Consider the following 72,089-nt stretch of genomic DNA (forward strand, 5'->3'; position numbering starts at 1 on the left):
CAGTGGCAGTTCAGTGTTTATTTGAAAAAATGTATTATCCCACGGAACTGGAAAAGGATCATTGCCAATCTGACTAGCAATGAGACGTAGGGAAGCTATAGGATCGTCAACTGGAACCTCACGCTTCTTTTCCGGACTTGGTGGCTGAAAAGGTTTCTACAAGATAAACAACATTTGTATTAAATTATATGTAATATATAAATATAAATAAAAAATAATATAATGAAACGAAATTATTACATGAGGTTCGGGCATAGATCGAATGACCTCTCTGGGCCAGGTAACGAATGTCTGAAATGCATCGGTCACAGTGGTTACCTCATCTGAAGGTAGTGGAACACGAGCATCAGGAAATCATACTTTTTCAACTGTTACCTTCGCCACATCAGGGGAGAGAGGAACATTATGTAAGGTGGTGGCGTTTTTATAGACTTTTCCAAGTGCCACCACCCGAGGAAGTTTGCCGCCCACTACCAGTAGCTCACAATCCTCTGTCTGCCCATTGATATCATCCCCTGATGTTGGAGGAGCCGCACAACTCCCCTTTGTGCTCTTGAGAGTGGGACTAACAAGGGGTTCAATCGGCTCAGCACAAACTTTTTGCGATAGAAACTCTTGTCGCATTCGATCATTCTCCTTTTTCATCTCCAGCCACATCAAATCAGTCTCCTTTCTCATCTCCTCCATTATTTCTTCACGTAACTTAGTCTTCATTTGAGTTTCCTTCTTGGAGGAGGAGGATGGATGTCGTTCTGAAACTCCAAAATAAAGTTTAATTCCGACCCCTTGTCCAGTTGCACGAACACGACCAGAGTGTTCAGGTTGTCCAATTGCTTCAACCAAGATATCGTGACGACCTTCAGCAACAAATTTACCGTCAGATTACAAGGAATCCTGCAAGAGTACACAAAAATCATATTTTCAATCATTAATATAATTAATGCTTTAAAAAGAATGAAAATAACAAAAATAACTTACAATTTTTTCGATTATAACCCCGGATTGCTCAGAACTTGGTGCACCCGACTTTTTAATTCGGGCCCTCTTCCATTTTACACGGCGAAAAGGTGGTGATGGAGGAGAAGTGACCCCTGTTTCCACATTCTCAGACAACGTCCCCTGTTGAGATTTCTCCTTTTCCACCATCAGTGTTTGCTCAAGTTTTCGATACCCCGAACGAGACATAACGTGCGGGGTAAGATTCTTCAAAGCTATCTCTTGAGCTTTCTTCCGACGATCCTGTCATAATTGAAATAAACAAACTGAAGTAAATAAGATAAACTTATTAATGTTATATAAAAAAAAAGTTACTTCACTTACCATCCAAGCCTCATTTTCACGGCTTTCTCTAACAAGACGCCATGTCTCTTCATCAATATGTTGGTACTTTAAACATGGATTTTTGTCTTTAAGGTCGCCAAAAATGTATCTCGAAGTCAGTCTTGACTTAAAGGTACGAAATTTGAGTCCGATATTGGATATAATCTTTGATCGAAGCGGTTCCACATCAGGAATTTCAAAGTTTGCCTGCAAAATAACATCAACAAATTAAAATTAATCAATGAATATTAAAAAGCATTATATCAAAATGTAAAGCTTACCAGAACATCCTCCCAGATCATGTTCCGGTCGGCCTCTGACACCTCATCCCATGAATTAATCAGAATGGAGAGCCTCTCACGAGAAACAACTCCAAGATAGCTCATAAACTCATCTGCCTTAGGACCAAAAGCCACTCCAGTGTTGACGTCAATGTCAACACGTGTCTTCTCACCAGCAACACGTCTCAATGCGAGACGCTTCAATCTAGTAGGTCCTCTGCTGCCTCGTCCGGATCGAGGTTTGTTTGGGGTCTGATCGTCATCCATGTCTTTGTTAAAAAAATTAGGTAACAAACATTAGTTAATCTGCATCGAATTAAAATCTTATAAAAATAATACATAAAAATGTAAATAAAAAATGCTTATTTACAGGTTGCATGGACGTTGAAAGTTCATATGTAAATTCCTTCACTGTGATCTTTACAGGTTGCATGTACATCATCAACTACATCGTCATCTTTATTAATTATCTTTGGTGTGAATGAACAGGGGTCACCATTTTCAATATCATCTATGGTCTCCCCTTGTTTTTTGCCGTGTAAAACGACATGCCAATGTTCTGACATAGGATCTTTCACGTAGAAAACTTGAGATGCTTGTTGAACCATTATAAATGGCTCATCTCGATACCCTATCTTTCGAAAGTCCACTAGTGTGAATCCTGAATCATCAATTTTAACCCCACTTTTATTGTCAACCCATTTACACTTGAAAACTGGAACGGAAAACTTAGTGTAGTCAATCTCCCATATCTCTTCTATAAACCCATAGTATGCCATTGATCCAAGTACTGGATTTGTATCTTTCGAAGTCGAAAACTGCATTGACTCGGCTTCAAGAGTAACACCAGAATTTTGAACTGTACTCTTTTCATCCATGGACTTCGTGTAAAATATACAATTATTCACTTCGTACGCTGTACATGAGATGACATCAAACTTCAATCCAGCAGCCAACAAGGTCAAGGTCTCTGATGCCGTTGAATCCTTGAACACCTCGTCTTTAAACCAAGGCATGAAAGTTCTATTATGTTCCATCAAGACCCATTTCTCTGCTTGTCTTGGGTTATTTGCCTTCACAATGGCTTTATGAGCTTCTATGTATGGTACAACTTCATCTGTGTTATTCAATATGTACAAATGTGCTTGCAAGACTTCTGATCGAGATTTGCTTACAATATTCACACCACGTAAACATTTTCTTGTAGAACGCCTATGGTGCCATGAATTAGCTGGAACACCTATTGGATTTGCTTTTGTCATGTACTCTGAACAAAATTCAATACTTTCTTCAGCTATGTACCTATCAATCATTGAAGCCTCTGGACGATAATGATTTTTCACATAACCTTTCAAAATTTTCATATACCGCTCAACAGGATACATCCATCTTAAGTACACTGGTCCACACAATCTAACCTCTCTTACCAGATGCACAACTAGATGAACCATGATGTCAAAAAAAGACGGAGGAAAAAACATCTCCAATTCACACAAGATAACAACAATTTCATTTTGAAGTTCATCTAGTTTTGAGGGATCAATGACTTTACAACAGATGGAAGAGAAGAATGAGCACAAACGGGTTATGGTATGTCTAACATTTTTTGGTAAGATCCCACGGATAGCTACCGGCAACAACTGTTGCATCAAGATGTGACAATCATGAGACTTCAACCCAATTAACTTCAAATCTTGCATTGACACTAGGCTCTTCACATTTGAGGAATGTCCTTGTGGCACTTTCACACCTTTTAGACATTGACAAAAACTAATTTTTTCATTTTTTGACATTGTGTAACAGGCTGGGGGCAAATATGTACGCTTACCCATTTCTTTGGGTGCCAACTTGTCGCGTATGTTCATCTCAATCAAATCTAAACGAGCATTTAGACCATCCTCCGTCTTCCCATTAATGTTAAGAAGTGTACCAATTAAGCTATCATACACATTCTTCTCAACATGCATTACATCTATACAATGTCTGACTTCTAACCTCGACCAGTACGGAAGATCAAAGAAGATTGATTTCTTCTTCCAAATATTTGTCACAGATGACTTTTTTTTTGACTTACCGAAGGTGTGGTCTATGTTATTTACCTTTTCGTAAACCTCAACACCGGTTAATGGAGTTGGTGGACCACTACCCTCTTGGTGTCCATTAAAGGCTTTTTTCAACCTCCGATAAGGATGATGACTTCTAAGAAACCTCCGATGCCGAAGATATACTGTTTTCCTTCCATGTTTCAATTGTTGAGAAGCAGTGTCTTCTTCGCATATTGGACACGCTTTGTGACCCTTAACACTATAACCTGATAAGTTACCATATGCCGGAAAGTCATTGATGGTGCAAAATAACATGGCATGAAGCTTGAAAGTTTCATTAGCAAATCCGTCAAATACTTCGACACCCTGGTCCCACATTAACTTCAAATCTTCAATTAGGGGACTTAGATAAACATCAATATCATTCCCTGGTTGTTTCGGACCGGATATCATCATAAACAACATCATATATTTTCGCTTCATGCACAATCCAGGAGGTAAGTTGTAAATAACTAGTAATACAGGCCATGAACTGTGATTTGTACTCATATTACCAAACAGATTCATTCCGTCTGTAGTTAAACCAAGTCGGATATTTCTTGATTCTTTACCAAATTCTGGAAAGTCATCATCAAATTTCTTCCATTGAATAGAATCAGCTGGATGTCGGTACATGCCATCGCATTTCCTCTCATCTGCATGCCATCTAAGATTCTTAGCATCGTCTGGGTTTGCAAACAAACGCTTCATCCTTGGAATGATGGGAAGATACCACATAACCTTCATTGGGGGTCCATGCTTTTCCATGTCATCAATAGAATCATCATCTTTTTGTTTCAACTTATAACGTGATAACCCACACCTCGGACAACTTTTCAACAATTCAAAATCTTTCCGGTATAATATACAATCATTAGGACATGCATGTATCTTTTTGTACTTCATACCCATTGGACAAAGAATCTTTTTGGCCTCGTAATTACGATTAGGTAGACTATTTCCCTCTGGAAGCATATCCTTCAACAGCTGGAGCAATTCCGTGAAGCTTTTATCAGTCCATCCGTTTATTGCCTTCAAATTCATCAATCTTAACACCGCCGACAACCGTGTGAAGTTAGTTGATCCAGGATACAAAGGAGTCTCGCATCTTTTGACATACTTTCATATCCATGCGCTTTTGCAAAACCCTCAGCTCCCACATCACGAATCATGTCCTCCAATCGATCATCATCTCCATCATCGTGTATTGCTTCATCCATGGTAGAACCCACATATTCTTCAGTTACGGAAACACGTGGTAAATTTAATAATTCACCATGCCATGTCCAAGTTGTATAAGATCGAAGAAACCCATCACATAGCAGGTGTTCCCTCATGATATTCACATCCAGTATCCTTCCATTCAAACAGTTAACGCACGGACACCTGATCTTTGCTCCATCATGACCACTAATAATCGCGTTACGCTGTGCAAATTGTATAAATTCCTCTACTCCCCTTTCGTACTCATCACTTATACGAACAACATTAATCCAACTTCGATCCATTATATATTCTGGAATATAGTTAGGATTTTCTAATAATTAGTATTCTATTCAATCTCACACATTTGCCGAGGGTCGAACACCTCCAGACTCAATCCAAACACGATATTTCTATTCTAAAAGTAACAATAACTAACATAACATAAAACTTTTATTAAAATGTAATTAACAACTAACTAAATATATAATATAAATTTAAGAAAATAGAAATTATATAATAAAAAATTCAAAATACACACAAATATATAAATTATTAGTTATTAGTTATAAATTCCAAGTTGTATTAGTTATTAATTAAATATATATTATAATACAGAAAAATAAAAATTCAAAATATTAAATAAAAATTCAAAATATTAAATATAAATTCAAAATATTAAATAAATATTAAATACAACACCAACCTTTAGGTTGATGGTGATCGGAGTGGCAGAGGCACAAGACGAAGGCGAAGGCGGTGGCGGAGCAGAAAAAACCAGCGAACACCAATGGAACAGTAACCTATATGCCACAAACGAAGTTAGGAAACGAAAATGACAATGCTAAGGAAGTGAATAATGAATGATGCGAAAACGAAAACGAAAACAAATGAGTGAAACGAAGAGCGGAGAGAACTGAAACTTACAATGCAGAGAGAACTGAAACTGAGAACGTTGAAACGAAGAGCGGAGAAGAGGAAAGTGAAAGTGAAACTAGTGGCACGCTTCAATTTTTAGGGTAAAATTGTTTTACAAATGCGGTTCTAGGGTAAGACCGCATTTGTAAATCAATTCAAATGATTTACAAATGCGGTCTTTACAATGCCCGCATTTGTAAATCAATGTGAAATTAATTACAAATGCGGTCATAGTAAAGACCGCATTTGTAAATCATTCTGAATTGATTTACAAATGCGGGCATTGTAAAGACCGCATTTGTAAATCATTTGAATTGATTTACAAATGCGGTCTTACCCTAGAACCGCATTTGTAAAACAATTTAATTTCAAAAATGCCACCGATTTTTTACAAATGCGTTTAAGCGCAAAGCCGCACTAAATAAAGGGTCGTTGTTTTCATATTTTGTACTAGTGACTATAATTGAATAAAATATTAGGTATACAATAAATATATATATATATATATATATTTATTTATTTATATTAAAAATATCATTTAGACAAGAATGACACAAATGGAGAGGGGGTTGGACGAGGTGATGGTGGATGTGTGGGGCTGTGGAGGTTTGGGTTGCCATCTTCCGGTTAAGATCAAGTTTAGTGAAGAGGATGACTAATAATATTTGTCCTATCATGAGTCGATTATTTGGATGGGTGGCACTTTCGGTCATTTTGCCATTCTCCCTAACTAATAATTAAGGTCAAAGAGGATTATAAAACATGATTAAAAGAATATTATAAAAAAAAAGTATAAATAGAGGTAAATCTTATGACAAAAGATAATGATATTTTTAGTTCTGAACCTCTAGACATTTTATCACTCTCAACTCAATTAACTTGAACATTGAAGTGTGTTTGCAGGTATCCCACCTTTTAGATCAGATGGACGAACAATGATGGAAGATAGAAGAACACTCGCTAAGAGATATTGAGTTTCATTGTAATAACAATATTCAAAATAATTAGAACATGTAAAAACTAGATTGCAAAATTATTTTAAGAGGTGGAAGAGTAGTAATAAAAGTAGCTTATTGCTAGATATTAATTTAATAAATAATTAAATAAGAGTAGTATTTTAATTCTTGTAATTTTTATTTTATTTTTCTAAAAGTCAAATTTAATATTTTTAATTTCTAGTATTATGTAATATTCATTAACGGCCTGTTTGTTTATTTCAGAGGAGAGAAATAAAAAGTTTTAATGTGTACAAAGAAAAAGAAAAAATCAAGAAAGTTATAATATATATTTATATAATTAATCATTTGTAATTTATTTTTTTATTCTTTTTATTTTAAACTCAAATTATTATTTGTTTTTATTTAAAATAAAATTACATAATTAAATATAATATAATAAAAAATAATATAATATGATAAAATAATATTTAAAAAATAAAATATTAAATGTTAAATAAATTGATGTTAGAAAAATATATAATAACTAATAATTCTTATAAATTTATAACTATAAATAATAATAATAAATAAAAACAACCGAGTAGGCCGATATGGCCGAGAAGGCTGAATGACTTTCTTAATCCAAACACAACTCATAAATCCATAGTTAATCGTAATTAAGTTAGGTTAATGGTAATTAAACCCTCTTTTAGACTCACAAGAAGGCCCATGACAGTTGAGGCTCATTCAAAAGGTATAAATACCAGAGGAAACCAGCACTAAAGGTAACTTTTCTATCTCGACTGTACATTGTACACCGACTAACTTGATCGTCAAAGTGCTTTTGCAAGTTCCCCCACTCATCTCGGTGAAAGGAAGAACCAACCAGAGATCAGCACATCTAGAGACCGAAAGACAAAGACAAAATGAGTCACTCTAAGAGGAACCCGACCTTGTAAAACAAGTCTCTCTCTAGTTTTTCTACCTAACCAACATTACTTTCTCTCATCCTCTCTCTCTCCTGAACCTCTTATTCACTTTTTGGAATTTTATTTGTCCTCTCTCACACACACTTGAAGCAATTAAGTTTTATATATTTTCTTTAGAATTTTATTTGCTTCAATATTTTATTTGCTCTAATATTTTATACATTGGATATAATATTTTCAAAATTTAATTAAAGTATTATAGGTAGGTGTATTTTATTGTTAAGAATTTATATATTATGTTATCTTTAATTTTTTTATTATCAAAATTATAATTTTATTATATTTTTTAATATTTATATAATTTTCATTTTTTTACATATTATTAATTAATATTATGTTGATTTTTTTTAAAAACATAAATTTTGATTTGAAATACAATTCATTTTTTTTATAACAATATGGATTTGGATTTAAAATCCAAACCAAATATTTAAATTTGGATTTTCAAATTATTTTTATAAAAAATATGGATTACCTATAAATTATCTTAAATCAACCATTAACCCCAATAGTATTTATATGTTGAATGAAAGTTAAAGCGACGCCTATTAAAAAAACACTTGAATATATGTTATATAATATTAGCACATAACATTTCTAAAAGAATATAAGATTCTTAAAAATATGCTACTTATTTATCCTAAAATAAAGGTTAAGAATTAATAATAATAATTTCAAATTTTTTGAAAGGATATTTTTTTTTAAAAAATTACAACTAAAATCAAATTTACTAATTTTATAAAAAAATGTAAAAACAATTATTTTTTTAAGCTGGTAAAAAAATTTAAATAAACCAAAATAAAAAATTGCTAATTTATTCCTTCATGCTATTTGTTATATGCAATTAATACCATAATTTTGACATTATCATCCAATTATTAACGCATGTCATAATTATTCTAAAATTTATATTCAAGATAATTTATAATTTGTTTAGTAGAAATCGCTGGAAATGTGTTGTGGTTTTTCATTGTATTGAAGTATTCTTAAGCTTCACGGCATAAAATTGGTGATCTCATATAAAATGAAATTATTACATTAGTATATATATAGATGGAGGCATGATGTGAATGATTACAAGGCTAAAACCACAGATTTAACCTTTTTCCGAAGAAGGAAATGAGTTGGTATGTGGAACTGGTTTTCGAAATAGACAAGAGATACTTATGAGAGTGATTCATCAATCTAGTCTTTCAGTGACACTACCATTTCCTTTTGACTTTGTTAGCCCAGACAAGATTGATGGGTACACATACCGATAGAGGGGCCATGCTGGATCCACTATCTACGGGCCCACTTCACTGGGTCCCTGCCATGATCATTCGTGCTATATTCGGCTATGTGCTCAACCATAGCCGTCCTTTTTTTCATCGCTCCACCGATTCATCACAATCATAGTTTCACAAATGTGTCACAGATGAGGACAGGGAGAAAGGGTTTTTCAACTTTCAACGTGCCAGAGCCATTCCAGTCTTTGAGGCAAAACATCGAACACGTAGCCGACCATTCCCCTTCTCCACGTATAGACCAACCTCAGTCACTTCGTGAGTGCCTATTTTGTTCATTTTCCTTCTCCTTTTTGTTTTCTACTGCTTCATTCTTTCAGTTTTACGTGCCAATTGCTTCTCACTTCTCAGATGTTAGTTTTTTGGGTTCCGGCTTTTCTTCTTGTTCACAGTAATTTCTCCTACTATACCAACATAACTTAACGTTAAGTCACATGACATTCTAGATTCATCACTACAATTGGTTTTATATCCCGCAGGAATACTTGTTCATCTTCTGGTAGATAAATGCTTCATAGAAAACCCATAAGCGTAATCAGATGCACATCGTCGATCTGTATGGGGATTTGTACAGAAACGTTTTTCCTACCCTGTTTGTCATTGCGTGAATCTTGATACAAATGTGACATTTTTTTGGGTGTTTAAAGAGTTTCATACTTAGCATGACTCGTATTAACAAAACAAATTTAGCATCGTAAGTTGATCTTGTGGGAAAACATAGGGTGAATTGTGGAAGAATTCTTGATGGTCAATTCTTGTAAGATGTTTGGGACGTGCTGTTGCACTTCAGTTGCCTATGCAGGGGTTTCTTGTGAGTGTCCTGTTCCTCTTTTTCTTGAACAAATGTAATGCAATTCTTGATGTCTGGCAGGCAGCACCAAAGTTTTGTAGGCAACGTCCATACGTGAATTATATGAAGCCATTTAGTTCAATTAGAGAACAAAGTTTCAACTATTTTATTTATCATGAGACCCCTCTTGATCACTTCTTCCAAAGTCCCTCTTGGCTTCCCTTCCCTTCTTTCCACAGGATATAAACCATATAAATACTCCTCTCCCTCTCCCGGAGCCTGCTCCAACCAAACTACCTTAAATCAGTACATCAATTTCTTCTCATATACAATCATTTCATATATTGTCTTTTATGTCACTCATCCATCCTAATATTCTCATTTTTGTCACTGCAACCTTTTTTCTCTTGTCTTTTTTAATCTCAATTCCACTACCATAAAGTATATATGCGTGTAAACATATATTAAAATTTGTTTGAGTTTGGTAGGTATTTTGTTGTCACAAATAACCCTCAACGTCTCCATTTTAGTAATCTCAATTATTCTATCTTACGTGACATCCTCTATCTTTATTATTTTATGGTATTGAACGTAGATATTTGAACTATATGTATGACATTTTTCTCCTACTTTTACTTTCAAGTCGCGTTCATCTTATATCTTGCTAAAATTACAATGCACATTCTCTGTCTTATTCCTAGTTGATCAGAAACTCTTGTCTTGAAAGTTCATGCTAAGTTAATTGTTTCCTTGATTTCTCAACTAAAACCTTACTGCCCGCAAAAAGCATGTATAAGGGACAAAGTTTTGTGTGCCCTAGTAATCATATTCTTGATTATATTAACCAAGGTCTTTTTAAGGTTGAGCCCTAGGGATATGGTAAATAGGATTGATCATTGTTAAAACCTTTTTTCTTAAAGGTTTTAGGGATTTAGGTTTTAGGTCTTGAATAATTTTGTAGGTTAGGAATAACGTAATCTTGATTGATTTTTTTTTATTGACATGAAATAAAATAAAAAAATTGAATATTTAAGAAATGTTTTAATCCATATAAAAAAATTTAAATCAAAAACACCTAACACAAAATAACTTCTTAAGGCATAAACCCTGCAACAAAATACTTCCTCAAGCATAATCTTGATTGAATATAAGTGATTGCATATTTGTATGTCAGGAAATCTAATGAAGTTAACCCCACAATTTTTTCCGCCTATTCATACCTATTTTAGACCTATTTTTGTATTGGTTAGGAGCTCAGCTCGGTCCAAGCATTTAGGTCAATTCGATGTTTGAATCAGTATGGGCCCAAAGGGTGAGCCATGAGCTTAGCCTAGATACAAGTGGATAGCTCGAAAAAAGATAATTAAATAGAAGAAATATTCATATTGGTATAATGTATACGCTAATTAAATACCAATAAAAGCTATTGAGAATAAAGTAGTTAGCCCCCGAGAATAAAGATGCATGTGAACAAAATGTTTTATTGTTGTTAAGCATATGAAGATAAAGGTGTACGTAAGCAATATGTTTTTCTATTATGATTATATGTTTTCTGTTAAGATTATATTCTTCTTATTGAAATCTTGCTCTGTTGAGGTTGGAGAAAACTGTTAAAGGGATATCTATAAAAGGGGCTCGAGACCTCTAGTATATGTATGCTGTTTCTGAATACTTGAGACTGAAACTGAATATTTATTTTGTATGCTCTCACTGACTTGATCGTCGGAGTGTGATCAATAGGTAGAACCCCCCTTTGTCCTAGTGAAGCAGCACCTTGAAGCAACAATTGGAGACAAAGGAGAAAAGGAGCTTGCCCATTCAGTCCGTTCGAGGTCAACTAGGAAGAACATTTGGCGCCCACCGTGGGGCTCGATAAAACCTGATCCCACCCACATTCGTGATTGAGCCTTTCGACGTGATGAAAAACACAAGGCAAAGATCGTTGGGATCTGAAGGAAGCGATGCCCCCGCCGTAGCAACTCATGGATGCCATGAAGGCCCTCCAAGAGGCGAACGAGGAACACACACGAGAGCAAGAACGGATCCAAGAGCGAATCCAAGAAGAAGCTAAGGACGAGCAGAGCGACTACGAGTAGAAGCCCGAGCTGAGCTAGAGCTCTTGCAAGATCGTCTGATGGCAGAAATCGAGGCCTCTACATAGCTATGGAGAAGCAAACACGAACCAATGAGGAGTTGCGCAAAATCAATGAGGAATTATGGAAGAACTTGCATCGACTTGATCGATGTTCCACCAGGGAACAATCTCTGAACTTGTCAGCGAGAGATAATCCCAAGCCATTCTCGCAGGAAATCATGGATAAGCCCATGCCACCTCATTATATCACACCTAAAATAGCCTTTTTCACAGGAATAGAGGATCATGAAAATCATCTCAAGGCATTCATTGCTCAAATGATCATCTCTGGAGGATCGGATGCCATCTGATGTAAGATGTTCATGGGCACTTTTACAGGTACAACCCTATAATGGTTTAGTGGGATCCCGAATGGTCAAATCACCTCCTTCCCTCAGTTCTCCAAGATGTTTAAAGAACATTTCTTGGTCAACAAGGTCAAACCCTTGAGGTTGTATGACCTTTTCAGCGTCAAACAAAGGGAGGGAGAGAAGCTGAGAGGTTATTTGAATAGGTTCTGAGCGGTTACGATAAGACTTCAAAAACATGATGAAAAGATGATGATCGCTGCTTTCGAGCAGGGGATAACGGCAAGATCGTTCAGTGATTCGTTAATCAGGAATCTAGCGAAGACATTTTTCGAGGTACGTGAACGAGCTGTCGCCCACATCGAGGCAGAAGAGACTCATTATGAGGAGGGGACTCATCCAAAGATTTTTGGTTGCCTCTCATGATGTACCTAAGCATAATGGAAAAATATCTATTTACAACTTCAGTTTGCCCATCCGTTTGAGGATGACAAGAAGTTCAGAAATTCAACTTAGTTCCTAGCCTTTCCCAAAGAGTTCTTCAGAAATGGCCCACAAATTTAGGATCTCTATCCGAAACTATGGTCTTAGGTAAACCATGTAGTCTTACCACTTCTCTAAAGAAGAGCCTATAGATGTTGTTAGCATCATCCACTTTATGGCATGGTATAAAATGAGTAATCTTGCTAAACCTATCCACTACCACAAAAATGGAATCAAAATCTCTTTGTGTCTTAGGAAGTCCTAATATGAAATCCATGCTTATATCTTCCCAAGGAGCACTTGCAAAAGGTAAAGGAGTATAGAGTCCATGAGACATTGTCTTAGATTTAGCTTTTAAACATGAGATACATTTATGACAATGTCTTTGGACATCTTTCCTCATGTGTGGCAAAAAAAAAAAATTCCTTTTAAAAGCTCAAGAGTTTTATCAACTTCAAAATGACCCATGAGTCATCATTCATGTCATTCTTTTACAAGGAGTTTTCTATGTGTTCCTTGGGGTATGCAAAGTTTTCCTTCTTTGAATAAGTACCCCTCCGAAACATAAAAACCTCCTTGTGCTCTATGTTGACATTTAGCAAAAGTGGGTGCAAAATCCTGATCTTCTTTATAAAGTTTAGGTATGTTTTCAAATCCAAGAATTTGGGCTCCAAGTTTAGAAAAGAGAGCATGTCTCCTTGATAGAGCATCTGCCACAATGTTTGTGTTGCCCTTCTTGTATTTGATAACATGTGGATGCCTATATTTGATGGTGATATTGTTGATGACTCTACAATCACAACACATTCTCTACTTGTCATCTTTCTTAGGCACCAACAAAATAGGTACAACACAAGGACTTAGACTCTTTTGAACCCAACCCTTCTCCAACAATTCTTGAACTTGTGATTCTATCTCCTTACTTTCTTCAAGATTAGTTCTATAAGTCAGTCTATTTGGTAGACTAGCTCCCGAAGCTAAATCTATTTGGTGTTCTATACCCCTAAAAAGTGGGAGTCCCATGGGTCTTTCCTTAGGGAATACATCACTAAATTATTTTAAAAACTTTTTCACTTGAGGAGGTAGCTCACAATTTTCAGAAAATGTGACAGTGCATGCAAGTGTTCCTTTACAAAGAAAAAGACCTAAAGGTTGTTCATGTAGAAGTATCTTTTCAATTTTATTTTCAAACTTTTCTTCTTTCTGAATGACCTTGTGGGAATGAACACTCTTCTCCCACACCTAAGCTTTTTCCCTAAGGATTTTCTCTTGATTTTCTATTTTTTTTTCTTTTTTTCTTTTTCTCATTTTCTCTTTTATGTTTCATTTGTACTTGGTCCTTTACCACTTGTGAGCGTGTTAAAGGATAAAATACAAACTTCTTTTCTATATGAGTGAAAGTAATCTCGTTGGTAAGATCATTATGCATAGTTTTCTTATCAAATTGTCATGGTCTTCCCAATAAGATATGACAAACTTCCATGGGAACTACATCACATAAAATTTCATCTTTATAGTTTCCCATAGAAAGTTTGACTTTCACCCGCTTGTCTACATTTAATTCTCCATCTTCATTTATCCATTGAAGTTTGTAAGGTTTAAGATGAAGTATTAATTGTAGATTTAGCTTCTCAATCATTCTAGTGCTACAACAATTGCGGCAAGAGCCACTATCCACAATGAGAGAACAAACATTTTCTAAAACTTTGTATCTAGTATGAAAAATGTTCTCTCTTTGTGTTTCATGGTCAACAGTAGGGTGATTGTTGAGGGTTCTTATAATCATCACTTGTAGGGATATCGTGTGTGGAAGCGTGATAATTTCAACCAAAGATTATGAGAAATTAAAGTAACAAGGAAAATGAGAATGATACCAGAACTTTTTAGGTGGAAAACCCATTTAAATAGAAGTAAAAAACCACCGGCGAGAGAGCCAAAACTTCCACTATAATGGTACTGGATGTACAATTAATTCCTCTCAGTCTAATAGATAAATAACTATAGAATTGGTCTTGAACAAGTCATGTTGCAAATGTTATAGAATTATATTGAGTATGTTGTTCTGTTTTATCTTTATTTGAGTCTTATTGATGTTTTTAATCGGTGCAAATCTGTTTGGTTTGAGTCATTTAATTTTTGAATCCATTTAAGTAATGTTAATGTCATGTGCATCCAAAATTGTCATCAATTCTATGTAGTACTTTTGTTGTTAATTTTAGTTGTTTGATTTTAATTTGAGTACAATTTCTATTCTAAATTTGAGCTTTGGTGCATTTTAATTTTTTTTCCATATTTGAATTCATACTTGTGTGTTATTTTCATACAAGTTCATTTTCCGCATAATTCCATTGTGTTTTTGAAGTTTTTAATTCCAGTTTGGGATTCCTTTGTTTCACAGTTTCTATATGGTTGAAAACGTTTATAAAAATTAACTCCGCTGGTGAAAAATTGAGTTTCTGGATTTGAGTAGTTTGATGTGTTAAAAAAAAGTGAAAAAAATTAGTATAGAAGAATTCAAAATATAAAAAAAATGATAAATGAAAAACAGACTGAGTGCAAAATTTTGACTCTGAAAAAAATTTGAAGCAGTAGTGAATTTTAAAAAATTATTGCAATTATTTAGCGTACTTCTTTTGTGAAATTCCAACGCCTACATAGAGGTTTGTGATTTAAATTTCAAATTCAAATTTGAAGTATTCTACCCAGCATAAATTCGGCAAGTTGAGAAAATATTTACAAAAAAAATAAAATCTGTAGTGTTGTTTTTGGTTTTATTAATCTATTCTAGTTCTATTCACTGGGATTTCAATTTATGTGATACCTTTTCTTGTGTACTTTAATTTTTTGCTTGTCAATTTTCTTGAATACTCTTTCAAGTCATGTCAGGTGTCAATTCCATTTGCTGTAGTCCTTATTTTGAAATTGAGTTTTGTTGCTTTAAACTTGTTTGACCTCTCTTGGTGGAAGTAACCTAAAAAGTGCTTTGGTGAGTTGTGCAACTGAAATTTTTTTGTGTAAGCTATATCACTAAAGAAGTGCAGAATTGAATATTCAAGGTTGAATATCCTAAAGAGGTATAGCAAGGGACAACAACAAACTTATAAAACAAAATATATACACAAAGGAGCTACAAGTGAAGGAGTGCATATAATAGGTCTTAAATTTTTTGTGCATCAAAATTGTTGACCTAATTTTTCATTGTATTTTTTTGAGTTGTAATTTGCAAGACTTTTCTCAATTAGTGGATTAAATTTCGTCTTAGATGATGAGTGTGTTTAAGGTTCTAAGTGCCAAGAAGCCTCACTTTAGGAATTCGACTAGTTTTTAAAGCTTTCTAGTTAGCAATTTTCTTTCAAGTGTTTTATTGCTTTGCATTTTTTTCTTGCAGAAAATTTTGTTTTCATCTTTGATTGTACTCTAAGTAAATTGCTTAGAGAAAGGTTTGTGAAAGTGTTGTGGGATAGTATCTGGCAAGGAAAGGCTTGGTACTTAAGAGATCCTAGTGATCCACCTCACTTTCTTGGAAAATTACCTACTTCACTCCACCTATCTTTCTTTTTGGAAATTGCTTTTATTACATAACTTTAAACATGTCTTCTCATTCTTCTAGTCGTAGTGAAAGTGATAAAAAGTCTATAAAATCTATTTAAAAACAAATGGCTAAAGACTTTTAATCACTATCACTTAGACAATTGCAACACGAGGCTCAAATTTTGGAAGAAAAGAAAGAAAGCAATGTCCATCTTGCATTCTTAGAAGAATAGTTAAAACTTGTTAAAGAAAAGCATGAATACATCAAAAAAATAAAAAAGATCTTCACATGCATCTAGTTCTAGGTTCAGTGACTCACATGCTGAGGAGAGGTCTTAGGATGAATGAATATTATCAACCTCCACTTAAAGGAACTAGAAGAGAAAGCCTAAAGGAGACTAGGGTAGACTTACCTCATTTTTATGGAAAGGAAAATGTTGGAACATATCTAGATTGGGAGATGAAGGTAGAATAACTTTTTGCTTGCCACCATGTTAGTGAGGAGAGGAAAGTACCCTTAGCCACCTTAAGTTTTCAAGGAAATGCTATGTATTGGTGGACAACCTTAGAGAGAAGTAGACGCCTCCACAAGGACCCTTCCATAGAATATTGGAATGACCTTAGGGGAGCCTTGAGACGCCGCCATATTCCCTCATATTACAATAGGGAGTTAATGGACAAGCTCCAAAGACTCCAACAAAAGAGCATGAGTGTAGAGGAATATAGGTAGAAAAGGGAGTTATACATGATGAGAGCCTCTATTATGGAGAAAGAAACCACCACCATAGCTAGGTTTCTACGTGGTCTCAATCTTGATATTAGAGATAAAGTGGAACTCTTGCCCTATTGGGACTTTAATAACTTGATCCAACTTTGTATAAAAGTTGAGCAACAAAATTTGAGAAAAGGATCAAGTCTCAAGGAGAGTTCTTACTCTAACTCTTATTCCAAGAGAGAGCATAGAAGAAAAAGGGAGGATAGTATTTCAAAAGATAAATCCAAGGAAACTTCCAAAAGTGTAGGAAAAGATGTGACTACCCCACAAACCCGCACTAGAGACATCCAATGCTTTAAATGTCTTGGTAGAGGTCATATAGCATCCTAATGCCCAAATAGCCAAATAGGAGAACCATGATCTTAAGAGGGAGGGATGAGTATAGTAGCCAAGATGATGAGTCTAGCAAGGAAGAAAAAGAGAATAGTGAAGGAGCATATCCATGTGAGGGGGAATTAATGATGATTAGAAGAACCTCAACAATCAACCTAGTGTGAACGATGAAACACAAATGGAGAACATCTTTCATACAAGATGCAAAGTTTTAGAAAATATTTGTTCTCTCATTGTGGATAGTGGCTCTTGCTACAATTGTTGTAGCATTAGGATGGTTGAAAAACTTAATCTACAATTAATATCTCATCCAAAACCTTCAAACTTCAATGGATAAATGGAAATGGGGAATTAACTGTAGACAAGCAAGTGAAAGTCAACCTTTCTGTGGGAAATCATAAAGATGAAATTTTATGTGATGTAGTTCCCATGGAAGCTTGTCTATCTTATTGGAAAGAACATGACAATTTGATAAGAAAATTATGCATAATGGTCTTACCAACTAGATTACTTTCACTCATAGGGAAAAAGAAGTTTTTACTTTATCCTTTAACACCCTCACAACTTATAAAGGACAAAGTTCAAATGAAACAAAAGAGAGAAAATGAAAATAAAAATAGAAAAACAAGAAGAAAAGATAAGAAAAACCTTAGGAAAAAGTTGAGGCGTGGGAGAAAAGTGTTCCTTCCCACAAGGTCATTCAGAAAGAAGAAAAGTTTGAAAATAAAATTGAAAAGATACTTTTATCTGAACAATCTTCAAACCTCTTTCTTTGTAAAGGAACATTTGCATGCACTGCCACACTTTCTGATGTTTGTGAGCTACCTCCTCAAGTGAAAAAGCTTTTAAAATAATTTGGTGATATATTCCCTAAAGAAGGTCCTATTGGACTTCCACCTTTTAGGGGTATAGAACATCAAATAGATTTAGTTCCGGAAACTAGTCTACCAAATAGATCGACTTATAAAACTAATCCCGAGGAGACTAAGGAGATATAATCACAAGTTCAGGAATTTTTGGAGAAAGGTTGGGTTCAAAAGAGTCTGAGTCCTTGTGTTGTACCAGTTTTGTTGGTGCCTAAGAAAAATGGCAAATGGAGAATGTGTTGTGATTGTAGAGCCATCAATAACATCACCATCAAATATATACATCTAATTCCTAGACTTGATGATATGCTTGATGAATTGCATGAGTCCACTATATTTTCCAAATTGATCTTAAAAGTGAATATCAGCAAATAAGAATCAAAGAAGGTGATGAGTGGAAAACTACTTTTAAGACCAAATTTGGACTATATGAGTGGTTAGTGATGCCTTTTGGACTCACTAATGCACCTAACACTTTCATGAAGCTTATGAATCATGTCCTTAAGGATTGCATATGTAAATATGTAGTAGTTTATTTTGATGATATACTAGTTTATAGTCAAAGCCTAGAGTCCCACCTAAGTCACCTTAGGGAGGTTCTTTTAGTGCTTAGGAGAAATAGTTTGTTTGCTAATATAGATAAATGTACTTTTTGTGTGGATAGTGTAGTGTTTTTAGGATTCATAGTCAACCAAATTGGGCTACGTGTTGACCCCGAGAAAATCAAAGCCATCCAAGAGTGGCGAACCCCACAAAATGTAGGAGATGTTAAGAGCTTTCATGGTTTAACAAGCTTTTATAGGAGATTTGTTCCTAATTTCTCAAGTATAGCTTCACCACTCAATGAGTTATTTGCTGAACCAAGTGGTGTTCAAGCTTTGAAGAATCCAAACCCTTTGAAGGATGTTGAAGCCTTTGCTGTGCTTGTTGTTGTTGTGCTGGTTTCGTTTAGTTTTGGGGTAGTTTGAGTGTTGTAATCCACCCTTTGATTAAATCTAAAGCATAGGCATTCTCAATCTTTGTGCAAGTAAAATGTTTTCAAACTAAGTTAAAACAACCAATTGTTTTATCGAAACAACCGATTGTTTTATCGAAACAACCGATTGTTTATACTTAGATATTTTTAGAAAAAGATTGAAAACTGTTTTTCAAATGGTTGAACTGTTAGAACCAAAACAAACGATTGATTCGAGGAAACAATCGATTGTTTGTTTTGGGACCATAACAGAAAAACTGTTTTATCTTTGACTAAGCTTTAAATGATTTAACTACTTACGCTTCAGTCATTAAATACTTTGACCAATCCTTTAATGCAATTTAAGAGTTTGTTAAGATTTGATAACAAACTTCATCTTTGAATATTTTCAGAAAAACAGTTTTTGAGAATAAATCTTTGACAAGTTTTTGCTAATAGTTTTTGAGTTTTTCAAAGAGCTGAGATTGCTAAAGAGTTTGTGATTGATCAAAGTTTGTGGAATAGGATTCTGCTTGTATTGATTTCAGATTATCTTCTGTAACAAGTGTAATCCTTCTACTCTGTGAAACAAGTTTCGTTTCTGTGTTTGCTGAGATTGACTGTGTGTTCTTGAGGGGATCAAGATCAGCAATCTTAGTGTTGGTGTGTTGGCCAAGAAGAGTGCGTGTCTTGAGGTGTTCAAGGTCACTTTCTTGGTTGTGGTGTAAGTAATCAAGGTGTGATTACTTGGTGGATTTCCTCAGGTTTTCTGAGAAGACTGGATGTAGCTCTAGGTTTGGAGTGAACCAGTATAAACATCTGTGTGCAATCTCTCGATCCTTAACTCTTTAAATTCAGTTTTGTTTGTTGTTTGCTGGTATAAACAACCGATTGTTTCTGTGAAACAACCGATTGTTTTTCTGGTACTGCTGTTTTTTATTGCTGTTTTGGCAAACTGAATTTCTTATCAATTGTTTCCTGAGATAATTTCATTCTTGTTTTAAAAGTTTGCGAAAACCCTCTTTAAGCAATTCACCCCCCCCCCCTTAGTTTAAAGCCATCCATTCTAACATTATTGAAAAAAGATACTCCATTTTGTTGGACGAAGAAACATGAGCAAGCCCTTCAAAGGTTGAAAGCTCAACTCACCCATGCAACCATTCTCGTTTTACCAAACTTTTCAAAAACTTTTGAGCTAGAGTGTGATGCATCGGGAGTAGGAATAGGTGTTGTGTTGTTGTAAGGTGGGCTCCCAATTGCATTTCAGTGAAAAACTTCATGGTGTCACCCTCAACTACCTCACCTATGACAAAAAGCTCTATGCACTTGTGAGGGTCTTACGGACTTAGGAACACTATCTAGTTTCAAAAGAGTTTTTCATACACAGTGATCATGAGTCTTTGAAATATTTGAAGGGTCAGCATAAGTTAAACTAAACACATGCAAAGTGGATGAAATTTATTGAGCGATTTCCATATGTTATCAAATACAAGAAGAGCAATACAAATATCGTGGTAGATGCTCTATCAAGGAGACATGCCCTCTTTTCTAAACTTGGAGCCCAAATTCTTGGATTTGAAAACATACCCGAACTTTATAAAGAAGATCAGGATTTCGCACTAGTTTTGCTAAGTGCCAACATAGAGCACAAGGAGGATTTTATATTTCTGAGGGGTACTTATTTAAAGAAGGAAAACTTTATATACCTCAAGGAACACATAAAAAACTCCTTCTAAAAGAATCACATGAAGGAGGACTCATGGCCCATTTTGTAGTTGATAAAACTCTTGATCTTTTAAAAGGAAAATTCTTTTCGCCACACATGAGGAGAAATGTCCAAAGACATTGTCATAGATGTATTTCATGTTTAAAAGTTAAGTCTAAGACAATGCCTCATGGACTCTACACTTCTTTACCTTTTGCAAGTGCTCCTTGAGAAGACATAAGCATGAATTTCATATTAGGACACCCTAGGACACAAAGAGGTTTTGATTCCATTTTTGTGGTAGTGGATAGGTTTAGCAAGATTACTCATTTTATACCCTGCCATAAAGTGGATGAAGCTAACAACATCTCTAGGATCTTCTTTATAAAAGTAGTAAGACTACATGGTTTACCTAAGACCATAGTTTCAAATAGAGATCCTAAATTTGTAGGCCATTTCTGGAGAACTCTTTGGGAAAGGCTAGGAACTAAGTTTCATTTCTCAACTTTTTGTCATCCTCAAACGGATGGGCAAACTGAAGTTGTAAATAGATCTCTTTCCATTATGCTTAGGTCAATCATGAGAGGCAACCACAAATCTTGGGATGAGTACCATCCTCATATTAACTTTGCATATAACAGGGTAGTTCATAAAACTACTAATATTTCTCCGTTTGAGGTTGTGTACGGATATAATCCTCTTACTCCTTTGGATTTGTTACCTCTACCTAATCCACAAGAATTTGTGCATAAGGAAGGAGTAACAAAGACTGAATTTGTAAAGAAAATGCATGAAAGGATTAAGAAACAAATACAACAACAACCAAAGAAATACATGAAACATTGCAATAAAGGGAACAAAGAGATGATTTTTTTAGGAAGGAGATTGGGTGTGGATTCACCTTAGGAAGGATAGATTCCCTAATAAGAGTAAGTCCAAACTTTGTCCCCGGAGAGATGGTCCTTTCCAAGAACTCAAAAGAATCAACAATAATGCATATCAACTTGACATGCCTGAGGAATATGGAGTACATACTACCGTCAATGTTATGGATCAAACACCTTTTGCAAGTAGTCAAGATGAAAATGCATAAACATATGATTTGAGGACAAATCTTCTTCAAGAGGGATGGGATGATGGAAGAAGGCCAAGCTCAGGCCCAACAACTAGGTCAATAGCAAAGAAGATCCAAGAAGACTCTGACCCTGCTACTGATGGAAAAGAAACTTTCCTATACATGTTCAAAAATGTCATAAACCTAATGTAGAGTAGAATTTATTTTTTTCAAAAGTATAATAGGAATTTTTCTTGTATTTTTTTCTTAATTGTAATTAGGGTTGGATTTAGGCATCTAAAAACCAACCTAGGTTAAACTATGGTTTCTAGAAACCTTTTAATTAACCTAGGTGGACTATTTTGACCTAAAAGAGTCACATGGAGCACACCTTGTCATTCTTGCCTTGTGAGCTCATTTTAGACGCCATTTTGAAACCCATTGCGTTTGAATTTTCCCACCTATCTTGTTAATGCATGGTTGTACCTCTAAACCTATATAAAAGGGTGCTTGGCTCACGAATTTTGAAGATTAATGAATGAGTGAATTGCTGCCAAGATTGCTAGTCATGTCACTATCTTGTCTTGCCTCTCTAGAATAGACACCTTAATATTCTTTTTCACCTTGTCCAAGTGATATGGCCTAACCAATCACTCTCCCTACCTATCATGCACCTTCAAGGAAACTATAGCTCCATTGGACCCATCCTTGTTTGCCACTAAAATTGAGCTTTCACAAATTCCATCACATCTTAGAAGGGTCAAACGAGCTTTTAATCGAGCAAGCCCTCATGTTTGCGTTTAAAGCAAGCAACAATTAAGCCGAGTACGAGGCCTTGATAGTCGGGATGTTGCTAGCCTCGAAGCTTGCTAGTAAAAAGTGACTCATTGCTTGTCACCAGGCAAGTCACAAACGAGTATCAGGCCAAAGACCCGCACCTAGCTTCATACCTCACGTACGTGCAGATCTTGAGATCATCTTTCTCTATGTTTGATCTTGTTCATGTCCCTAGATAGCAGAACTTCCGAGAAAACCTGTTGTGTAAGCTAGATAGCTCAGAGAAGGGAGGTCGACAGAGGTGAATGATCCAGGAGACTTTAAAGTCACCCAGGACAACTGAAGGAGGATCAACCGAGGTCGACCACGTGGAGGTCTTAGAGGTCAGCTAAGGAAAAGGGAGAAGACATCGATCGATGATTCAAGAAACCCTGAAAGTCCCAAGAATAACCATCTATGGGTTATTGAGGGATGAGTTTCTTGAAGTTCTGCAGGTCGACACCACCAAGACTTGGATAACACCTTACAAGTGTTAGCTCGCTGATGGGTTACTTCCCGCTGAGCCCATAGAGGCCAAGATTGTTAAGAGGAATGCAGGGCGATACACTTTGATAGATGAAAATCTTTTTCGTCACGGTTATACCCACCAAATCCTCACATGTGTAAGTGGAGATCAGTGTGCCCGCATAATGGCCGAGCTCTATAAAGGCATTTGCGGTAGTCACATAGGAGCACGAGCTCTCTCATTGAAAGTCATCTGAGTTGGGTATTATTGGCCGACCATGAAGGAGGACTACGTGAAATATGCGCAATGCTGTGAGCAATGTTAGAAGCACGTTGATTGGTTCCACGCACCAACCGAGGAGTTGTGGTCAATTTATAGCCCGTGTTCTTTGCATACATTGGGGATAGATATTTTAGGTATTTTCCCTTTGGCGATACGTCGGATGAAGTATATCATTGTGGCCATTGAATACTTCACCAAGTGGATTGAAGTCGAGCCTGTTGTGCAAATAAATGCTCACAAGGTACAACATTTTGTGTGGAAAAACATTGTGTCGTTTTGGGATTTCGAGATGCATAGTGTCCGATAACAGAACCCAATTTTCCAGCCAACAGTTGGGTAAGCTTTGCTCGAAACTCAGAATAAAGCAGGTGTTCGCCTCGGTAAAACACCCTCAGACGAATGGCCAGGTTGAGTAAGCTAACATAGTCCTATTGAGAGGTTTGAAGAGAAGGTTAGGAAAATCCAAGGGAACTTGGTCAGGAGAAGTTCCCAGAATTCTATGGACTTATCACACCTCTCCGCAATCAACAACCAAAGAGACGCCTTTTAGTTTGGTCTATGGGTCAAATTCCATGATACCAGTGGATATACAAGAGAATTCTCCTAGGTTCCAAAGCTTTGTTGTTGAGGAATCTAGCGGAGGAAGGAAGGTAAACCTGGATTTGTTGGACAAAGTGCGTGAACATGCCTGTATTAACTCGGAGGATTTAAAGAGAAGGGTGGAGTTAAAGCAAAAGACCAAGACGAAACCTTGGCAGTTCAAGGTTGTCGACTTGGTGATGCGAAAGGCCTACCCCTACTAGTTGGAAAAAAAGTTATCCACAAAATGGACTGGCCCGTTCCGCGTAGTTGAGGTGCTAAAAAATGGGGCGTATAAGCTGGAGACCTTGGAAGGAGGAGCATCCCACAAAAGTGGAACGTGGCGAATCTCAAGTTTTACTTCAGTTAACATATTTAGTTTTTGATGCTTTTCTTTTGAACAATATGTTATTTAAGGTGACGCTCTTTTTCTCTTAAGGGGGTTTTTTAACGAGGTCATCTAGTGATAAATTTGTTCTCAGAAAATGGTGCATTAGTTTTGATTGATTAGTGTTGGTGTAGCACACGGTAAGACGACCTAGCTCAGTGTAAGTATGTCTACCCGAGCATAGGCGCCCTGTGAGATTAGTTTGCCTAGTGGTTCACTTGATTTAGTGTTAGGTAAGACGACCTAACTCAGCGTAAGTATGACTACCCGGGTATAGGTGCCCTGCGTGTAAAATTGGTATAAATGAATTATTTGGCAAGGTAAGACGACCTAACTTGGCGTAAGAACGATTGCCCGAGTCTAAGCGCTCTGCGAATTGGTTTGTTATGAACAGAGTCATTCGCACATGGTAAGAGGTCCTAGCTTGGAATGAATAGAGTCATCCGAGTATATGTGCCCTGTGAAGAAGAATTTATTTAATGAAGTACAGGGTAAGACAACTTATCTCGGTGCAATCACGACTACCCGAGTATAACCGCCTTGTGAGATGAGTTTATTTTTGTTGATGAATTACTTGATATGGTGCATGGTAAGACTGTTAGAATATATGACCTTAAACAAGAGGGGGGTGAATTGTTTAAAGGAGGTTTTTGAAAGCTTTTTTAGGTTTAATGAAATTCTATGTATAAATTCAGAACAAGAATCAAGTTGACTTAGAACATCAACAATTATACAACAAAGCAACAGAAAAACAATCGGTTGTTTATATCAGTTGAAAAATCAAACAATTTAAAACAAAATTTAAAGGAGTTCAGAGTAAGAGAGAATCACACAAACAGTTTATACTGGTTCACTCTTAAGCCAAGAGCTACATCCAATCCCCAAAAACCACTGGGTAAACCACTATGTAATTAAACCAAATTACAAAAACACAACACACCAAAGTAGTGACCTTGAACCCCTCAAGAAACACATTACCTGAGTACAATCTGAATTGAATACAATTGCAATCCTATTCCACTCTCACTTGAAAATCCAAAGCTTGATGTGAATCTTGAAATCTCAAAAACAAATTTGTCAAATTGAATTTCTTAAAGTTGTTTCTTGTTTGAAAACATAAACAAACAATTTATATTTTCCAAAGATTGGTCAAAGCATTTAAGGAAGAAGCGTATTCGGTTAGAAATCATTTAAAACAGATTCACCATTCAAAACTGAATTTTGTTAAGATTTTCAAAGAAACAATCGGTTGAAATCACGAAACAACCGATTGTTTTGGTTTGACAGTTAAGTCAACCAAACCAAAGAACTTTCAACCTTTTTCAAAAACTCATAAGAGTAAAACAACCGGTTGATTCAACAAAACAACAGGTTGTTTTTCACTTAGTTGGAAAAACACTTAATTTCAAAAAGGTTTTAATTCACATTAGTTTTAGATTCAACAAGGGAGTGAATCACACTTTATTCTACCCAGATCCCACCCAAACACAACAGCAACACTAGCCTTTCATCAAACATCTTGTATATGGATTCTTCAAAGCACTTGATCACTTTTGATCAACAATCTCCCCCTATTTGATGAAAACAAATCCCTGGTTGCTTGTGTTGATCTTTTTGAATTTAAAACAACACCTGCAAAACAGAAACTATGCAATCCAGAGCATCTCTAATAGCAGGTTATGGTTACACATCAACTAGTTTACTGGATAAACACAAAAGCAGAAAAACCAGCCATGAGCTATGCCAAAACATACTAAAACTGCAGCACCAACACAAACCAATATGCAACATAAAATTAAATCAGAGTTATAACAGGTTATAGCAATTTTTAAGACAACACATAAACCATATTCTTCCTCTATTTGTCTTCATAAATAGAATTAGGAAGAGATAAAAACAGAATAGTTCAAAATAAAGCAATACAAGCATAAAATGAATAACAAAACTTGGCTTCAATCTTCTTTCCCATATTGAAGCTCAAAAAGTTGGTTTTGAACAACTTCAATCTGTTCATCAAGGGTTTGAAAACCTATATCCATGCTTTGAAATCTGTTGTCAAAGTTCTGGAAGTTTGTAGCACAAAGATCATTAAGATTCCTTTGATTTTCAGCAAAGTTGTCCAACCTATTGACCATGAATCTCTCAAAAGAAGACATTGAGAGGAATATATTTCCTTGATTTCCAACACTTGTTCCAACACCTATGTCAGTAGCAAGTTCTTCATCTTGAACATTACATCACCACCTTAAGCAACTTCTTGATCTTCTTCATCATGTTCAGCATGAGCACCACTTGAGGAACCACCATGTTCACCATCCTTACTTACCAATTTACCACCAATCTTGGTAAAACCCATCTTGTTTAGTGAACCATTGTTCACTTCATGTGTTGATTTTCACCAATTCAAATGTTTCATCCTCAAGATTCACTTAAAAATAGTTTAAGAATTTAGAAATCAAGATAGCATAAGGATAATGATAGTCACTTAACCTCATAGATTTTTGCATGTGTTCCTTTATGATATGAATCCAATTTATCTTGACTTTGTTCATAATGCAGTATATGTAGACAAGATCTTCCTTAGTGAGAACAGAATCGTTGCTCACTCTTGGTGTTAGAATCCAAGTGACAATGAGAGCCAACAACCTTTCATTCAACTTCAACCATCCAACAAAACAAGTTCTTACTTGTGCTTGAGGATTCTTCAAACAACTTTTATAATATTGAATCTTGTTGAAATCTTCCACCACACCAATATTCCCTTTGTTGATTCTCAATCTAGCATACTTTAAGTCAGTCACAGTAGCCCATACCTCATGACTAATCTCCATATCCACACCCTTGACATGAGATACAAGATTGTTACCTTCAAACTTTAAATTGGTGTAGAAAAGCCGAATAAGATCCGAATAGATGTTCCCTTTCATCTCTAAGAACCTCTTTAGATGTTGTTCTTTGAGTAAATTTCTCACATCCTCTAGCTTTTGACTCTTCTACCAGCTAAAAGAGACAACTTTTGGATTGTTTATCACTTTTCTACTTGTTTCAAAGCGGTATTTCTCAATCAATTCATTGTCTCCTAAAAACCAGCCCTCAAGACGCCCTCCTGATCTTACAACTCTGGTTTTAATCCTTTTTTATGATGGAGGAGTGGAATCCATGATACCAAAATGAGAGAAAACAGAAAATCAGAGGAAGATATGAGATGCAACAAGATATGTGACATTGGGTTGTTTTTGTGTAGAAAAACAGCTGCAAAGGGTTTATAGCAAAACAAAAATCTTCTTTGATCCCTTGGTTGTAGTGGGTTCCAGTCTTCAAGAAAAATAATATGGTCCAAGCTTGCAAAGAACCATGTCAACCTTTACCATAAAATCACATGGTCAGCACATGTGGATTTGACTAGTCATAAAGGCACTTGAATTTCCAAGATATGGAATATATTCCTTTTATGACAAGAAGTAACTTTCTCTTAAACCAAATCAGACCTCATGACTGCTTTATTGACTCATAATCCCTTTGAAAAAAGAAATTTGTAAAAGATAGAATGCATAAAGAAATTAAATAAATTTTATGCAGTATTGCCAGAGAAGAAACAATCGGTTGTTTTTCTGAAGCAGCAATAAGTTTGAATTTTAAAAACAGAGAAGAATCAAAATGTAATTGTACACATATAGCACAAATAGATGAAGATTTTAGCATGGATTAATCATAGAAAAACAAAGACAAAGAAAGTCTTATCCTTTTATCATGGAGTCCCTTCAATGAGTCATTATTCATGATCAAGAAAGCTTCTTTTGACTTTCAAGAGGACTTAAGCTGGTACAGAACCTTAATTCAATTCCAGAAAAAAATCATTTTCTTCCAAAAGCTTGATCTGATAACTCAAGAGCCCATGCTTCTTTTAGTATCCCTACAACACAACAAATTCAAGCAACAAGATTTGGTCTCCTTACAAATGTGGGTCCTTTTGATTCAGCTTTATCACTGGAAACTTCAGAACCTTTGGGAATCCATGTCATAATACCTTTAGGAACAAAATATTTACTAATTTTACAGAATCTAATTGAGTGGCTTCTCTTCATGCAGTAAAAACATGTAACAAACGGTTGTTTCGATTTTTCAATCGGTTGTTTTTCTGACACTTTTGAAAAAGGCTTTGAAATCCCATTTTTCTTGTTTTGAGATTAAACCCCAAACCAGATTTTCCAAAAACACATTTTTGCGATGCCAAGATAGTTTCAAAGTTAGATTTACCCTTTGAAAGTTTATCCACAGTTCGTACAATACTCTCAAGAGTTTTACAATTTTCACAAGCTTTTGAGTGACACAAACAAGAAGGCTTTTTGCAATGCATTTCAAGATTTTAAAAATTAGTTTTTGAATTTTTCAATTCTTCTTCAAGTGTCTTGACTTTGTTTGGAAGCCAATTATTTAACCCTTTCAATCGGTTGTTCAAAAGAGCCAATCAGTTAACTTCTTCATGAGTTTCTTTAAAAGCTTGAAGCAATTGACTATAGTTTTCAGCATTTAAAGAGGAAGAAGAACTTACAGTGCTTGAACTTCTTGAATCATCATCTTCTTCAGCCATCAAAAACAGATTGGATTTTTCATCTTCACTTGATGAGGGGCTTGATGAAGAGACTTCATTTTCATCCCAAGCGATGTAGGCTATTTTTTATTTCCCTTTCTTTTCTTTATTGCTTGACTTCTTTTCCTTGCCTTCTTTATTTGGGCAATCAACTTTATATGCCCATGTTCTCCACAACCAAAGCAAGTGTAATTGTTAGGACTAAAATCACTAGTTTTCTTGTTTCCATACCTTTCTTTGTTGGATTCCTTGTTGCGGATTTTCTTCAAGAATTTGCTGAACTTTTTAGACAGCAAACTAAGAGTTTCTTCATCACTTTCATCACTTGAGTCTTGCTTATTCTTGTGCTTGGCAGCTTTCAAGGCAATGTTTCTTACATGTTTGTCCTCACTTTCTTGAACATTGAGTCTATTCATCTTCAACTCATGTTCTCTAAGCTTTTCAAACAAGGAGGTTGTAGTCAAAGATGTCAAGTTCCTTGATTCTGAGATAGTCGTTACTTTAGGTTGCCAAGATTTATCAAGACATTTGAGAATCTTGATGTTCAACTCCTCTTTGTCAAAGATTTTTCCAAGACTCATTAGATGATTGACAATGTTAGTGAATCTCTTTTGTACTTCTGCAATTGATTCTCCTTTGAGCATCTCATACTCTTGCACTAGACTATGTTTCCTTGCTCTCTTCACATCATTTGTCCCTTCAGGGGTGACCTCTAGAGTATCCAACATTTCCTTAGCAAATGCACATTGTGAGATCCTGAAAAATTCATCAGAGTTCAAAGCAGAGGTTATGATGTTCTTGGCAATGCAATCAAACTTGGCCTTTTTATTTTCAGCATCAGTCCCAAGGTTTTTCAATAGAAGCTCCCTCCTTTTCAAATGTAGGAATAAAAGGGTCATTTTCAATTGCATCCCAAAATTCTTTATCAAGAGATTCAACAAAGATTTTCATTCTAACCTTCCAAAACTGATAATTCAAACCACAAAACAAAGGTGGCCTGTTAATTGAAGCACCCTCCCGAAAGGGTAATTTTTCAGCCATAAAGAAAAGGTTTAGGATCAAAACTAGGATAACTTTCAAGAACTTAGCTCTTGATGCCAATTGTTAGAATATATGGCCTTAAACAAGTGGGGGGGGGGGGGGGGGGGTGAATTGTTTAAAGGAGGTTTTTGAAAGCTTTTTCAGGTTTAATAAAATTCTATGTATAAATCCATAACAGGAATCAAGTTGGCTTAGAACATCAATAATTATACAGCAAAGCAATAGAAAAACAATCGGTTGTTTATATCAATTGAAAAATCAAACAGCTTGAAACAGAATGTAAAGGAGTTCAAAGTAAGAGAGAATCACACAAGCAGTTTATACTGGTTCACTCTTAAGCCAAGACCTACATCCAGTCCCCAGAAACCACTAGGTAAACCACTATGTAATCAAACCAAATTACAAAAACACAACACACCAAAGGAGTGACCTTGAACCCCTCAAGAAACACACTACCTTTGGCAAACCACAACAAGAGTATTGATCTTCAACACCTCAAGAACACACAACACTCCTTGGCAACACAACACCAAAAATACAGTAGGTTTAGAAAGGATTACAGCTGATCATAGTAAAATATGAATTGAATACAATTGCAATCTTATTCCACTCTCACTTGAAAATCCAAAGCTTGATGTGAATCTCAAAAACAAATCTGTCAAACAGAATTTCTTAAAGTTGTTTCTTACTTGTTTGAAAACATAAACAAACCATTTATATTTTCTAAAGATTGGTCAAAGCATTTAATGAAGGAGCGTATTCAATTAGAAATCATTTAAAATAGATTCACCATTCAAAACTGAATTCTGTTAGGATTTTCAAAGAAACAATCGGTTGAAATCACGAAACAACTGATTTTTTTTGGTTTGATAGTTAAGTCAACCAAACCAAACAACTTTCAACCTTTTTCAAAAACTCCTAAGAGTAAAACAACAGGTTGATTCAACAAAACAACGGGTTATTTTTCACTTAGTTGAAAAAACACTTAATTTTAAAAATGTTTTAATTCACATTAGTTTTAGATTCAACAAGGGAGTGGATCACACTTTATTCTACCCAGATCCCACCCAAACACAACAACAACACCAGCCTTTCATCAAACATCTTGGATTTGGATTCTTTAAAGCACTTGATCACTTTTGATCAACAAAGACGACCTAGCTCGATGTAAATACGACCACCTGAGCATAAGCACCCTGTGAGATGAATTTATTTGTTAAGTTGTGTAGTTTGGAACACGCTAAAGTGACTTTTGTAGAATGGACAGGGTCGTTCGAGTATGATACCTTCAAATATAAGTTGTTTGATAGGTATGGGGATGATGGTTGAGCCTAAGATAGAGGCAGCTACCTGAGTAGGCACTCTACAAGGTGAGGTATCATGGAATCAATGCAGTAATCATACCAAGAATCGCCCAATATGGAGGTTGTATATGAAATCGAGTTGAGGCAAGAGTTTTCCCTAACTATGAAAGCATTACTTACTTAAGGGTAGACGTTTTTATTAAGGTAAGAAAGTTTTTACTTTCACGCTTAAGTTAACAATGACTTCTTATATAATGAGTTAAGTAGCGAGGCATGCATTTGTAAAGATCCCAAAATCAATATACATAAGAAAGATCATAAGTGCTGATAAATATGAAAACTGTTCAAATTATCCATATGTTAAGAGAATTTAACATGGGCATAAAATACTACAGACCATAGAAAGTTTAAATTACTCATCCCTTAATTTGCCATCGACCACGGTTTTACCCGGGCCGAGTTCTGAGAAATCCAGAGTAGGATGGAGTGTTGATGCTTGTTCAAGAGCTGCCTCGAGTCCTACAATGTAGGATTGGGCAACATATTACTTGAAGGATTATGTGGCCTTGGCAAGGTTCTCATCTTTACGGGTTAGTTCCCCCTTTAGCTTGTCAATTTCGGCCAAGAGTTTGTTTCTTTCTTCGACCAAGCTTGCTGCCTCTTTAGTCTTCTCATCTTAAAGACGTTCAACCTCTTGATGTAAACCATTTGAATGTGTGAGCTCAGATTGAAGGCGTTCTATCTCTTTGCAAAACTCCACATTCTCTTAGATTCTTTGGTCCTTCGCTGCCCTCTGCTCTCTCATCTTAGCAATGACCAAGCAACCCATGGCCAAGGCTTGCCAAAATTGCTTCATGGCGTCACGAAGCAAATGATCTTCGTCGAGGGCCATGAGCCTATCTTTGTCCTCACTGGGTAGGAAGGCCATTTCACCATATGTTGGGATGTCGAAGTCTGAATCCCACAAACTCTTCCCCTTAGAGCTCTAAACTCCGCATTCTTGGATGACGATTACGTCTTGGGGTGGAGCATGGCCATCTGAGTGACCGACGTCTTGATGTGGGGCTCGACCATCTGAGTGGGAGTGTTCAATAGGGGGAAGAGCAGTTTCCTTTTTCTTTTGAAGACGAGCCTAGAGGTGGTCTTCTCATCCTGCTCGGTCGGGGCTGAGTAATTGTAACTGGAGCTTTTCTTTTCTGCTTCAATGATTCCTTGGACATGCGGGCAGTTGCCCTCATCTTCTTAGCCAGCTTGGCTAGCTCTGCGTTGCTGATGTTAGACAACATCCTCTCTGCAAAGAAATCAAGTAAATGGTTAATAACGGTAGCAGAGTTATTTTCACCAAGGGTAGGAAATGAGGAGTACCAGTATAAACTTTCAGAGCACCGGGGATGTACTCTTTAGTCAACAAGAAGGAGGTGTCAAAAACCACCTTCAAGCTCGTCGAGAACTCGCAAATTCCTTGAACTTTTGGCGACAAATCTTCCAGGAGTCGGGCACTCTGGATTTAGGCTCGAGGGTCCAGTAAAGGGGAAATCCGTCCAGTAGGATCGAATCTCTTGTTGAAGCTCAAACTTTAACAATTTTTCCTTTAAAGTTTTTATATGAAGACTGGAAAAGGGTGAGCAAAGCCCTTCCAGGGGCACCGTTCAGAGATACCCATAACTTATTACTCATGTGTTTAGCCTCGAAAAAATATAGAAAAAATTCAATAGATGGAGAGATGTCAAACTGTGAGCACAAAATGATAAAAGCACGAATAAATGACTAGCTATTAGGGTGTAGCTGGGCAGGGGCAACATTGAGCTCGGTTCATAGCTCTTTTTCAAAAATGAATAAAAGGAGACGCAAGAGAACCTATTTTAGAAATGTGGCATAAAAGAAACAAAATGACCACCTAGGTCCGATGATTCGTCACAACAGATGGGCTCGCCCTCCCTACACTCTACAATTTTTACATTAGCCTCATCTTTTACTCATGCTACACTCGTTTTCTTTTAAATCTCTAAGACGTAAATGGATGGTGTAATAAGAGACTTCTTTTAGAAGCTCTTTCTTGGCCTAAGGATACATTGAACCGTAATCCATTGTAGAAAGAGCTAAAACAAGAGCATAAACACAAACAAGATACGAGCACAGTTCAGGCTAGGAAAATCACATTTCAGGCAATGCAATCAGCAAGAAGAATAAATATTTGGCAATAGAGATTAGTGGAAGAAAATACCTGGTATGATGATGGAGGAGGAGAAATGCGAAAGAAGTTTTGGTGTAGGAAAGTTTATGAGAGCACGAGAGTTCTGGAGAGAAGAGTGATTGCGTAACAAGTAAGTGAGGAAGAAATGAGCTTTTAATTGTTTGAAAGAAGGAGATGAAGCGACAGAGCTTTCTGACCATTGATGTGCATGCCACGTGGGTGTCTCAGATTTAGTATGGTGGGATTTCTCATCAGGAGACGCTTCGGTAACCGCGTCTCACCTACCCTCTACGAAGTTATCACCTCAGTTGCCAACGCTGGAAATACTTTTTTCCTAGCTAAGCTCGGCTCGAGCCTAGGTGCTTGTGTATTGGCCAAGAGCTCGGCTTAGTCCAAGCATTTAGGTCAGCTCGGTTTTTGGGCCAGTATGGGCCCAAAGGGTGGGCCATATGCTTGACCCAGATGTTAGTGGACTGCTCAAAAAATATAATTAAATAGAAGGAATATTCAAATTGGTATAATATATACGCTAATTAAATACCAATAAAAGTTGTTAAGAATAAAGTAGTTGGCACCCGGGAATAAAGGTGCATGTGAACAAAATGTTTTATTGTTGTTAAGCACCTGAAGATAAAGGTGTACGTAAGAAATATGTTTTTCTGTTATGATTATATGTTTTCTGTTAAGATTATATTCTCCTTGTTGAAATTTTGCTCTGTTGAGATTTGAGAAAACCGTTGAAGGGATATCTATAAAAGGTGCTCGAGACCCCTAGTAAAGGTATGTTGTTTCTGAATACTTGAGACTGAAACTGAATATTTATTTTCTATGCTCTCACTAACTTGATCGTCGGAGTGTGATCAATAGGTAGAGCCCCCTTTGTCCCAGTGAAGCAGTACCTTGTGTTGAACATAGGCTTTGATGTCTCAAAGCTGTGAAGATTGCTTGAAGACTTTGTTGTTGCTTGTGTGTGTGGGTTTTGGGTAGTTTGAATTTGTAATTCACTCATAGATTTGATCCAAGGTTGTTTGATTTTAATCTTTTTGAAACATATGTGTTTTCAAAGAGAAGTGGAAAATCAACCTGTTGAATTGTCGTTTCAACCAGTTGTTTTACACTCAGAGGTTTTTGAAAAGGATTTGAAAAGGCTTGACGTTGGTTGAATTTTTTGTCAAACCAATTCAATCGGTTGTTTTGAAAATTCAACCGATTGATTTTTGAATTTCTTAACAAAATTTTGTTAAGTTAGTTGAATATGTTTTAATTGTTTTAAAATTGATTTGACTCTTGCATTAAACAGTTAGGAGTATATAAAATCTGTTTTACGCTCCTGGTTGTTATTGATTCAGATTATTGCTTTCAAATCCAGTTTTTCCAAGATTGCTTCAAGCTTTGGATTCTTTCTAAGAGTGGATTAGGATTGCACTGTATTTCTTCTTTCAATATGTGATTGTATCAGGTGTTATCATTCTTTTTCTCTCTTAACAATTGTTTTTCCGTAAGAACTATTGGTGTCCAGATTCAGAAGGTGTTTTCGGAATTCTATGGTGTGATTGCCAAAGGTGGTGTGGGTTCTTAAAGGGTTCAAGATCACCACTCTGGTGTGTGTTGTAATCAAGGTGTTTAGGACCTACAAATCTAACACCTTGAAGCAACAATTATAGACAAAGCAAAAGAGGAGTTTACCCATTTAATCCGTTCAGGCAAGAACAATTTCAATATGCACACCAAGTATTTGATTATCTAAAAATCATATTGGAATTACCTAATTATTGCTTAAGTAACTAATACGATTTTACTTACTGCTTTGTTACTTGCATAATTTTGTACTCGTAATATTTTAAAAAGGCAATTCACATTGTAGTAAGACAATTGTATTTTGATATTTGGGTAGATTTTTTTATTCTTTTTGGACTTTAAACATTTTTTTTTTTGCAATTTTCTTATTTGATTTTATTATAATGTATACGGTGGAAAAAAATCCAATTCAACAAAACTGTTGTAATTTCATTGATCAATCTATTTATTTAAATTTGATTTTTATTTTTATCCATATTTTATTTATTTTTTAAATCAAATTTTTATTTTATTTAAATAAATTTTAAAAATTAAAAAAATCCAAATTTCTAAATAAAATTTATTCTTTTCCTCACAATCCTAATGAAACATTTTTGCATTGATGCCATGAACTATCACGCTATATTTGTTGTTATATTATATTTACCTATTAATGAAATGCACACTTGTTTTTTTGGCACATCTACTCTTTCTCTAAATAAGTTAATTGTGTGTCACCAAACATTCATTACACTGAATAAGTTTTTTCGGCACATCCATTTCATTATCATAAAAAAATGAGTGCACGAAGAACTTTGAGTAGTTAAAGTCTAATAAGTATTTTTTAGTGTTAATTTTTGTATTATTGAATTATAATTTTATTATATTCTTTTAATATTTATATAATAATAAACTTCTTTTATATATTATCTTAATATTATGTTATTTTTATAGAAATATGAATTTAGATTCAAAATATTTTTTTTTATAAAAATATGGATTTCGATTTGATTTAAATTTATAAAAAATTAAATTATTTTTATAAAAAATATGGATTGAAATTTTAATTTTTTTTTTCTGAATATTTGGATTTGAATTGAATTTATGACCACTTAATAATATAATTTGATTTGATCTTATTTTTATTTAATTTTCTTCTTATTTTATTTTATTTATAATATTATATATATATATATATATATATAAATGTTTCGACCATGTTGTAAATCAGTAATCCTTATAGAACATTAATTCTTTCTCACTTCTCCTTATTCTCTCTCACTCACTTTTTCTCCTCCCCTTTGGTCGTCCCCTTTCTTTCTCCTTCTTCTCCTATTTGTTGGGGTTTAGTTGTTATAGTCTTACCCCCACATTCTTTCTCACATTGTTACTTCGTCTTCCTCTACTCTACAACCTAGGTCGCCTCCACCCCTTCCGAGAATACCCCTTTTGTCAGGGGTATCTTAGTGTTGCCTTATCCTGATAATTTTCTCAAACTCCTTCTTTTAACAAGTCTTATATTTAAACACCATTTTAATTTGCTTCATGGTCCGACTTAACCGAACAACTCAGCATGATCTGGCAGGTCATCGTTCTGAATTGACTAATCTCCTCGTTGACTACTAAGTCGGTCACTTGATGGACCTGATTATCCTATCCCGATAGCACACATATATATACATTTAGGTTTGATTAGATTTCAATTTGATTTAGTTCTTTTTCTCTTATTGTCTCACTAGAAAAGAAAAATATCTCCAGTTTTTGTGCTTTTTTATGTAATACTGGAAGATGACACTAAAAGAAATCGTAGGAGAACTTTGGCAGACCATATGGCACAAAATGGCTAACACCATATCTCTAGCATTGTTACATCCAAAGACAACATCTTGTCAAAAGGTAAGTGGACATTGCTCACTCTCATTTGACTCTTCTTGTTTAGACAATGAAGATTCATACACTCATCTCACCACATTCTTTGTGTTTCTGTAACACAATGGGGATGGCCCAAGCAGAAGAAAAACATTGTACATGAAGCTCTTTCATTTTTCTCTCACGGGTAAGCAACTACCTGTCTAAGACGTTTATGAGGTAAAGTCGCCTTCTTACAACAAAGCACTTTGTGTAAGAAGGCGACTATAAGGTAAAGTCGCCTTCTTACAACAAAGCGCTTCGTGTAAGAAGGCGGCTATGAGGTAAAACCACCTTCTTACAAAAAAGCGTTTCGTCTAAGAGGGTGGTTTTACCTCGTAGCCGCCTTCTTACACAAAGCGTTTTGTTGTAAGGCAACTTTTTCTCATACCCGCCCCTATAGAGTCTTTTTTTACCCTAACTCATAGCACGCCAGTTACGCTTTTTCATATTTCCTTTGTCTTGGCGCTTCGATTTCTTCTTCTCTGTGTTTCTTCTTCGTTTTCCTCGAGCGATTGTCTTCTTCGTGTCATTGGGTAAGTTGTTTTCAAGCTCTCTACTTCTTCTTCACCATTGTTTTTTTGTTTTTTTTCTCTTACTTGTTTTTTTTTCTACTATTGTTGTGAAGGTAACCATTCCTACTATTTCATTGCCTTCAAGGCTGTTCTTTGGGTTTTCATTGCGCCCCCATTTGCTTCACTATTGTCGTTGTCGCCACTCTTCACCACCATCGTTGCCTTCACGCACAAGGTTGGTGGTGTTTTAAATTTTTAGGGTTTAGGATTTAGATAGATAGATAGGAATATAGGTAAATATATATGTTATTAGTGTTTGTAATACACTAACACTTTTATCAATATATATAATTTTATTATCTGAATTTATGTATTTGACTGGTTGGGTTATAATTGAAACAGATTAATTTAGATGGGAATTAGCATTAAACAGAATGTATTAAAAAAAATTACCATCTACAAGAGCAGCTATTTACCATAGTCACCTTCTTAGATGCTCCACAATGGTTTATAAGGACGGCTAAGGCAAATAGTCATCCTCTATGTTTGAATCTAAGAAGGCAGCTAAATAGCTACCTTCTTTGCTTTGGGATATAAGACTACATGTTGATCAAAGGCGGCTAGAAAGTTATTGTTTTACGAATAAAATAGCTTCCGTTTTTAACCTTTTATGCACCAGTGACACTTGTTTTGTTGATAAGATTTTGTTAAATGTGATTGTCGTTTGTTTGATTAAGTTTGACTGTGTGAAGATTAAAAGAGTAAGTATATTAAGAAAATAAATGATTAATTCATTGTCAAATAAACTTGAGAGTCAACTTGCTTCCTTATATTGTTTTGTAGTCTCTACTTTGTTTTGTTTTTTTTGCACAACAATCTCAACCCCCCTCCCCCCCCCCCTTTTATTTTCATTGTTATTTATATTTCTTTTGATTGTGGATAAGTTTTGAATATTATTTTAATTGCATTTAGTATTGGATTTGTTGGAATACGACTTGGGATCATCTGACCTTATATATACTATCATGATAGCTAACAACGGTCTCCACTAAAATCATTTAATTTGACTGCTAAATGAAAACTGCCAATTATCTTTTAAATTTCAAAGTTTGATATTTTTTAATTTATTAATTAATTAATTTACTGTATTTCAATTTTTTGAAACAAATTTTATCTATAAATGTGGTTATAAGGTTAATCAAGTGGGCATAGAGGTCAAAGTGGTGGTGGCAAAGTAGACTTACCTTACTAGGCTTGACCCATCAGCCTCAATCACGACACTGTTGGTCCACTATTAATAGGCTTGACCGATCGACTGTTAAAAAAGTTGACCGATCAACTCAATCTCGACACTGTTGATTGAGTACTAAAAAGCTGACCGAGCAGCTTAAATCTTGACACTTTTAGTTGACTATTAAAATGCTTATTGTTCCGGCCGGTTGACCTGGGACGTCTTTGTGCGCAACCTTGCCCGTCAGCTAGGGACACCTTCCCTCTGGCTAACTGTGGATACCTGCAAAGAAGGAAAAAAGGGCGCCCTAGCGGTCGTTTGCACTCCGACGCTCAAGTCAGCTAGCAAGAAACACCAAAAACTCTGCACCACCGTATCGGAGCACCGTGAATGGCACTCTGAAGGTGGTAAACAAAACTTTGTATTGTGTATATTTTCTCCTTCTGACAAACAACCTTTCTCTAGTCCCTTGTGCGTAGCCTCAAGACTCGAGCAAGCAACTAGAGTGTATTCTGGGAAAATTTGCCAAAAGTTCGAACCCCGTTTCCAACATCCCCGGTTCTATTTAAACGATTCTTGCATTTAAAGCGTCTTAAAGCGCATTTAAGGTTGTGAAACGTTTAGCGCCTTTAAGACGTTTAAACCGCTCGAAGCATTTAAAGTACCTTAAACGCTTGAAACGTAAACTTCAATTTAAATAGCTTTAATTACCTTATACCTGACAAATTGATGTTTCTCTTATGACTTGGCTGCTATTACACGTGGAGGGCCTCACAGCACCGCGACCCAACTTAGGGGTATTTCGTCGTGTGAGTCCTCCTTCCTTGGAGTGCATCTGGCGCAAGGGGTGACTTTTTGGGTGCCAGCTCATGCCCCCAAACATCTAGTCACTCGCTTTGAGAGCGTATCTACCTTCCTCTCGTACCCTGCACCTGGCTACCATGGGCGTGACCCTCCTCATGAGTCGTATCTATCCCAAGGGCCTCTCTGGGGTGACATGGGCACTTCGCGAGTCAGATTGCTCCCCACTGGCACTAGTATTATGGCCTTGAAGCCACCTTTCTCTTCCCTTTATTGCTACCCCGGGTTATCGGGGTTTGAGGCATTCCCATGGCGTCACTCCCTCCATGGTCTTTCCTACCCATGGGTATCGGGGAGTAACACGGTGGATGCCTTGCTCTGGTGACATTTTACCTTGGCGACGCCTTCTCTAGGCAACGTCTTATCTGGGCGACGCTTCCTCTTGGCGACGCCTCGCCTTGGTGATGCTTGCACTTGGCGTCGCCTCACCTAGGCGATGTCTTATGTTGACTTTGACCTTGACGCTGACTTTGACCTTGACTTTGTCAACGCCCGGGCACGGGACAGTACACAAGCCCCCCAGTCTCGAGCTGATTACTTGTTTTCAGCGAAAAGACTAAGGCTTTGCCCCCATCATACACGTGGCACCCCAGTGACGTGTCATTCTCTAGTCAGCTGACGTGACATCCTTCGTACCGCTGGTGTGACACTCTCCGTACTGCTGATGTGACCTTCTCTGTATTGGAGATGTAACATTCTCTGAGTGGGAAAAACGACGCTTCGAGCTATACTCTCAATCTCTTGACACGTGGCCTAATCACACGGTCACGGTTTGGCGCCTCTTGCGCTTCAAGTTGATACTTAATCCTTCGATACGTGGCTCAATCGCACGATCCCAAATTAGCGCCTCTTGGGTTCCAAGTGTAACGTTTAAGACTTCGAAATCCCGCGCCTCAAACACTGTTCTATTCACTCTTTCGCATTGTTCGCTACTGTTCGTCTCTCTTTCTCTGAAGTTCTAGCGATCGCTGCTCCCTCTGCGCTTCCTCAACAACCACCGACTCACACGTTCAAAGGTACGATTTTTCTACCTCCATGGCTCTTCCTCTTGATTTATGTTCTCCGATATAACTGCCTGGGACCGTCTGTGCTTCTGTATTTCTACATTTCTTTCTCTCATCGTGCTTCTACGCTCTCTTCTCCCTCTTTCTGGGTTTCTTCGCGTGGGTGGCGTTTTCTAGGGTTTCTCTTCCCCTTTCTGCCTTGGCCTCGCTTGTTAAAACCCCTTTCCTTTCTTCTTTCTTCAGCTATTTAATCGCATCATGGTGCGCTCGAAAACGAAGTCCAGTCCTCCCCCCAAGATCAACTACAAGGCCCTCTATAAATGGGCCTCTGACGATCTCTTAAACGAATGCACCACCTTGACAACCATCGAGGATGTGGAGAACCATCGGGGTGACCCTCATTTATACAACTTCAACGCCTTCTGCGCACCCACGATGCCCACATCTCCGTCCGCCACAGCACACCCGGGGAACCCGTTTGTGTGGATGATAAGCCCAGGGGTAGGGCCCCCTTTTTCTTCATGTACCAAACAGTATTCAAACGCGTTGGTGTGCGCCTTCCATTTACACCCTTCGAGTGGGAACTCCTCACGGAGATCAACACGGCCCCCGCCCAGCTACACCCTAATAGCTGGGCCTTCGTCCGGGCCTTTCAAATTCTCTGTGGATATCTGGGCGTTCCCCCTTCTGTGGACGTCTTTCTTCATTTATTCGAGGTGAAGAAACAAGGGAAAAGCCTCTGGGTGAGATTTTCCGGGATCGCCGGCAGGATCATCCTCTCCCTCTTCCAGAACTCATACAAAGGCTGGAAAGGGAAATTCTTTAGGGTGTGTTGCGCCAAACAGGACCCCACAGCCTTGGATGGCTTTCCCCTATACTGGACAGAGCACCCCAAGCTGCTCAAGCCTAAGACCCTAGATGAGCTGTCCTCCGCTGATAGGGGGGTATGTGAGGCCTTGGCTGGCCTAAGGATCGTTTTTGACACGCTGAAGCTCATAGTGTATGAGTACAATGCGCACACCCTGTCCACCTATTTTGGTAGGGAGGCTCGTTCCTTGTTGCCTTTTTTGTTCTTCCTTTCTTATTTATGCTTTATTGCATCATGCTTATACTGCTGGCCTTCTCCACCGGTTTCCCTCGTTGCTAAGTGTTCGTTTGTACTCTTTATATTTCATTTACCTGCGTGCCTTGTGGATCTGTATAACTGCGTTGGTGGTGGGATTGGTATTCTGTGCTTTGTGTGTAACTGACACCTTGTGCTTGGCTTGGTGTGGCATTAACTTCTGTTCTTTGGTTTGTCTGAATGCAGGATCAGTGATGGATTCATCTAAGAGGATGGTCCTGGCGAAAGCATTGAAGGCTCGTGCCCCCAAGGCTGGCGCCTCCACCACCCCCACTGCTGACCCAAACCTCCCACTATCCTCGCCCTCACCAACACCAACCACCACCGAAACTCCACTAGGCCCATCTTCACCACCTCCACGTAGCCCCCAAACACTCCAAACACCTAATTCACCTCCACTCATCGCCGCAGTCCCACTGGTTGTGGCCTCATCGCCTACTCCAGCCCCCCTTGACAAAGGGAAGAGGGTGCTGGAGGTCCTCTCCAATGACGAAGACTCCGGTGGTGGGGTAGTATTCAAGAGGAGAAGGGCTGCTAGGGTTCCCATCCTACCAGCAGCATCCCCGCAGGGAGGGGAGTCCTTCAGGGACAATCCCCCTAGCGCCACCTCTCCCCAACCCACAATAGTCCAAGAGGAAAAAGGCGATGGGGCCGAGTCTGCTCCACCTCCACCACTAGCAGAGGTCTCTGTTGTTCCTGCCTCCGTTTCTGCTGCCCCAGAGCTTATTGCCATTCCTCCTCCAATCATGCATCTGATGAGGGGCTTCAACGGAGGGTTGATGCCAGAAGGCTCCGACAGGAGAGAAGGAATGCCCTATCATTTGGGAGCCTTCTTGGCCGTGGCCCTTGATTGGCGCACCCAAGCTAGAAATGCTGCTTCAAATACACGAGCCCTCCAGGCCCTGAAAGAAGAAGTGGCCGCTCTGAAGGAGGAGAAGGAAGCTTTGGGACGCCAAAATGAGGCCTATCAAGCCTCTCTGAAGTTGGCCCAAGAGGCCAAAGAGGAGGCTGACAGGCAACTGGATGAGGCGATGGAAATCCAGGCTGATTTCTACGTCCGGGAGGTGTCTCTCCAAGTTCAAGTAACGGATCTCCAAGACATGGCCGAGGCTTCCGAAAAGCTTCAGAAGGACTTGGAGGATCAGTGCTATGGGCAGGCGGAGAGACTGGAGAGGATGGAGGAGGAAATGGCTACCAAGGTCAAGGCCTTGGGCCTTCTCCAGGTCGATCATGACAAGCTGCAAACTGAGGTCAACAGGCTCCAAGTTGAGAAGGAGGCTCTGGAGAAGTAGGTGGCCTCCGGGGACTCTACCATCGAGGAGTTGGAGAAGGTCAGGAAGGAACTCATCGACGACATGGCCGGCACCTTCGAGGAGGGATTCAAGGAGGCTTTGGCCCAAGCCGCCTGCGAGAACCCGGGGATCAATGTTTCTAACTACGACCCTTGCAACCATATCGTCGATGGGAAAGTCGTGCCCCTTGGCCTTGGGGAATAGCCTGCTCCGAACATGCCCCCTCAATTTCTTTGTAGACTCATTTTGATCATCTTTCAATACTTGTAAATTTGACAATTTATTTTGCTGATTTGACTGCCCCCCTAGCTTCTGTTTTTACGTATCTGTTTTTTGCCTGCTTTTCTCGTTCTTTCGTATGATTTTGCTTGCTTTGTCACATTGAGTGCGTTATCTCCGACGCCTTTCTTCATCGCGTTAGCCCTCAACTTTTGAGTAACATATGACCCTCTCTCGCGGCGGTTCGCTTGGCCTTCGTATCCGCGAGGAGTCTCCTTTGTGAAGGCGCTGATTTTGGTGATTCGTGCCTTTATATTTCTCCTTTTCTTCTCTGGCCTCAACATCGCTCAAGGGCGTGGAGGACTTTCTCTGGTGCCTCGACTTGCCCAGGGGTTACCTGGATGCACTGAGGACTTTCTAATCTCATCTCGTACCGGGGCTAGTTGTTCATACTTGAGGAGGGGGCGTCCCGAGGGAATCCCTTAACCCCTGCTCAAGGACTAGGTGTCCGGTTTGTACCTTTCTTGCATAAACTCGCTCGAGGGCGAGGAGGACTTATCTCTGGTACCGGGGCTAGCTATTCATACTTGAGGAGGGGGCGTCCCGGAGGAATCCCTTAACCCCTGCTCAAGGACTAGGCTTCCGGGTTTTAACTGGTATCGGGGCTAGCTATTCACATATGAGGAGGGGGCGTCCCGGAAGAATCCCTTAACCCCTGTTCAAGGACTAGGCTCCCGGATTTTAACTGTTATCTGGACATACCTTTGTTTCGATCTTCGGGTATGCGCTCACGACACTTGCTCTGATTTGACTCCTGCTTTTTTATCCGGCGACGCCTACATCTGGCGACGCCTCCTCCCGCGTCGACGCCTTATCTCGGTGACGCTTGCACTTGGCGTCGCCTCTTCTTGGCGACGCCTCTCTTGGCGACGCCCCACCCGACGGTTGCACTTGGTGTCGCCTCATCTTGGCGACGCCTTCTCCTGGCGACGCCTACGCTAGGCGCCGCTTTTGAATCTTTGTCTTTGTTTCTTAACCTTTAATCTTACTTTGAGAGAGAGGAAAAACTGGAAACGAGTTTTCTTGAACTTTTCTTTTTCTTTCTTTTTACTTTGGGTGACCTCATTAAAAAACCCTCGAGAGGGAAAAAAAGTGTCCCCTTTACAACTGTGTATTTCAAGTTAACTGAAGTAGACTTTTAAATTGGCTGCATTCCAACTACGTGGAATGGGGCCTCCTTCCAAAGTCTCTAGGTTGTATGAACCATTCCCCTTGGCATCGGTAACTCTGAAGGGTCCGGTCCATTTGGGAGACAACTTGTTCTCTAGCTCATATGGGTGAGCCTTCCTCATGACTAAGTCACCAACTTGAAATTGCCGCGACTTCACCTTAGAGCTATATTGTCGCTCCACTCTTCTCTTGACTGCCTCAACTTTTATTCTTGCTTCTTCCCTGGCTTCGTCCAACAAGTCCAGATTCACTCGCCTCTCTTCATTGGATTCTTCGGCCACAAAATTCTGGTAACGTGGCGAGCTTTCGTGGATCTCCACTGGGATCATCGCATCTGACCCATATACCAGACTGAAAGGTGTCTCCATGGTGGAAGATTGGGGTGTGGTATGGTACGCCCACACAATCCTTGGCACCTCTTCTGCCCACGCCCCTTTAGCTTTCTTCAATCTTCTCTTCAACCCTCTCAGCAAAACTCTATTCGCTGACTCGACTTGTCCATTTGTCTGGGGGTGTTCCACTAACGCGAACACCTGCTTGATGCCCACCTCTGCACACAGGTTTCTCAGTTGTTGGCTCGCAAACTGGGTGCCATTGTTGGACACCAGCCGCCTAGGCACTCCGAAACGACATACAATGTTCTTCCAAAAAAAAGTGTTGTACCTTGTGCGCAGTTATCTGGGCCACGGGCTCCGCCTCTATCCACTTGGTGAAGTACTCAATGGTGACGATCAGGTACTTCATCTGTCTTATCGCCAGTGGGAACGGGCCTAGGATGTCGATCCCCCAAGTATGAAAGGGCCATGGACTATATATGGATCTCAGCTCCTCTGGCGGCGCCTTGTGCCAATCGGCATGCATTTGACACTGCTTGCAACGCTGGGCGTGCCGCACACAATCCTCTTTCACTGTTGGCCAGTAGAAACCTGCACGTACCACCTTAGAAGCTAGAGACCTTCCCTCCACGTGTCTCCCACAAATACCTTCATGGAGCTCCGCCATTATCCTGGTGCACTCGTCACCGCTTACGCACGTTAGGATAGGGTGGGTGAACCCGTGCCTGAACAATACTCTGTCCACTAGGGTATACCTTGCGACATTCCTTTAAACCTTCTTGCCCTCCTCCGGTTCCGCTGGGAGAACCCCATCCGCCAGGTACCGTCTGTATGGCGTCATCCAGGTGTCTCCTTCGGCTAAAGCATATATATGCGTATGCCTTCCTTCTTCGGGCGTGTTCACGTATGTGCTGATATGGGGTATCTTTACTGTATCTTGGGTCAAGGAACGATGACTCCTTGGCCTCCCTCTCGCAGTGCTAATATGGAGGACATCCACCCTGTTGTCTTCCAGGAATTTTCGTGGAGCTTTGAGCGTCTCTTGGATTACTGTCCTCTGCCTGCCCCCCTTGCCTGAGCTGGCCAGCTTGGCCAGCAGGTCAGCTCTGGCATTCTGTTCTCGTGGGACATGTATTAGCTCAAGAGCGCTAAATGCTCCCTTCAACAGTTGGACGTACCTTAAATACGTCGCCATTTGTGGGTCTTTTGCTTGGAACTCACCCGATACTTGTCCCGTAATCAGCTGTGAATCACTTTTCACCAAGAGGTTCAGCGCACCCATCTCCTTAGCCAGGAGCATCCCTGCAATCAGTGCTTCGTACTCAGCCTGATTGTTACTTGCTTTAAAGGCGAAACGCAGAGCTTGCTCAATCAGCACACCATTGGGTCCCTCCAACACTATCCCTGCACCACTTCCTTGTTGATTGGAAGAGCCGTCGACGGAGAGCAACCACTGCGAACCCGCCTCCACCTCTTGTTCGCCCCCGGGTGATAAGTGTCTAATTTCAGTAATATTTCATATTAAAATATAGGCACTTATGAGGATTTATTGCTAATTTACATATAAAATAATTCCTAATTTATGAATTTATACCTTTTTACTTTTTTTATGATCTTTATTTGAATAAGAGTATTTTATTCCCAAATTTGGTGTTAATTGCAGATTTCTAAGGAAGATTGGAGATTTGGATTAAAGATGAATGATTTGAGCTAAAAAGATAAAGATAGAAGGTCCCAGAATGGAAAAAGATGCAAAGGAAGATTGGGCCTTTTTTATGTTTTATCATTTAGCCCATTAGCGCGACACAATAAACAACCTAACCCTAGAAAACTAGGATAAATAGAGGGCTAGAGGCTCAACCTTAGTGTGCCAGATTGAGAGGAAAACACCATAGAGTGAGTTGTAACCCAATTGGGAGAATGGAAGGTGATAGAAGTATGCGTGGCTAATTCTACCCTTTGGGATTGAGAGTAATCTGCTCAAACTCTTATGTATTGAGGTGATATTTTATATATTAATATTCAGTTCTTGATTGATTATTGGTATTGTTGTTTTACTTTTAATTTTCCGTGACAAATTGAGAATCTTAAATCTGACCAGGAGGTATTTTTAGGGTTCGGACCTAAACAACAATACTTAACATATTTGAGTGCTAGGAATAGACTTGAAATGTTAATTGCTATTAAACGTCTGAGCTTCGTTCTAAGTTGTTCTTATAATTATGCGAGGGATCGATAGTTAGGGGACATTCTTAAGGATTTTATATGCGAGGAATCGATATAAATGATTTTTATACGGGCATCAATTTCAATCAAAGAACTTAATATTGACATGCTAATCAAAATACTTGAGGGTGAGAGAGATGAAACTAATCCTTATTTTTCCAATTGAAACAACTAATTCTTTGTTTGTTTTCTTATTGATCAGTGCCAACACAATTAATTCAAAACTCTTTTAATTGTTCTGTTTTTATATTTAGCGATTATTGTACTCGATAATTCACTGTTCTTTGTGGGATCGATATCCGTCCTTAGGGACAATTATTACTTTTGACAAACGCGGTGCACTTGCCGTAAAAAGTCATCAAGTTTTTGGCACCGTTGCCGGGGACCAGATTTGATTTGTTGAGTATAATTTCCTAAATATTGTAAATATTTTATTTTTTTTATTTGTTTTGATTTTGTTTATTTTATTAAAATTAGATTTGATTTGATTTTAGTATAGAATTGCTGTTTAAAAAAAAAAGAAAGTTGTTGATTTTATATTATTTTCTTTTCTTTTCTTTATGTTATTTAATTTAGTTTATTTTTATTTTATTTTGTTTTGATTTTGATTTTGTTTTATTATATTTTATTCTAGTTGTTTTAGGATTAGTTTAGGTAGTTTTATTTATGTTTACGTAACTGTTATTTATTTATTTTAATTATATTTTATTATTAGTTTTAGTTTTTATTTCTAGGTAAGCTAGTTAGTTAGAATATTAGTTGTTTACAATTATAGTTTTCAATTTTATTTTTTTTTAACTTTATTTTATTTTATTTTATTTCTAGTATTTATTTTATTTTTTATTTTTTTTAGTACGTTATTTTTTGTTTTTAGAGTTTTCTTTTATTCTGTTTTTAGTTTTTATTTTATCTATATTTTTTTTATTTTTTTTGAATATTTTTGTTAATTTTCTCTTAACGTCATTTTAGTGTTTTATTTTTGTTTTTTGGTTTTATTTATTTATTTATTTTATTTTACATATTTTGTTTTTATTTTTATCTTCAAATTTATTTTATTTTATTCTTTTTAAAGAAAAAAAAAAGTTCTCTGTTTTTTTCTCTCCACTAATATGTTTTAGGAAGAAAGCAACATGACAGAACAGCAAGCACCACCTACTAAGAAGACACTTGGAGATTATATCATGTACCAAGGACCAAGACATTTTTCTAGTATTGCAATACCTACTACTACCAAGGCCTTGGAAATAAATCCCGATTTTCTCACTCTCATCCGTGCCTATCAATTTACAGCAATAGAACATGAGGATCCATATTCACATTTGGATACATTTTATGAATTTGTAGGAACAATGGGTTTTCAATCAGGTGATCTTGAAAATGTTTATATGCGCTTGTTTTCTTTTTCATTGGCAAGAAAGGCTAAGGAATGGCTCAAATCACTTCCAAATCAGAGCCTCACTAGCTGGAAGGATGTAGAGGAAAAATTTTTGCAAAGATTTTTTCCAATTTCTCGCTACAACAAAGCAAAGTCTGAAATCTCTATGTTCAGACAAGGAGCGAATGAAGTCTTTTGTGATACATGGAAATATTTAAGATGATATTGAGAAAATGCCCAAATCATGGGTTTGAAGATATTTCTCAACTGAGCATATTCCTGAATGGTCTCAGATCTGACATAAAGATGCTCCTAGATGCTGCAGCTGGTGGCACAATGATGGCCCTTGATGTAGAACAAGCGACAATAATTATTGATGCATTGGCATCAACTGATTATAAAGCCCAACATGATGGACAAGATATTCAGAATAAAGGGTTGTTAGAAAATGCACTCTTGGCTAAAAATAAGATTCTGACACAGCAGATTGAGCAACTAACTGCACAAATGGCTAAATTGCCCCAACAATTATATGTTGTTCATTCATCTCAAAGCCAAAGTCAGTCAATCAGGTGTGATTTTTCTGGAGGTGTTCATCCTAATGGTCACTGTTTTATTAAGAACAATTCACCTGAAGTTGAGGATCCATCCATGCTTGAAAGAATGAATAAAGTTGAAGACGCTCTGACAAAGATTGTGAGCGCGCAGGACAATATTGTGAGAGCGCAGGACAATAGCATGGCCATGATTAGGAGTATAGAGATCCAGATGAGACAGCTGACCAAACAAATTTCACAAATTGTGGAGGAACAAAGTGGCCAGTTTTCAGTCAATAGGCAAACCAATTCAAAAGAGCATTGCGATAATGTAGTGGCTGAAAAAGAAGAAAAAGATGAGAAAGAGAGAAGTGAGGAGGAAAAAATAAAGAAGAAAAGTGAAAATAAGGAGAGAGGAGTTTTTGAAAAAGATTTATCATATCCTCATTCTCTTTCAAAAAGCGAGAAGGAAAGAAAATTCTTTGATAAATTGCTCCCTAAAAATTATTTTGCAGGAAATTTGAAGCAAGATTCAACATTTGAAAGATTTCGAAAGAATAGGAGCTATATTGAAGAAAAAAATATAGAGCTGGAGGATAGATACAGTGTCATTATTCAAAAAGGCTTGCCTAAAAAATTCAAGGACCCAGGGAGTTTTAACCTTCCCGTGTCTATAGGTGCTTTATTAGTAGCCAATGCTTTATTGGATTTGGGAGCAAGCGTAAATATAATTCCTTTGGCAATGCTGAAGAAAATAGGTGATTTGGAGATTAAACCCACCAAGATGACTTTAAAGTTAGCTGATCAAGTAACCAAGTATCCATATGGTGTGGTTGAAGATGTTCTCGTCAAGGTGGATAAATTCATATTTCCTGTGGATTTTGTTGTGATGGACATGAAAGAAGATGAGGAGGTTCCCTTGATACTTGGAAGACCCTTTATGAAGACTGCTAGAATCATAGTTGATGTCGACAAAGGAGAACTTCAAGTTAGAACTCAAGATGAGGAGGTAACTTTAAAACTTTTTAATGGTCTTAAAAATTTTAATGCAGGGGAAGAATGTGTACAGAAGGATGGATCACAGAGATATTCCACCTTGAAAAAAACAGGCGTCAAGCTAGATGACGTTAAACGAGCGCTTACTGGGAGGCAACCCAGTCCACATTTTAGTTTTATTATTTTTATTACCTTTGCTGATTTTATTTAAAATAAAAAATAAAAAAGAAAAGTAAATAAGAATAAATAAAAAAAAAATCCTATATGCCTCCTAATCATTTTGCAGGTTATGTATTTTTGACCTGGGGACAGGTTCTATTATTCAGGGGGGCAGATCCAGCAAATGAAGCAAGACTGTAGATAAAAATTTTAACAAAATGCTGGATGACTTCTTAAGAATAGAGGATTGAACAAAAATATGGTTTTATCTCTCTAATTCTCTTTTCTTTTCAATTATTTGGATTTTTTCTTATTTTATTTATTTTATTTTTCGGTTATTTTGTTTTCTGTTTATTTGCTTATTTGTTTGGTTTGTTTTTATTGCTTATTTTGAATAAATTTCCTGTTTTATTAGTTTGGTAATTTTAAGTCTTGAATTATCTTTCTTGACTAAATTTCAGTTTTAATTTGTTTGTTTTCTAGTTTATTTTTTTTCAAATTAAAAAGAACTAGAATATTAATTTTGAATTGTGGAAAAAAGAATTTGTGTTTAGATATTAAACAGTGAGATGAATTAGACACAGGTTAGAAAAGAAAATATGATTGAATCCCTATTCAAATGTAGTTAAAATTATGATACATGAAAATTTAACAGGATGATTGATTAGGACAAATAATGACAAGACAAAAAGGAATGAGACCATTTAAACCAAGTGAGTGTGTGAACCTTAAACAGTTTTGAGAGTTTTACTGATGAATTGACAGTTGTGGTTGCTTAATTTTTATTTTTGTTGCATCATAAAAGATCATGAAGATGATTGAGGCATTTGTTTGTGTTAATTAGGAGCCAGGGCCAAAAAGCCAACCTTTATATTAGAATTCCAATTTTTTTTATATCCCCTTTGGGCTAAGAAATTTTTTGTTAATATTGCACCTTAACCTTTATTGATATAATTTTCTACCCTCTAGCATGTCTAAGGAAGGAGAACATAGATGCAATACATATAGAAAAGGGAATGGTTGGTTCTGATTTTGAAAGTTCAAAAAGTTGAAAATAGGAAGAATCTTTTCCTATTATTGAAAAAAAAAACAGAAACAGAAGAAGAAAAAGAAATAACAAAAAAAAGAAAGATAGAAAAAAAATTTCATGAAAATCATGAAAAGAAAGAAAATGAGGAAAAAGGTGACATCGAAAGAAAGTGGTAATTAGATAACATATATGTTCTCTATAATTGAATTGTAGGTATGTTCTTCTTCTTTAAGATGTGCATTTTGTTATCTAAGAAAAACCAATATTTTTTGGAAGCCCAGCCTCATTACAACCCTGTAAAAGACCTCAAGATTCATGTTTCTAATATGTTTGTGATTTGAAGATGAAATGAAAAGCAACTGTGATTTGTTATGATTCAGTGAAAATAGAGAGAAACACTTACCCGTGAGCATATGAGAAGATATTCCTTGATGAATTGTCATTTATTTGTTTTGATTTGATCCTGGAAATTGATTGTGTCTATAATTTTTTATATTTGAATTTGGAAGCATCATAAGTTTCTAATTTGATCTGTTGTTTAGTGAATTAAGCTATTTGATATTTAAATTCAAATATATTCATTTACTTTGCTTGAGGACAAGCAAGATTCTAAGTTGGGGAGAGTGATAAGTGTCTAATTTCAGTAATATTTCATATTAAAATATAGGCACTTATGAGGATTTATTGCTAATGATGGATTCGCAAAAAGGTCCGGGACACACACCCTTTCTGAATGCGTACACGATCATGGGCTCTTCCGTAGTACCAACCTTTACTACTTGGGCCCCGAAACGGTTGATGTACTCCTTCAAGGTCTCTCCTTGATATTGTTTCACATCAAACAGGTTATACGAAACTGGCGGCAGGGCCCTGTTCGCTAAGTATTGCTCCCTAAACAACCGCGACAGCTGCTGGAAGGAGGTGATATGGCCGTTTGGAAGGTTGATGAACCAGTCCATGGCCATCCCCGTCAAGGTGCTCATAAAGAGCTTGCACCTCACGGCATCAGAGCCGCCTACTAGCACCATCTGCGTGTGGAAAGCAGTGAGGTGCGCCTCAGGATCCTCCATCCCGGTGAAGATCACCTTGGGTCCCGCGAACGTGTTGGGGATCACAGCTTCCAGAATCTCCTGCGAGAAGGGTGTGGAAAACTCCCTTGGTGGGGTGAGAGGCTCGGTCTCATTTTGGTCACGTTGCCCTTGGTTATCGCCCAAACCACGGCGCAACTCTTCATTGATACGATGGAGCTCATCGTTTCTCACGTGGGAAGCCGCGAGATCCGCCTGCATACGCTCTTGCTCCGCCCTTGATTCCGCCATTTCATCTTGCAGCCCCCGCATCATGTCCATGACCTGCTGCATGGACATTTCCTCGCCTGCTGCGCGCGCGGAACCTTGTCTCGTGCCCCTCATTCTTCACTGTTTTCCTTTGAAACTTCCCCAGTCGTTATGGTAGCTCTGATAAATTGCCTGCAACTTGCGATGGGACTGATGTTTTAAATCGGCCCCACGGTGGGCGCCAAATGTTCTGGCCGATTAACCTGGGACGTCTTTGTGCGCAACCTTGCCCGTCAGCTAGGGACACCTTCCCTCTGGCTACCTGTGGATACCTGGAAAGAAGGAAAAAAGGGTGCCCTAGCGGCCGTTTGCACTCCAACGCTCAAGTCAGCTAGCAAGAAACACCAAAAACTTTGCACCACCGTATCGGAGCACCGTGAATGGCACTCTGAAGGTGGTAAACGAAACTGTGTATTGTGTATATTTTCTCCTTCTGGCAAACAACCTTTCTCTAGTCCCTTGTGCGTAGCCTCAAGACTCGAGCAAGCAACTAGAGTGTATTCTGGGAAAATTCGCGGAAAAATTCTCTTTGAGAGCGTATCTACCTTCCTCTCGTACCCTTCACCTGGCTACCTTGGGCGTGACCCTCCTCATGAGTCGTATCTATCCCAAGGGCCTCTCTGGGGTGACATGGGCACTTCGCGAGTCAGATTGCTCCCCACTGGCTCTAGTACTATGGCCTTGAAGCCACCTTTCTCTTCCCTTTATTGCTACCCCGGGTTATCGGGGTTTGAGGCCTTCCCATGGCGTCACTCCCTCCATGGTCTTTCCTACCCATGGGTATCGGGGAGTAACACGGTGGATGCCTTGCTCTGGCGACATTTTTACCTTGGCGACGCCCTACCTTGGCGACGCCTTCTCTAGGCAACGTCTTATCAGGGTGACGCTTCCTCTTGGCGACGCCTCGCCTTGGTGATGCTTGCACTTGGCGTCGCCTCACCTAGGCGACGTCTTATGTTGACTTTGACCTTGACGCTGACTTTGACCTTGACTTTGTAAACGCCCGGGTACGGGACGGTACACTTATCAATCAGCTTAAATCTTGGCACTAACGGTCAATTATTAAAATGTTGACCGATTAGCTTAAATCTCGACACTACTAGTTGACTATTAAAAAGCTTACCCATAAGCTTAAATTTGACTACTAAAAAAAACTGACCGATCAGCTCAATCCCAACACTGATGATCAACTATTAAAAAAGGTTGTTTATGGATTAATAACAGGCTTGATCAATCAGCCTAGATCACGACATTGTTGATTAGTTATTAAAAGGATGACTGATTAGTCTCGACAGTTGAACAGTTAAATAATTGGCACATCATAAAACAAAATTGAGCAATTTTTCGATAAATTAGGCTCAACTTATGTCATAATGGGTGACTTAATGTTTTTGTGCATGTGCCATATCTCGATTAGGCATAACTTACATCGCAATTTATTTCTAAGTTTTTTTACTCGATAAATCTCTCTGCCTACTCGGCTTGAGACTAGGGGTTGTGTACTGTCCAAAACTTAGGGATCAATCATAACTTACCCATAAAAGTAAGATACATAGTTAAATCGATTTAATAGGTAAATCCCGATAAGATTGTTAAGACATTTATACCATTTTAACATGAATCATGAGATTAAAGAATTTTAATTATTGATAAATATAATGAATAGAGACTAAAAACAAGATTTTATACGCATGATAATGAGAATGAAAAATGAACAGATATTAAACAATTAGAAAAGGAAAGGCAACAACTATGGTTAAGGATATCCAAACTTCTATGTCAGAACAACTACAAGGGAATTTGAGACTTGGGAGCTCAAGATATTGTGTTAACCTAAAACAACATTCTATCTCCCAACAAACAGAGTGATGTGAGTTGATTTTTAGATGTTTTCATTTATGGTGACACTTTTAGTGAAGATTGGGATTTTAACAATTAAGGGTGAGGACCTTAGGAAGATTCCCACTGGACACGAACTTAACCAAGTGGTTAAGTAAGTGTGAAGGTTCACTTCATAAAGGAAAAGATGAAAAACAAGATATAGTGAGGATGAGATGCAATTGCGAAATTCAAATGGGCACAAGGTAAACAAAAATGGTGGTCATGGCCTCCCAAATGATGCACCATACTCATGATTATGAGTGAAACCCAAGAGCAACAAAGAAGAGAAACAAATAGACAAAAACATAAATGGAATGGAGAAATGGAAGGAAAATGGAATGAGAAAACTTATGATGGTGGGTGAGAAATGTCACGCCACTTGAAGGGTGATGTGCTCCAAGATGAGCGTGTTGGCCGCCACTTGAGAGCTTCCCAATCACTCAAGATAAGACCTCAAACCTAATAAGACATAAGCCTCACTAAAAGCTCACACAATTTGTGTAGAGTTTCTTTACTTCATTCAAATTCAACTTGTAAAATACAATGGGTAGGCCTCCTATTTATAAGTGAAGGAGCCTTGGAAAACAAGCAAGAGGGGTAGGATGGGAAAAGGGAAAAAAGGGGCAGCCTTAGTGATGTGAGTTGATTTTAGGATTGTTCATTTGTATGGTGACACTTTACTTAGATTTGGAATTTTAGACAATTATAGGTGATAACCTAAGGAAAAATCCCATTGGACATTAACTTAACCAAGTGGTTAAGTAGATGTGAAGATTAAGTTGGAGAATTATAAAAGGAAACAAGAACAAGATTGATAAAACCGAATAGACATAAGCATGAATAGGAATGGATTAATGGAAGATATGATGAAAGAAGAACTTAGGGATGGTGAAGTTAGGAGGAATCACGCCACTTGATGGGATAGAATCACTAAGATGAGTGAAAGAAGGCCGCCACTTGAGAGCTTCATATCTCACAACATCAAACCAAATTTGGAGGAGAACACTCATTCACTACTCACACAAAAATTGTGCAGAAATTTTTTACTATAATTTCAACTTGTCAAATACACTAGGTAGGCCTCATATTTTATAGAGGAAGGAGCCTTGGAGAACAAGCTAAAGGGGTAAGATGGGAAAAGGGGGAAAAATGGGCAGCATTAGGGTTTGAGATGACTGACCCTTTTGGGATTTGCTTGTTGTGGCTTGAGTCATCTGTGGGTTTGTATCACTTAGGGTTTGACGTCAAACCCGCACCCTAGGCTTGTCCTTCTAGAAACTAGATCAAATTGTCTTCCTAAAGGGCTAGGAACAAGCTAAAATGATAACTACACCCCTATTATGCTAAAGGCACCTTATTCTAGCTTATCTTTGTTATTTTGACCCCTAAAGTGAGTCCAAATTATTTACAAACATATTCTATTTTTTAAGAAGACCATAAGGAAGAACTTCAGGTATTCTGGTTTATAGATTCTTCTTTTGTATCTTGAGATGAATGACCCTTTTGGGAAGTGCTTGTTGTGTCCTTAGTCATCTGTCAGTTTGTATCACAGAGGCACTTCAATTAAAAGCCTTAAATGTCCCCCAACAGTTAATACATGTCTCTTTTCTACATTATGGTCAAAGGAATGAGCACTCTCTAGGAGAAATGTAATTTTATCTTTAATCAACATGAGGAAAAGATAAATTATAAAAGGCAACAAAATAACTCTAATTAATAAAGATAAAAGTACTATAACTACAAATTTAACTATGGTGGTGTTCAAACACATTTCTTTCTTTTTTTTAATAATACTTTTTCATGGGATGACAAATGATAGTTGTTACTTGAGGTGTCAGCCTAGTTGAGATCTCAAGTTGCATAGTGATGCCTAACTTGAAAACTTTTATTTAAAAAAAACACACATCTTAGTGTGGCAAGAAATCAAGGTGATGGGGATCTTTATGAATTTCGGACCAAATTAGAAGAAACTCTCATTCAATTTATACAAGTCTTTATAACAAACCAAAAAGCGAAATGGATTTTTTTTCAAGAAATCAGAAACTTAGATAATTTAGATGGGACAACTGACCAAGTAGATAAAATTTGAAAGAAACAAATTGAAAAAATGGGGTGAGTGAAGAAAATATTAAGGGAAAAAGAAAAGGAGGAGAAACGATTTTTTTTCACATGCAATCGTCAAAATATTATAAAAAAATGTGGTCGTCAAAAAATGTGATGAGGGAGAAAAGATTAAGGGAAAAGAAAAAGAGAAGAAGTGATTTTTTTGTTTCTCTACAATCGTCAAAAGATTATGATATGATTCCAATAACATAATGGAGATATGATATGAACATGTTATGGATTCAACAAGAGTTGGAATATGATTAGGCACTTTTTAAGAATTGGATGAATGTTCTTATATCATTCAAGAACTCACCAAAACACAAGTAACCAAGCCAAACTCACATAGAAACCCATATTTGAACATATGAACCGATTAAAACAAGAAACAACACAAATGAACCGATTAAAACTCAGGAAACACAATTAAACTCACAAGAACAGCAAACTAAATGAAACTACCGAATATAAACTCAAGACAAACAAGTTCTACCGATTGAAATGACAAAAAACAACAAAGACATGTTTTAGAGTTTGTTTTGGAATGGAAATGGAAGAAGGAGATCACAAGAACAAGGAAACTTATGTGGTTGGAGCTCTTGGAGATGTGCACGCCACTTGAAGGATGAATGACTTCAAGATGAGTGCAGTTGCCGTCACTTGAGAGTCCAAGAATGCACTCAAGATAAGACTAGAAGAGAAGAAGACACAAGTCTCTCTCAATTCACTCACCAATTTGGGAGAGGTTCTTTACTCACAAAATCAATTCTATTATTTCAAAGACCTATGCCTTCCTTTTATAGGGAGGAGGACCGATCACTATTACAAAGGAAACTTACAAGTGAAGCTTTGCAAGGTAGCCTTCTTAACTCTTCCTATTCTAACGCCTAAATGGAGAGTGAAGAGGCACCTTCTAGATTTTTCCTAAAACTAACGCCTATAGATGCTATACAAAGGAGGTGTCTTAGGTTTCCCTCTTTAGCACCTTCCTAAACACTACTCTATGTGTTTTTAAATTTTATACAAAAGAAACTATAAAAAGAGAAAACATTTGAAACCTACTACCTAACTCTTTAGCTTTGCTTCTTGTAATCCTTTGAGGTAAAAGGATGATGAGCTAATATGTCTTTGAGCATCTTGAACTTCAACCTCATTCTCTTCTTCTTCTTGATCTCCATCATACTCCCCGAGTTGGAGAGAATTCAACCACGAATTCTGAAGACCTACAGAAAAAGGAGTTAGATTACTAATATTAAAGGTATGACTTCCAAGAAACGTATCAGGCATATCATTATCATTATCTAATTCACTCACCAATTTTAGCATTATCTTCCCCCACAAGGTCTTCCAAAAGTGACTCAAGAACTTGGAATCCCAATCGGATACTATACTTCTAGGAAGTCCATGTAAACGAACAACTTCCTTAAAGAAGAGATTTGCAATATGACACGCATCATCCACTTTGTGGCAAGGAATAAAATGAGCCATTTTTTTAAAAACGGTCCACTGCCACAAAGATGGAATCCTTACCCTTTGATGTCTTGGGTAGTCCTAAGATGAAATTCATAGAAATATCAACCCAAGGCATTGTAGGGATTAGAAGAGGGGTATATAAACCATGGGGTTGCACTCTAGATTTAGCCTTACAACATGCAATACATTTATCACACAAGTTATGAACGGATTTTTGCATATGAGACCAAAAGAAATGCTCATGTAAAACATCTAAAGTTTTGGCTACCCCAAAATGTCCCATTAATCCACCCTCATGTGCTTCTCTAACAAGAGATTGTCTAATAGAGCTTTGGGGCACACAAAGTCTTTTACCTTTAAAAAGAAACCCATCTTGTATAAAAAAAATATTTGTGTCTTCCCTTAGCACACTCTTGATAGATAAGAGAAAAATCAAGGTCATCATGATAAAGTTCCTTGATGTGATCAAACCCAAGATATTGGGTACCTAAAATATTTAGCAAGGTATAGCATCTAGAAAGTGCATCGGCCACAATATTAATTTTACCTTGCTTGTGTTTGATCACATAAGGAAATTGCTCAAGGAATTCCACCCACTTAGCATGCCTCTTGTACCGATCAGGTCATCGGGTGTGATGACGTGGCAACAAGCGATAATATAGGCGTGTTGAACGGGACACCTGGCCGACAGAAGGGAAGTAAATCGGGAAGTCAGTATAGTCGCCGATCGCTGAATTGGCATTCTCCGATCTCTCGTATGCGTAACCGGCATTCACCAGAGTTGCGTCACAGTCGCCGTATGTGAGTACTAGGAGGTCAGGTGGTTAGAGATCGTCGGGGAATGCTAGGAGATCGGGTGGTTTACACACCGCCGAAGGGGGCACATTGCCGAACGATCAGGAAAGTTGTGCACCAAGTTACTCCCTGTATGGATAACTTAGTCGAATGGCGAAAAGAGTAGAAGTGACGCTCAAGTTGTGGAAGCTCCAGATGCTGACACGTGTACAGCAGGATGTGGGCCACGTGTCTGGAGGCGTAACTGTCAGGAGAGAGAAAAAGCTCAGGTATATAAGGAACACTTAACGGACTTTTGAGGTACGCTTTCAGAATACTTTCTAGTACACTGAGATTCACTACGCACGGTTCCTTGAGTTGAGATATTCTCTCTGAGTTTTTGGTGATTCTTCCACTGACTTGAGTGTCGGAGCGCGATCGGCCGCAGTGGCGCCACTTTGTTTTCTTCAGGTTCTTGCGAGGAATTAAGACGTGAGGAGCGAAAACTGACGTGGTGCAAAGCTGATCCAAAGGAGAGATCTTTGACGTGGCAAGACTTTTGCACTCAAGTCAACCGGCAGGATCACCTCTTATTGAGATTGTTTTGGCTTTTCAAATATTTAAGAGATTCATGATCACTATGAATCACAAATTCTTTAGGAAAAAGATAATGTTGCCAAGTATACAAAGCTCTAACAAGTGCATATAATTCTTTATCATAAGTGGAATAATTGAGATGACTACCTTTCAATTTCTCACTAAAATAAGCTATGGGGTGGCCCTCTTGAAGGAGAACAGCCTCAATGCCTATATTCGAAGCATCACATTCTATCTCAAATGTTTTAGTAAAATTAGGAAGGGCTAAGATGGGAGCATTAGTTAATTTTTCTTTCAAAATGTCAAAAGCCTTTTGTTGCTCTTCTCCCCACTTAAAAACCACATCCTTTTTTACTATGTCATTGAGAGGTGCGGCAATTGTACCAAAGTCTTTCACAAACCTTCTATAAAAAGAAGCAAGGCCATGAAAGCTTTGTACATCATTCACATTGGTGGGTGTTGGCCAATGTTGAATTGCTACAACCTTTGATTGATCTACATGCACCCCTTTAACACTTACAACAAACCCTAGGAATTCTATATGATCAAGTGCAAACATACATTTAGCAAGGTTAGCATACAAATGTTCTTTCCTAAGGGTTTTTAACACTTGTCTAACATGCATTTTATGGTCACCAAAAGACAAGCTATAAATGAGGATATCATCAAAATAAACAACCACAAACTTGCCAATGAATGGTCTTAAAACATGATGCATGAGATGCATGAATGTACTTGGTGCATTAGTTAAACCAAAAGGCATAACTAACCACTCATACAAGTCAAAGTTGGTCTTAAAAGCGGTTTTCCATTCATCTCCCGGTTTAATACGAATTTGATTTTACCCACTTTTAAGATCAATTTTGGTAAAAATTTGTGAACCATGCAATTCATCCAACAAATCATCTAGCCTAGGGATGGGATGCCTATATTTGATTGTAATGTTGTTTATGGCCCTACAATCCGAACACATCCTCCATGACCCATCTTTTTTTGGGACAAGTATGATAGGCATGGCACAAGGGCTCATACTATCTTGAACCCACCCTTTGGCAATTAACTTTTCTACTTGTTGGCGAATTTCTCTAGTTTCACTTGGGTTGGTCCTATATGCCGGACGATTTGGTAAAGAAGATCCCGAAATTAAATCAATTTGGTGTTCAATCCCTCTTAAAGGTGGAAGTCCTTTAGGAGGATCTTGAAACACATCATGAAATTCCTCTACCAAATTATCCAAACAATGTGGACTATCCTCAAGTGTTTCTAACTCAAGAGGTCTAGGAATAGCTAAAAAAATAGGATTATGAGAAACTATTACCTTGTTGACTTCATGGCTAGATATAAGAAGGGCCTTCTTAGAACTTTTTGTATTTTCACTCTCCCTCTTTTTCTTCATAAGAATTTGGTCCTCATGGACTTCTCTTGGAGAGAGAGATTTTAATATGACCATGTGTCCATGGAAGTCAAAAGAAAGTTTATTGGTAAAGCCATCGTGAAAAACTTTTCTATCAAATTGCCATGGCCTACCCAAAAGAACATGTGTAGCTTCCATTGGAACAACATCACACAAGACCTCATCTTTGTATTTACCAATAAAGAAATTTATGAGGACTTGTTTGTTAACAATGATCTCGCCTACCTCACTTAACCATTGTAATTTGTAGGGCTTTGTATGAGAGATAGTAGACAATCCAAGCTTATCTACTACTCTTGTACTAGCCACATTGGCACAACTACCCCCATCCACTATCAAAGAACAAATGTTGTTTTGAATGAGACATCTTGTATGAAAAATATTTTCTCTTTGACTTTCATCAAAGGGTTGTAAAACTTGACCAAGAAGACGTTTCACAACCAACAAATCTCCTTCAAGTGGACTTTCGCTCTCATGCTCACTTGATGGCCTAGAGGGTGAAGAATGCCTAGATGAATCGGAATCATGCTCACTAACTACTATGCCATTATGCACATACATATTCCTTTTAGAAGGACAATTAGAAGCAATGTGACGTATCCCAAACATTTAAAGCATTTCTTACTAGACGATTTGATTGGTGATTGTAGTAACCATCATTGGGAGAATTTTTTAAAGCATTTTTCTTTGCAAGTTGAGATTCAACCTTCATTGCAAGGTGAACCAAAGATCCCAAAGATGAATACTCTTGAAGTTCAACAACATCTTGAATATCCCTTCTTAGACCACTCACAAACTTGGCTATCTTAGCTTCCTCAGTCTCATCCATGTCTACTTTAAGTAAAAGCGTTTCTAACTCCTTAAAATAAGCATCCACACTTAGCGTGCCTTGTTGAAACCGTTGGAGCTTCAACAATAGGTCTTTCCTAAAGTGTGGTGGCACGAATCTAAGGCGCATACACTCTTTCAAATCGTTCCAAGAAACACCGGGAGGTCTCTTGTTGTATATAATGTCCATTACAATGCTATGCCACCATTTCATGGTATAATCTATGAATTCTAAAGAGGCTATTTTCACCTTTTAGTCATCATTGACCTCATAGGCTTGAAAAATTTGTTCACATTTAGCCTCCCAATCTAAATACACATTAGGATCACTATCACCACTAAAGCTAGGTACTTTTACAAAAGGAAATTGAGGCTTGGCTTCTTGGTGATGTCTTTGTTGACGGTGATGGCTATCTCCATGAGAATGATGGTGATGTCTCCTTCTTCTATGTTCTTCTCCATGGCCGTGAGCATTGCAAGAACCTTTGGAAGAATGTCTAAGAGAATGGTGTCTTCCATGGATGGAATGTGAGGACTTTTCTTGCTTCAATTCAACGTTTTCTAATCTCTCTTCCAACTTTTTCATAGCTTCATCTTTTAAAGCAAGGGCTCGTTTTGCCTCTTTTAATTCATTAAGAACATAAGCTTTATGAGTAGAATGTGGTTTGGAAGATTCAACACTTAAATATGTATCCATTTGAAAAAGAAAACAGCAAACACAATAACAAACAATATTAAGAAAAACAAGGTTAGAAAATGGAACAATTATAGTGTTGTACTGAAAATTAAAAGTCACTCAAATCACTCCAAGAAAGAATACTTCCCTCAACCAATCTGCTTTTGAGGTCTTGGTAACTCTCAAATGAAATATGTCAAAGCAAAAGCACTCTTTCTCAAAGTCAATACACCACAAAACTTAAAGAACAATAAAAGACAAGCAAGAAAAGGTGTAAACAAGAAAGGCTATATCAAAAGGAAGACAAGATATATGACAAACTCAAAGAAAAGTGAAGAAAAGACAAGCAAGAAAAATAAGGTACTCAATTAAAGGATGGCACACAAAAGAAACCTAAAGAAAAACACTAGAATAGATGAAGAAAACAAAAACAGAACTACTGGAATTGTTTTAATAAACTGTGCGTGACTTTACAGATTTATCTGGAACTGTATAATGCAAACTGGATTATGAAATTTAAAGCACAGAAAGTTCAAGATCTTATCTCAACAATGGCACTGGAATTACTCAAAAATATTGCACCAATTAATTGGGATAAATTTTTCAAAATTACTGTCAGTTTACTGTATGTTTTTGTGCAAGAATTACACACTGGACGTATTTTATTTATCATTTTTTTTTACTTGGAATTTTGATGTACTTCTTTTTTCTACTTTTTTATAACACTTTTAAGAACTCAAATCCAGAATTTAAGAAATTTCCAGTTGGAAAAGAAATTGCAATAAATCGAAAGAGTCAGCACGCTTTCAAGAAAACAGAGGAAACCTAACAAGAATGAAAACAGAATTAAGAACTTCAAAAGACATAATAGAATTGATGTTTCAAGAACTTGTATAGATCTAAAATACAAGTAAGAACTCAAATTTAAAAAGAAAAAGCACCAAAGGATCAAGAAAACAAACACATAAAACTGCACTCAATTAAAAAAATTAAGAAACCAAAATTATCAACAAAAGGACTACATAGAATTGATAACATTTTTGGATAAACATGACTTTGACAAAACTTATAGAGATTCAAAAATCAAAATGACACAAACACAATGTAATAAGAACAAGAAAATAGCAAGAAATAGCCAAAAATAAACCTAAAACCGAAAGGTAACAACAAGAATGTAAAGTTCTTGAATTAAAAGTGCCAAAACAACTCAAACATACACAAGAACAAACCTAAGACTCCTGATACAACATGATATGATTCCAATAACATGATGGAGATATGATATGAACATGTTATGGATTCAACAAGAGTTGGAATATGATTAGGCACTTTTTAAGAATTGGATCAATGTTCTTATCATTCGAGAACTCACCAAAACACAAGTAACCAAGCCAAACTCACATAGAAACCCATATTTGAACATATGAACCGATTAAAACAAGAAACAACACAAATGAACCGATTAAAACTCAAGGAAACACAATTAAACTTACAAGAACAACAAACTAAATGAAACTACCAAATATAAACACAAGACAAACAAGTTCTACCGATTGAAATGACAAAAAACAACAAAGACATGTTTTAGAGTTTGTTTTGGAATGGAAATGGAAGAAGGAGATGACAAGAACAAGGAAACTTATGTGGTTGGAGCTCTTGGAGATGTGCACGCCACTTGAAGGACGAATGACTTCAAGATGAGTGTAGTTGCCACCACTTGAGAGTCCAAGAATGCACTCAAGATAAGACTAGAAGAGAAGAAGACACATGTCTCTCTCAATTCACTCACCAATTTGGGAGAGGTTCTTTACTCACAAAATCAATTCTATTATTTCAGACCTATGCCTTCCTTTTATAGGGAGGAGGACCGGTCACTATTACAAAGGAAGCTTACAAGAGAAGCTTTGCAAGGTAGCCTTCTTAACTCTTCCTATTCTAGCGCCTAAATGGAGAGTGAAGAGGCACCTTCTAGATTTTTCCTAAAACTAACGCCTATAGATGCTATACAAATTAGGTGTCTTAGGTTTCCCTCTTTAGCACCTTCCTAAACACTACTCTATGTGTTTTTAAATTTTATACAAAAGAAACTATAAAAAGAGAAAACATTTGAAGCCTACTACCTAACTCTTTAGCTTTGCTCCTTGTAATCCTTTGAGATAAAAAGAATGATGAGCTAATATGTCTTTGAGCATCTTGAACTTCAACCTCATTCTCTTCTTCTTGATCTCCATCAGATTATAAACAATGTTATTCTCAATAGCCATGGAACTAAATAGGATGTAATTTGCAAAATATAAAGATCTTGGAAATTTCATTATATTTAATGTCCCCACCTATGTTGGAGCTGTATGGATGAACCCATTAGGGGTGAAATCTATAGATAGTTCTACTAAATATCTTAAAAAATAGTGGTAAATATGTAGGTAAAGGTAAATAAATTTATTTTTCTTGTTGATTTTGTTGTTACAGACCTAGCATGGCAGAAGACTTCAAAAAAAAAAATCTCATTATTTTGGAATGACCTTCTTGAAGATCACATAAGATATAATTAATCTTCGTGAAAGAAAATTCAAGGTTAAATACAAGATAAGGTTATTTTAATGTTTTGATATCTTAAACCACCAAATTTATAAAGGTGTTTGTTTACGGGTTGATATGATAAGACACAAAAATTGGTTGAAATCGGGCAAAGAAAAAAGAAAAAAACTCCAATTTATCTTAGTTGAAGCTTATTTGATTTGAGCCATTTAAGCTATAGGCTAGTGAGTTGGAAAAAATATGAAAATGTCTCATTTGCTTCCTATGTGTAATGGCCAAAATGTACTAGAGACCAGTACAAACATGTTTAAGGGGTTGGGAACATGCACAATTGATGATAAGGATGCACGGGAAAGAGGAGGTTAATAACCAGTCCTCCCAAGGTTAGCCTTCAAATTTCCTTTATTTATTTTTTCTTCTTCAAATCTAGTTTTAAAATTTTGTTCATTGTTAAATGGATAATTTTGTCTATGTTTCTTGCTTGTTTGTCTCTTCATGACATGAAATATTATTGTAGTTTAGCGTGATTCTAGTTGCACTCTGAAGTTTTTGTGAAAAAATCATTATGGTTAATGCGTGTGATATGTTTGTAATAAACACACTTGTTTTCTTAATTAGAATTATTCTAGTGAGGCAGTGTTGTGATATATGGGGAATGACACCAGTGGTTTACGTGTATATAATTGGCCTTGAGTCCATTTTGTAATTTGTGGTACGTGTTTGATCAAGACCTTGTTTATTGTTAAAAGTTTTTAGCAAAAATATTTTTTTTATTTTTTTCAATAAAAAACTCCTTGCATCCTCTTTGAGATAAATAGATAAATATTGATGTTCGAACCCTTAACTTTTAATGTAATGGAAAAATAACTGTTTGGTCCATCTTAGGAATAGGAAAGCAAATGACAGAATTCTTCCCACACCTCTATTCCTTTCTTCCCTCTTTCCATACTTTAGAAAATATTTAAATTATTTTTTGATACTTTTATTAAATATTTTGTTTTAATTTTGGAATGTGAAATTTATAGATTTTCTGAATTACAAAATTCAGAAATTAAAATTTGTGATTTTTTTATTGTGAATTGTATCATCTGAAATACAAAATTTACATTTTAAATTATAGAAATCTATATACAATTTTTTTATTTTATATTGCATAATTCAAAATACAAATATAATACAGAATTCAAATTTTATATCAGATTGTACAATTTAAAATAATTTTTTTTTTATTTTTTAAATTTTATAATGTGAAATATAAATTTGTGTTCCAGATGTTAGGAACCAAAATGGATATTTAAAAAAAAATTATTGTGGTGCAGGAAGAAATCATGCAGAAAAGAAATCGGCAAGCAAATTGAGTATTAGAGTGTTACATTAAGCTTGGCCCAAAAGAGATAAAAGAATGGTATCCAAAGATGATAATAATAACTCACCTTTGTGCCCTATAATGACCAGAAGAAGAAAAAAGAACAAAAAAAGTGGGACTTAGGTGGAGTTTGATAAATTGGGTGAGTTAAATGAAATTTGGGTTTAAATTAGTGATTTCATCACGAGATTGAATAGAAGATTTTTTTTCTTTTTGTCCTCATATTCTTTGATACTTTGAATTAAAAGAAAACAAATTTATTTTAAGTTAACCATGTTACAACTTTTAGTGATCCAAGCTTACTTGTTCAATACTTCTTTGAGATGAAAAGCAAAATTAATATGTATGGCTTTATTGTGTTACGTGCAGGATTTGTTATTCTTACCAATATTCTCCGACAGATAATAACTAGTGTCGTTGTGGATGACTTGTGTTTCGGTATTCGAGTAAATTTTAGTATTTTTTTAATTTTAAACTTTATTTTGCAAATTTATTATTTTCATTTAATTAACATTGTCTCTTTGATTTTATTTGATTTTAAAATTTTGAATTGATTTTATTTTATCTAACGATCTTAATAAATAAAAACACTCAATTTTATGAACCAAATTCAGTAGGAACTTTTTTTAAAATCTCGTATTAATGTCATCACAAGAAAAATAAGAAAGCATGGAAATTAATCAAACCTATGTGAAAAAAATAAGAAAACAAATAAAAGAATATTTTTTATTGCATAACTCAAAAAACAATAAAAAATAATTAAATCTCAAAAATTCAATAAATGAACTTATATACCATAGTAATATTTTATGATATTATTGTATATTGGTAAGATTAATTTTTTTTAAGTTAACTTGTTTTTGAGATTATCTTATTTGACCTTTAACAACTATTTATATTTAAATAATGATTAAAAAATTGATGGAGTATAATTTTGATTAGAACTAAGATAAAACAATTGATTGTAGTTCTAATCTAACTAAAAGAGAAACTTTATTTTTAAGTGAAATCTTAGGCTACAGTTTACTTCTCATTGTACTTTTTATTCAATTAAAATTTGAGATTCGAGACTTGTCCAAAAAAATTCCCTTTTTTATTTTTAATAGTTTAGTTAATCAAAATTAGTTTTCCTTTATTTTTAACAAGCTTATAAATCTTAGGTTATTTGACTAAATTACTAGAAGACATGATACAACATTGATATATCTTGATTGACAAGAGATAAAGTATAAAAGACATTTAAAATCTCAACTATGTGTGGTCATGTGTTGAGCTGGAATCTTTGCTGTTCATAACCAAGATTATAACTTGAAATCATTGTCGAATAGTTAAGTTTCGTTTATAAAATTTATTGTTTTCTTTTAGTGCAACTTTGGATTAGATTATTTCAAGAATAATATATATTACAGTTTTCGAGAAAACGTTTAAAAAAATATTTCCTAAAATTAATTTACAGTGAAATGTGCAATTAAGGCTCTTTTTTCTGTGCAAAACATATTCGCATAAAATGTTTCCTTAGTTTGGATTATTTTGAAAGTATATATTGAGTGTTTGAATGAGGGAAAAGAAGAAAGATAGCATATGATTCTCAATCTTTAAGATTAATAGTGATCTAATTTTTATTACATTATAATTTCTTTATAAATAAAAATATGCATTTTTATTTAATTTTATTTATTATATAAAATTAAAATAATTAGATATACTATTTATTGTATATTATAGTGAAATTATGTTTTAATACAAAATATTCTAAACATTTCTAGATTGGGTCATTATTGAGTTAATTTATGTGGAGTCACTTTTCTTTACTTTATATGTGCTCTTTTAGATTTCTCAAATGCATCTAAAGAAGACTTAGATCCCCACATCTCTTAAGCAAGAATTTTACATGTTAGGTTATGGAATGTGAAGTCTGGTTAAGAAGTGAAAGATAAGTTAGAAAAGATAAACCAGTTTATAAGATAAGATAGATTTACACCAACTATTATATTATAAAATATTTTTATATATGATCTACGTTCATCATCAACAAGCCTGATATATAACTTGGAAACTGAATGTTAGTTGAGCTAAATTAAGGTAATTCTTGGTAGAGTGGACACAAATTTTCAAGGTGGCCGTGGTGGATATTGCAAGTGGGAATAACTGGTTTGAAAAATAGTATGAAGGGACAATTCCTATGAACTTCTCAACTGCATGACCAAACAGTGGTGTTTCACAGAAACAATATATTTTACAAACTGAAATGACAGACTTTTAAAAGCAACGCATGCAACCCAATACTGTGACTATAAGCGCCATCCTAATGAGGCATGGTTGAAGATTCATGAGTTAAGTGGCATGCTGGATCCTTATGTTTCCAGCATTGTAAGTGCGAATGCCATTGCCAAAGGAAGAGAGGCTGAGTCCCTTTTGTTTCTTCACACCAACTGCTCGACAAAGTGAGGCCTTTGGAATCCGATCAATTCTTACTGAACATTCCTTTTCAAAGTTAGGAATAGCATGAAGATGAGAAGGGACATCCACTATGAACTCTCCAAATTCATCACTTACACCTCTTGCTACCGTTGACCATTTCCCCTTCCACTTTCTCCCATGCCTCTGGCACTTCAAACCAACCCAAGCTCCTGCATCAATTTTTCAAAACGGGAAAACTTTATTCACTTCCATGTTTATTTTTATCCCATAAACCACAACTTTTTTTTCCGCTTCATTTACCATTGTTATTATAATGTGAGATGAAAAAGAATTTTCCTTCACCTATGATTTGACAGAAAGGTTGGGACTCATTGTCATTGGATTTTATGTCTGCCATCAATTAATTTGTTTTTTCATTTATGTTACAATCAAACACAGACAGCTGATCAATAATGACCAGAGAGATTTAGTGAATTATAATCAAAACTTGTGTTGTTTTCCGAATCAGAAATTTCACCAAACAAGCTTTCGCTTGCCACCAAACAATGCAACACCAACTGCTGATCTTCAGTTGTGCAATATTGGCGTTTGTTTTTAGCCAAACCATTCCCTAGTGTTTTGGAAAACATTATAATCTCATTCTTCTTTCTACCAAAACCATTGAGTCATGTGAAATATTAGAAACATCTACTTGTTGCTTTACTTTCAACCTGCTCCACAGAAAACACACCACTCCCCTAAACACGCACTTCTTCGTCTGAGTGCGTGTATATAAATATATATATATTCTTAGTTTGATATATACACTTTTAACAGGCAAGTTCATTATTAGCTATTAACATGGTACTTAATGAAGGAATATATGAAAAATCAGAAACGTGTATCTGAGCTCTATTTGCATGCTACAAAGTTATATGTTAACTGAACTTGATTATATAGGTTTAGAAATCCAGGTACCTTGTAGTGGCCATGCATGAAGTTGGTGAGGTGCTTCGCAACTAACCGAGCCTGTGATGAGGACTGTGGATAGCTTCTCCTCTCCATAGCCAGCAATGTGCACCACTTCATCTCTATTTGATAATAACTCCAACAAAGGGTTGTCCTCTCCTGCGGCCAAAGAAGCAAGCACGAAGATGAAAAGTAGCGTGACAAGGGTGTGGCAGCCGCATGAGTAGTTCACCATCATCTTCGTGTTAATTTGTTTATCAACTTTGGCTACTTTACGAAAGATATATATATGTTGAACCCTCTTCAAGAGACAACACAACACAATACAAATTATTAGGTGCTACTTCCTTTGCATTTATATAAGCCTCTGTGGTTCCATTGCCCTCTCAAATTTTCCAAAATGCCCTTATAGGTTTGACTTTGATGTTTAGTTAACCTATCCCATTAATTAATTAATTAATCAAATATTACGTCTTAATGTGAGGTCTGTGACAATCAGTAAAACCAAATTTATTGTGTCATTGGTTATAGTAGAAACTAAGGGTAGTTTTCTAATTTTATCTCTTAATTGAGGAAATAGGTAAAATTTAAAAAAAAAATATTAAAATAAGTAAGTTGTTTAATCTAATTTTATCTATGAATTGTTGAAATAAGTAAAAATTATTAAAATGAGTAAGTCGTCCAGTTTAATTTTATCTTTTAATTGTTGAAATAAGTAAAATATTTAAAAATGTTAAAATGGATAAATCGTGTCACTTATACGATTATAGTTAAAATTGAATTATATTAAAGTCGTGCACTAAAATCGTTTCACCTTCCATAACTTTAGTTAAAATTTAATTATACTAAATTGTGAACTAAAATCATGTCACTTTAATCTAACTTCTTCATAATAAAATTGTGTCTTATATTACGATTTGTTGATTTTAGTGTTTTTTTAAAATTTTATTCATTTAAGTAATTGAGGGATAAAATTTCACCATTTTAATAAAAAAATCCATTAAGTGAGAGATAAATGGTGATGTAATAAATAGTGTACAAATTGTTGCCTCCAATATTTTTCTTTGAAACATCTCCACTTAATTTCATGGAGCATAACCATGCATATATAAATAATAGTAACTTTAATGCTTGATGTTAAAGGGATTAACATTGGTATAAAAGATGGAAAAATTAGGTTGGACAAAAGGAATGCGAATAAGAGAAGAAAGAAGTTAGAAAAGGAAGTTAAGGTATGAGGTTGGTGGCCTACTATATATATATATCATCGTCTACACTAGTACGTATATATATTGAATTTAATTGTTTCTTTCATTATTAAAATTAGTTTAAGAGTGAACAAAGTTTTAAGCATGACACGTATATAGCATAATGTTGGTTGCATAACTTTGAGCATTTTTTTTTATGCCTAGTCTTTTTTTCAAGCCTGTGTTCAACTATATTTTCTTTATATACATTGCAGGTCAACAATTATGGTGTATAGCTATAGCTACTTTAAAAGCAATAACTAGAATTTATTTATTTACTCTCAACCAGAAAAGTTATGGAGAGAAAATTCTTAAAAAATATGACACAGTAGAAATGATGAGCATAAGGTTATTAAAATAATACTTGGATATTGCTATAAAATATTCAATGTATGAAACATGTATTTAATACCGTATACTATTAAAAAGTTGTGGCTTTATTAAAAAAAAATTGGTTTAACATTTATTCCTACCTTTATATATTGTGGACGAACAGATATTGATTATTAGTATGTTTCATTAATTATAATTCGGTCTGATTATTTCACAGCTCTTCAAAACCAAATCATAAGTCGCTGCCATAATTCAAAATGGGTTAAACATTTTAGCCTGATTTGGTTAGAAGCTCGTTAGATTAGAGGAGTATTGGTGGGTTAGCTTGTTAAAAAGTTTAAAAAGTTTAAATTTTTATTTTATAAAATTAATAAAAATCAATAAATTTGTGAATTTTTTTTAATTATATTAATAATCTAGTCTAAATTTAATTAATATTAATTTTATTAGTATTAAAGAAATTATTTTCATAAAATAAATTCAAATTCAGAATAAATATATATTTTGAATTTTTTAATAAAACTTTAAAAAAATTACATCGTTTTAAACTTTCCTTTTTAAGATTATTAAATATATGATATTTCATATAAACATATTATATATACTAGCCGGCACAGGTGTTCTTGCGACTGTGCATCCGCATTTTTTATTTTTTTTATTTTTATATAATTAAATATAAAATTTAATCAAATTAAAATCTACTAATCGTTTATGTTATTACACAACAATTAAATATACACATTTTTATATTACAAAAATATTGAACAAAAACAATTTAAAAAATGAATGATCACATTAGAACTCAAATCAACTCAAAGATAATGGTATTTTTAAAAAAGGTTGGTATAGTTACAGAAAATGAGAGAGACGTAAATAATAAATTATTATAAAAGAACGAACAAAAAAGATAAAAAGAGAAGAGGAGAGAGAGACTAAATAATA

The 72,089-nt window shown here is 36.3% G+C and overlaps 4 protein-coding genes and 1 long non-coding RNA gene across 5 annotated transcripts; 2 read left to right on the forward strand and 3 right to left on the reverse strand.

Annotated features, from left to right (window-relative positions):
* Positions 1 to 8,881: 8,881 nt before the first annotated feature.
* Positions 8,882 to 9,878, forward strand: LOC137806787 (uncharacterized). The gene is made up of 2 exons (XR_011080411.1): positions 8,882 to 9,277; positions 9,499 to 9,878. It is a non-coding gene; the product is annotated as an uncharacterized lncRNA (long non-coding RNA).
* Positions 9,879 to 29,155: 19,277 nt separating this feature from the next.
* LOC137839221 (uncharacterized) lies at positions 29,156 to 29,974 on the reverse strand. The gene has a single exon (XM_068648346.1). It carries the CDS (start codon positions 29,972 to 29,974, stop codon positions 29,156 to 29,158), a length of 819 nt encoding a protein of 272 aa, XP_068504447.1.
* Positions 29,975 to 44,505: 14,531 nt separating this feature from the next.
* LOC137839222 (uncharacterized) lies at positions 44,506 to 45,556 on the reverse strand. The gene is made up of 2 exons (XM_068648347.1): positions 45,538 to 45,556; positions 44,506 to 44,873 (listed from the first exon to the last, which is right to left on the reverse strand). Exons 1-2 carry the CDS (start codon positions 45,554 to 45,556, stop codon positions 44,506 to 44,508), a joined length of 387 nt encoding a protein of 128 aa, XP_068504448.1.
* Positions 45,557 to 48,245: 2,689 nt separating this feature from the next.
* On the forward strand, positions 48,246 to 50,126 carry LOC137839223 (uncharacterized). Its single transcript, XM_068648348.1, has 3 exons — positions 48,246 to 48,643; positions 48,784 to 50,035; positions 50,079 to 50,126. The coding sequence occupies exons 1-3, from the start codon at positions 48,246 to 48,248 to the stop codon at positions 50,124 to 50,126; spliced, it is 1,698 nt and encodes a 565-aa protein (XP_068504449.1).
* An 18,059-nt stretch (positions 50,127 to 68,185) lies between these two features.
* Positions 68,186 to 69,896, reverse strand: LOC137806788 (uncharacterized). Its single transcript, XM_068607069.1, has 2 exons — positions 69,577 to 69,896; positions 68,186 to 68,828 (listed from the first exon to the last, which is right to left on the reverse strand). The coding sequence occupies exons 1-2, from the start codon at positions 69,803 to 69,805 to the stop codon at positions 68,533 to 68,535; spliced, it is 525 nt and encodes a 174-aa protein (XP_068463170.1). The 5' UTR covers positions 69,806 to 69,896; the 3' UTR covers positions 68,186 to 68,532.
* Between the last annotated feature and the right edge of the window lie 2,193 nt (positions 69,897 to 72,089).

Source organism: Phaseolus vulgaris, chromosome 3, assembly GCF_000499845.2.
Source record: "Phaseolus vulgaris cultivar G19833 chromosome 3, P. vulgaris v2.0, whole genome shotgun sequence".
NCBI classification, from domain to species: Eukaryota; Viridiplantae; Streptophyta; class Magnoliopsida; order Fabales; family Fabaceae; genus Phaseolus; species Phaseolus vulgaris.

Coding starts and splice junctions, on each gene's coding strand:
- LOC137806788 (XM_068607069.1), bottom strand. CDS start 69,805: ATGATGGTGAACTACTCATGCGGCTGCCACACCCTTGTCACGCTACTT. Junction 68,829..69,576: donor TCATGCATGGCCACTACAAG/GTACCTGGATTT, acceptor AAATTGATGCAG/GAGCTTGGGTTGGTTTGAAG.
- LOC137839223 (XM_068648348.1), top strand. CDS start 48,246: ATGACAGAACAGCAAGCACCACCTACTAAGAAGACACTTGGAGATTAT. Junction 48,644..48,783: donor TCTCGCTACAACAAAGCAAA/GTCTGAAATCTC, acceptor GAATGGTCTCAG/ATCTGACATAAAGATGCTCC. Junction 50,036..50,078: donor TTAGAACTCAAGATGAGGAG/GTAACTTTAAAA, acceptor ATTTTAATGCAG/GGGAAGAATGTGTACAGAAG.
- LOC137839221 (XM_068648346.1), bottom strand. CDS start 29,974: ATGACCCTTTTATTCCTACATTTGAAAAGGAGGGAGCTTCTATTGAAA.